The sequence below is a fragment of the Protomyctophum parallelum genome, assembly GCF_964188405.1.
Source record: "Protomyctophum parallelum genome assembly, chromosome: 16".
NCBI classification, from domain to species: Eukaryota; Metazoa; Chordata; class Actinopteri; order Myctophiformes; family Myctophidae; genus Protomyctophum; species Protomyctophum parallelum.
In genome coordinates this window covers 21,720,689-21,778,489 of record NC_139711.1, presented here as the reverse complement: position 1 = coordinate 21,778,489, position 57,801 = coordinate 21,720,689, and the positions used below count along the sequence as shown (strand labels likewise).

The window sequence follows — 57,801 nt, the reverse complement described above, 5'->3', positions numbered from 1 at the left end:
GAAATATCATTACACCAAAGTAGTTTGAATATTAGGCTTGATTTAATGTCTACCAGGTACTATGGAGACGTACCAAGACCATATTTTAGATTCTGCCTCTAAGGACAGTTTCATTGAGAGTTATTATGACCAACAAAGGCCCAGTCTGCGGCTGTCCCGAGCTTCGTCTGATCTTGACAGCAAAGCCGTCATTGAGGCAGTGATTAAACTTCAGGAGAAGATTACGCGGAAGGAAGCTCCCGCTTCCGAGACGGACAACTCTAACATGAAAGCGCTGGGCTCTCGGCTGAGAACTGCGTTGGAGTGCTGTCAGGTCCTTGAGAAGAAACTGTACCACATGGAGAAGACTGAGAAAGACAAGAAGACGAACATTGCCACTCTGGAGAAGAAACTCGTGGCGTCAGAGCATGAGCGTAAGCTCCTACAGGGGAGCGTAGATGAGCTCCAGAAGGGGTTGAACCTGATACTTAACCCGCGACTGTGTGCACCGGCCGCTGAGGAGATCATACCCAAGAAGAAGAAACCGACAACCTCCAGGATATCCAGTACGGCTAAACGTAAAGTACCACAAAACAGAACGTTGGGTCCGATCCATTCGGCCTGTGCTAACGTGCAGAGTGACCGACATCTGACGAGGCAACAACACCAGCCCTGTGGGGCGGAGAAAAGCCTGCTCAGGACCCTGCGTGCACCCACTGCCACAGCTCACAAACCTGCCCCTGAGACTGAACAAGTGGGTAAGTCCCGGAGCTTTCTGTCCGACCTGCTCTTGTTGATCGTCTCTCGAGACACAACTGGTCTCTAAAAAAAAAAACTAAACTTTGTTTCCCTAAAAAATATCAATATTCTATCCTAAAAAATAAAATGGAGAACACACAGAGATGTGTTTTTCATCCATCATCCATTTAAGTAGGTCGGTCCTCCAATAGTTTCCAGCATGCTGTCCATGTTGGAGACAACAGCTGGATACTGGACACGGACTGGGTTACTGTCCACAATGTCCATAGTGGATAAACCAGGGACAGGTAAATGTCTCTCTAGAGCCACCGAGTGGCGCGATACGAGCTTGTAGGTCTGCTATTTTTGAAAAATCGAAGAACGACTGACATTTTTTAGAATCTGATCTCAGGTCAGAATGGGTTCATCAGACCAGTGTGTGTCCAGTGGAAAACCTCGTATGAATCTGATCTCAGGTCAGAATGGGTTAATGTGGAACGTCCTTGTGACCGGTGCCCGTTTGTTTCTTCCAATAGCATACATTTGCTGGCTGGCAGCTCTTGATGTGTCTTTGGCAGTGTCCTTCCTGCTAAGTCTCATTCTCCTGGCTGCTATTCTCTCGCTCACCCTTGGTATTCCATCATACAGATTTGTGTGTATACTCATGCTGATGTAACACAACGTTCTGGTATAGCACCATCTAGGGATTTATGCAGGGTTGGGTTCAGGTCCAGCATTCCCTGCCATAGTAATAGGAAAACAGACTACCGTTGCATAATGGTAAATGGTGCATTCATATAGAGCCTTTATCCAAGGCGCTTTACATAGATTGTGCATGCATCAATTCACCCATTCACACACACATTCATACACCGATGGCAGCGGAGACCATGCAAGGCACCAACCAGCACATCAGGAGGGGTTCAGTGTCGTGCTCAAGGACACTTCGGCACCAACTCTGGGGGAGCCGTTAACGATGCCGTTAGCATGCCGTTAACGACAAAGAGAACATCCAACAGGGTACTAATAAATCCAATTATTAATTTATTATTGATTATTAAATCCAAAAGTGAGTTTTCACACGTAGTTTTGACATGACTCATCGAATAGTCCCGTTTGTGCACGTACTGTATGTCCCCATCTCCATATTTGGGCAAGAGTGATGCCATATTGATGATGCCCTGAAGTCATAATAACCTTCACATTGCCATAGATTGCACAGGGAAGACACCCCATTATTCACCACCGCTCATCTTCACGAGGAGGATAAATCATGTTGTTGCCCCCTGTGTGTGACTTAAGTATATAGAGAGAAATGACATACCCATAAATCTACAAATCTCTTAAATAGTTTGAATATTAGCTTTGGTTTAACGGGTGTATGGTCCCACCAGATACTATGGAGACCTACCAAGACCATATTTTAGATTCTGCTTCTAAGGACAGTTTCATTGGGAGTTACTATGAACTGCCCGACAGGATAACATTGAACCAACAAAGGCCCAGTCTGAGGCTGTCCCGAGCTTTGTCTGATCTTGACAGCAAAGCCGTCATTGAGGCAGTGATTAAACTTCAGGAGAAGATTACGCGGAGGGAATCTCCCGCTTCCGAGACGGACAACTCTAACATGAAAGCGCTGGGCTCTCAGCTGCAAACTGCGTTGGAGCGCTGTCAGGTCCTTGAGAAGAAACTGTACCACATGGAGAAGACTGAGAAAGACAAGAAGACGAACATTGCCACTCTGGAGAAGAAACTCGTGGCGTCAGAGCATGAGCGTAAGCTCCTACAGGGGAGCGTAGATGAGCTCCAGAAGGAGTTGAACCTGATACTTAACCTGAGACTGTGTCCGCCGGCCGCTGAGATCATACCCAAGAAGAAGAAACCGACAACCTCCAGGATATCCAGCGCTGCTAAACGCAAAGAACCACAATCGTCACAAACTTATGCCAAGGAGAACCAAATTCCCTTTATTATCGGAGCGTCAACAGGTCAGAGCCATTCGGTCTACGCCAATGTGCAGAGCATTCGCCATCTGATGAAGCAACACCAGCCCTGCGGGGCCAAGAAAAGCCTGCACAGGACCCCGTGTGCGTCCACTGTCACAGCTCACAAATCTACCCCCGAGACCGAACGAACGGGTCGGTCCCTGGTGCTTCTGTCCGACGTGCTCTCGTCCCTGCAAGACGAACTACAGCAGATGCACTTCAAGTACCAGGAGTTGTTGACTCGGATAGACATGACCCAGGAATGCAAGCACAGAGAGGACCTGAAGAGAGATCTGGATGCTTTGGTCATGAAGATGGAGGTGAAGTCAGGTCAGATCGATAACCTCCGCAAACACCAGGAGGCAGCGCAAAACCTGACACAGAAGACCCAAAGCGCCCACATCGGTAACCTCTGCAAACACCAGGGGACAGTACAGAAACGGACACAGAGGACCCAAAATGCAGAAGTATGCTGCGACTGCAGAATGTGGGGCACCCCTCCTCAGGGCGCCAAGAAGAGGAGTGCCAGTAGAGCACCTCTCAACACACAGCTTCTCAGACACGCTCAAAAGGAGGTCAGGCTGAAAAAAGACGACCTTTCCTGCGCGTGTTAAGCGCTTTTGAAGGACCCCGATTATTTGCAGGCCTTTATCCCAACGCTAGTTGAAGCTACGGATGTCTACCTATGTTCCATCACATCTTGTATTCCTTTCCTCTCTCTCACCGAACGACAAAGGGTTTCTTGGAACAGGCAACTCTGTGGTTTATGAATAAGGACAGGGTTTTGGGGATTAAACCGTGGGTCAAATATGCATATAATTAGAACGGGGGATGAGGGGTTATTGGAAAGCCTGCATCTGCACACATTGGCATCCTTGTACTTCACATGCCGTTAGGATGGTGCTTTGGCTAAACAAGGATGTTTTGAAATCTAAAATTGTTTCATATCTCATCTCGCTCATAATAATTAAATACCCAAATGCATGTAGCCTACAGTATTATTATATATATTTTAGAATACAATATTTATATTTTAAAAAATTAACGCTTTTTTTGTTTAGTTTTTTTTAGAGGCCAGGTGTGTGTCTCGGGAGGCTATATATACCTGCAGATTGTGCATGATAGCTAAAGCAATTTAGGTTGTAGGCATTAGGTAAGGGTTGCATAAAGTTTTTCTAGACACGCCCCCTTGACTCCATTCCAAATGTAAATCCCATAGCCGTTTTGCTTGTATTATGAACTATTTTTTATATACAATATATCCTATAATAGATGTGGCTCTTGCAGCCTTCACATATAATATGTTAAAGGGTGCAAATTGCCATGTGGGCCTATGAACTTCAAGTTTTCTAATAATTAATTCGATTTTAAGTCGTTTCTTCATGATGTCAGCGCAGCTATGAGCTTGTAGAGCTGTTATTTTAGAAAAACCGTTTCACAGCAAATGTTTTTAACTCATCTTTGCTTCTGGGGGGGTGACTAGGAACTAGGATATTGCTGAAAATAGCCGATCGAGCTTGCCGGCCTGCTATCTTCTGGGAAAGCTTAAGAGGTTAAGGCTCCTGTTCATGGAGTCTGTATTCTTTAGCTGACATAAATACATCAATAATAAGGAATCGTGTTCATACATGCCTTGTGAGACCACTTTGGTCCGTCATTGAAGATTTTGAATTAGGTTATTTTTTCAAATTAGTGAATTTATTTTAATTTTAATATCAATTGAAATTTAGAACATTTTCCCAAAATGTTAAATTATGCCTCGTGCACTTATATAGTAGCTATACATATATTCGGAGTGCTCTTACCTCCTAGAAATGTAGTGGTCAAAAATACAATATTTCTAATTAAAAGAGCGAAAGTCATGAGCTTGCAATAAAAATGTGAAGTGAGGGGAGCTCTTATCATACATCACATTCCATGCTCATACAGAGACATACGCACAAAGCTGTGCATAGGAGGGTCTAGGGCCCCTCAATAATAATAACTAGAAAAGTCGCTTACATAGGCCCCTCCCACTAATATTGTCAGCCAATTACAATGTCACGTTACCCCTTGTGATCTTGACTCTCTTGAAAAGTAATTTGAAAATGTCTATAACGCTTAAATAGTTTGGTCTTCTGCCCCTGCAAGGGAATGCATGTCTTTATAAACGATTGTAAAACATAGATTGGTTACGTAACCAACAACAGTCAATTAGCTACTACAAACGTTATGCAAAGCTCGGCCAATCACAGCGGAAATTGGGTAGGTTACTCCAGAAGAATAATAAAGTGTGACAATAGTCTGGCTTTGCTTACCTTTCAGTCACAGAATATTCATCTTCACTACGATCGCACCCCTGACTGTTTGCTGTGCGTTTCACAAAAACTGTGGAAAATCAAGAAAACTAAAATCACACCTGTGTGAAGTGAGGGGCGCTCTTATCATCGTACATCATCATACATCATCTCATTCCAGCCAATCACAATTTGCGTCCTCACTTTTGTCTACAATGTTTGTGTTTACACAAACACTCAAAACTGGCCATTCATTGTCAATGGCATTCAATGTTTGCGTTTGCACAAACCCTCAAAAAAATAAATGTTTATATCTTTTCAATAGTTAGTCAATTGAATATTGAATGGTGGTAGAGGCAAAATTGGAACGATACAGGAAGAGAGATGCGAGCGTTCTATAAAATTTGAACTAATAGGGAATTGGATGGCGGAGATTTTTGCCACCAGGTGGTTTCCCTTCACTGCAGGGCTTGAACGGTGGATCATAGGTTAGCCAAGAGCGCCATCTAGTGGAAAAAAAAAAAAAAAAAAGTCGTAATAGTCGTCCTTGGCAGTCAATGAGTTCACATACAAAGCTTGGATAAAATTACATTTTATTGATTAAAATCACACATGTGAAGTGAGGGACGCTCTTATAGTCATACATCATGTTCCGTGCTCATCCAATCAAATCATCTCAAATTTGGTACAGACAGATGCACAAATAAGCTGAGCATAGGAGGGGCTAAAATAAAAGTTACATAGTGTCACTTTAAATGTCAGTCATCATAGTAATCCGTCTCCAAAAATGGCATGCTTGAATACTTATTCATGGCTTTGAATTGGTCTATTACCTTCTTCCTCAGTGACTTTTGCTGTTCGCGCTCCAGCGACGCAGCAGACCTGACCTCTGGCACGCTGGGAGTGACCTCCTCCACTCTGTAATATCTGGCCAGTCTGATAGACAACACGATGCTGGGGATGAAGAAGATCAGACACATGCCCAGGCTAAACCAGAATGTGTTCAGAGACGTCAGCATGTCTTCACAGATCAAGCTCCTTGCGTCGTCGAGCTCCTTGGCCACAGTCGCACATTTCACTCGTTTTATCTGTCTGGTAAACCGAGCAGTGAAGGTGCCAAAATAATCCTCGACAATACTTTTCATCGTGTCGGTGGCGTTGAAGCCTTGCGCAATATCCACGTTCCTCAACAAATCTGTGACGGTGCCATTGAATGCCAACACTTGGGATCGAAGTTGGTTGGCAGTCTCGTTGAGCTTGGCGGTCTCGTTGAGCAGCGAGGCATTATTGAGCGTTGAGGCAAAGCTTGTGAACAGATTCATCACGTTGTCAACGAGGTCTGTGAGGTTCTTGATCTTTTCTTTGTCGACCTTGAGAGTGACGCTCATATTGCCAAAGGCGCCCGTGAACTTGGACACGTTGAGCTCCTCGAGCATGCTGGACATATTCTCCAGGTCCACGAGCTTCTGCAGGTGCAGCGCGTCCCACAGAGACTTTTCGTTGGTGCAGTTATCGTACACGCCGGCGAGGCTGAGGCTGTTGTTGCTGCTGTTCAGTACCAGCACGCCCAAGTCCACCTGGGTGTCGATGAACCTGAACAGCTGCCCGTTCTTCCAGGGCTTACAAACCAGCGTGTAGCCGTGTCCTCCCAGCAGGAACAGCGGCATCACCACCAGCATGAGCAGCGAACACAGCAGGAAGCTGAAGACCGGGCCCACTCCCACGGAGCCCACGAGCAGACCCAAGAGGTTACGCACCAGCACCAGCACCAGCACGCAGCACAGGGCCATGCCCACCGCCCATATGATGTGCCCGACCATCTTGACCGTCGGAATGAAGATGGCGGTCTTGCCCTTCAGCTCGTCGAAGGTTTGGTCGACCATGACCGAGACCTTGCCCAAGGACTCGTTGGCCATGTTGGAAATCTGGGTTGCGATGTTCGTCATGTTCCCGGCTTTGGTGACATTGTTGATCTTTTCTGGAATTTCATCCAATTTGTTATCAAATGAATTGAGTTCACCTTGCAGAGTAGGCCCAATGTCTGCTTCAGTCACTGCATTCTGGAATTGAACAAGGCCTGTGTGTAGTTCACTTGCAAGAGATGAATTGAAAATATTCAGTTTTGGAGTCATGTTGAAATTGCTCATATTTTGAGCATGTATGCCTATTTCAATCAAACGCAGTTCGGCTGTCAAGTTATTCTTGATCTGTCCACCGAGCTCCTGGCCGGTAGCTTTCAGCAGGTCAACGCCACCGTACAACCCTTGTTCAATATTGCGCAGCAGTACACCAGTGTAGTTGTGAAGGTTGTTTAAAGTGTAACTGATTGCTGTGGCGCTGTTGTCTACGTGCATTTTGATGGCCACGTTGCTTATAAAGAGGTAGATGTTCCCCACCAGTATTACCGCCATGACTACAAGGTACACAACCCAGTAGAGAGGTGCCCAGCCACCGGGCCGGGAGGTCTTCTGTTGTGCCAGGCATATGCCAATCAATGGCATTAGGACAATGTACAAGAGCCCTATGGCCAAACACACCAAGAAGCCCAGCTCATACTTTAGGGTCGCTACGATGTTGTCTACATTTACCAGCCCATGTTGAGCATCACTCAATAAGTTCCCGATCAGATCTGACGGAAGATGGTTTGGCTGGACAACGTCGAGGAAGAACTGCACCAAGGGATCTGCACTGGGGACCATCTCTGCTGTTGTACGTGTGGGGAAAATGGGCTCCCGGGAAGTAGGGGTGTAGAACGGACGGGGCCGAGTAGAAAATAACTTCCGTGGTACTCAAGTAACTGTTGGGTGGAAAAGTTATTTGAGACAGGATGTTTTGCTAAAATATGTTTTTGTACATTTGGCAGTTCACTTTAAAGGACAATGACATGGTTGTGATGACGCCATTGATGACGTAAGGCAAGGATACTCCGATAGATTAACCTGATGGAGAATGTAAAATAACATGCAAAGTAATTATCATGAATCATACATGGCTAAGAACTAACCCTAACCCTATGTCTACGTAAACTGCCATCTAAGTCTATATAAAATGCTGTCCAAGTTACATAAGTTGAGCCTTTAGGAGGAGGAGGTAGGAGGTTCGAGGCTAGGAGGTAGGAGGTCGAGGCTAGGAGGTAGGAGGTCGAGGCTAGGAGGTAGGAGGTCGAGGCTAGGAGGTCGAGGCTAGGGCAAGTACTACGGAAAGTGCTATAGGTTAAGATGGAGTCTGAAGAGGTGCGTTTTCAGACAGCGGTGGAAGACTGGGAGTGAATCTGTAGTTCTGATTGCAATGGAAAGTGCATTCCATAGTTTTGGAGCCAGAGGGGAGAAAAGTTTGGGACGTGTGGAGCGTTGTCCCATACTCTTTTACAACTAAAAGGTACAGTACTTAGTTACTTTGCATCAGTGGATCCCCAAATATTTTAGCCCGAGACCCGAAATAGAACTTTGATGTCTAGACTAGTGAAAATAGATCTACAAGCTCATGCTGTACCCTGTAAAAGACCCAGACTAGTGAAAATAGTAGATCTGACTAGCCATGGTCTAGCACCGTTTCCATTTAGCTGTGCAATGGTTGTGTATTATTGGCTGCATAGCATACGTGCAGTAACTGCAGTTGCTCTTTAGTCTCAACCATAGACTGTCAGACAACTGGTCTCAACTCAATCAAGGTGTCAGACAGCTGGTCTCAACTCAATCAAGGTGTCAGACAACTGGTCTCAACTCAATCAAGGTGTCAGACAACTGGTCTCAACTCAATCAAGGTGTCAGACAGCTGGTCTCAACTCAATCAAGGTGTCAGACAACTGGTCTCAACTCAATCAAGGTGTCAGACAGCTGGTCTCAACTCAATCAAGGTGTCAGACAACTGGTCTCAACTCAATCAAGGTGTCAGACAACTGGTCTCAACTCAATCAAGGTGTCAGACAACTGGTCTCAACTCAATCAAGGTGTCAGACAACTGGTCTCAACTCAATCAAGGTGTCAGACAACTGGTCTCAACTCAATCAAGGTGTCAGACAACTGGTCTCAACCCAATCATAGTGGATTCACACTATGGTCCCGGGTGCGCACTCGGGACCACTTGGCAGATGTTGTGGTAGTGTGAATGATGCGTACCGTTCCCGGGAGCGGATCGCCCAACCGTCCCCGGGACCGCATGGGGGGGGGGGTCTCTGGACCGTTGAAGTGTATTCAGATACGGATCGTTCCAATGTGAATGCATGCAGTCGACGAGCCAAGCGTCAACAAAAAAAAACACAGCCTCTGCACGATGCGTAACACCAGCGCATTTCTCAACGCCGCCCTTCTCCTGTTGAATCTGCTTATACGCGCAGCACCGCGCTGATCTTATTCTGCGGACTACACGTGGCTCTTGGGCTTTGCTTGGCACAGTTTCCAAAGTAAAACTAAATAATAATAATGCTAAAGTAGAATCCATAGCAAACTAATACACTGGAGCACAGAACTGACTGACACAGTGAATAGCAGGCAGGCTGACAGTGAAGTAGTATAACGGCAAAAAGCCAAAGAGGCAATGCAATTCAGTGTGTCTGGATTTATTTGAGACAATGTCGCACAGTTGATGGTCAGTGTCCGTGCGCGCCAGCCATCAAGCACACCGTCATCAGGAGGATTAAAGTGTGTTATGCAAGTGTACCCGGGTGCGCTGTTGAATCTCGGGCAATGTGAATCATGGCCATCGGGGACCAGGCAACCGTATTCGGAAACGGACTGAAACGGATTCAGTCCGTCTCAGTGTGAATCCCCTATCAAGGTGTCAGACAACTGGTTTCAACTCAATCAAGGTGTCAGACAACTGGTCTCAACTCAATCAAGGTGTCAGACAACTGGTCTCAACTCAATCAAGGTGTCAGACAACTGGTCTCAACTCAATCAAGGTGTCAGACAACTGGTCTCAACCCAATCAAGGTGTCAGACAACTGGTCTCAACTCAATCAAGGTGTCATACAACTGGTCTCAACCCAATCAAGGTGTCAGACAGCTGGTCTCAACTCAATCAAGGTGTCAGGCAACTGGTCTCAACCCAATCAAGGTGTCAGACAACTGGTCTCAACCCAATCAAGGTGTCAGACAACTGGTCTCAACTCAATCAAGGTGTCAGACAACTGGTCTCAACTCAATCAAGGTGCTTGTAGGTCTGCTATTTTTGAAAATCGTGAAAATGTGCCTCAAATCTTTTGAGCACCACTGATTTTTTTTTAATTTCGATGTCAGGCCTAAATGGGTTGAATGACAGATCAAGGATTTACAGTATATACGTAGTATCAAGGAAATAAATGCGTTAAGACTACTCCTGGGTTCTACCACGTTCAGTTGTGTAGCCTCATTTTATTAAAAAAAACAAACAAAAAAAACAAAACAAACAAAAGAAGTTGCTTGATCTCACAAGTCATTTCATACATACCGTATTATACATACAGGGTGCAGTTTCATGGCATGGTAGGATTACAAGGCCGCTCACACCAAAACGCACTCGCCTCGGGTCAAATCCTGGGAACGGGTCGCCACCAGCTATTCCTAAAAGTAACCTATGCCTGAAGAACCTAACCTTATTAATAATCGCTGGGGCGAGTGGTCCACAATAAAAGGAAAAAAAAGGGGTCGAGTGTGTTTTGGGGCGTTCTGATTACCCATTATAGCCATTTCTACAAATCAGGTGTGCACCATTTATAAAATTCATGTTAACCGATTTGAACCCGGCGTGCCTATTTTGGGCATATTATGGCATATTAAGGTTTTCATATCTATTAAAAAATTGATAGCCCCCCCCCCCCCCCCCCCCACACTACATTTTGTATAAAATTGACAGCAACTGTCATCAGTGTATGACGGATTCATGTTAAGGTGTATTTTCAGACATTTAACCACTTAAACCGTCAATTCTTCGTAAACTTGACCTTTCACTCTGTAGTCTGTTCTCCCCCCCCCCCCCCCCACTCTTTGCCGAAAATAGCCAATCTACAAGTGGTTCATTTAAAAAAAGAATGACACAAGTATAATTAACTGCCAGGTGCAAGCGCTGTCTCCGTTGTGCATCTGCCCCCATTTTGTATTATTATTCTTTCCTTTTTTTTTGCATTCGTTTCCGACGTTCTTTCGTTGGCTCAATCACTGTGTTTTTGTTATGGCTTTCCTGTAGCTAAAGTTAGCTAATAACATTAGCTGTTGTCACTCACGCCTCGCCGCCATCTGCAGCGTTTCTGAATCATGACTAGGTCGCTAGTACCGAGGCAGCCAATCAGGACTAGTAGCCTGGGGTTGTTGCTTGCTCTCCCATTGGCTAGAGGTAGCCTGAGACCAGGCAGCCAATCAGAACTAGTAGCCTCGGGTTGTTGCTTGCTCTCCCATTGGCTAGAGGTAGCCTGAGACCAGGCAGCCAGGACTAGGTCGTCAATAAATCCTGTCCTGTTGTAAGCCAGGTTTACAGTTGGCAAAAGTGGTCCTATCACACAGAGATGTTTTCTCTTTGCCTATATAGCATCTAAACCATGAGAGATAAAAAAAGGCTTTTTAACCTGACCTAACTGAACGGAGTGTCTTTATAAGTTCACCGACTGACTTTCTCACTCTGATGATACACAAAAATAAGGAACTTAAAAATAAACTTGGGGCGTCGTCCACACCATTCTCAAGCCAGCACTTTTCCCGGTTCTGCAGATGATACAGTCATCGTCATTTTGTAAAAGAAAAAGAAGAAAAGAAGGCTTGGCTGTCCGTATGAAGGCATGGCTGGATGGATGTATAGATGAAGGATAGTGAGGAGTGAGAGAGAGAGAGAGAAAGAGGAGTCCACTCAGTCCAGTCCATTGGGATGTCAGATCTCCACATCACTCTCCTTGTCATTGTCGTGGTCGCCGTCATAGAACTCATTGGACGCCTCCGGCCTGGGGAAGTGACATCACCAAACAATCAGTCACACACACACACGGAGTAAAGCTAAATAAAATCTCGACTGACAACTCGATCTTCTTGCTGTTCTAAGCTCACCACAAGTTACAATAAATGGACATATTGAACCAAAATAAACAAAACTATTTAGTATTATACCAAACAACATATTTTAGACTAAGGGAATCATACTGGTGCACGGCGCCAGATGTACGGGGGGGGGGTCGTTCTGGTTACGTTATTTCCGCTCCAGACCAGATCAGAAACCCAAAAATGGCATTGATCACAGGCTACTGCTGTACATACAGCCAGCAGAAGAAGAAATCACAGATTGAGGCTTTTAACCTTTGCTTTTATGTCGTATCCGAGACCAGTAACCCTAGAACACTAAACATCCGTTTTGTCACACCATGACATAATAAAAACGGGTATATTTCACCCAATGTAAAGTATTTCATAAAGAAAATACTTCTCATCAAAATATATTGAAGTACAGCAACACATGTCAGCATGACTTTTTACACACAAAATAACATGGTGTGGCAAAATCTGTGATATCTGTAATATTAAAAAAAATACCCTCCCCAAAAAATAAAATAAAATAAGGGGCTTGGGAACCAAATGTCTGAAATATTCATTTGTTTAGCGACAGGGCTGAGAAATTCAATGTTTTCTAGGACCCCCCAAAGTAGTGAAAATAGGCGATATACAAGCTCTCACAATGCGTTGCTTCGTGACACGTTGCGAGCTTGTAGATCGCCTAGTTTCACTACTTCTTAAAGTTTTCTAATTTATGGAATTTCTCCGATTTGTCTTTGATTTCTCCATGAAATTACTGGGGGGAAAAAATAAGCTTTTTAGAAATGCCATTAAATGGGGGTTTCTAGACAGATATGCATGTCAAACTGGGGAGCCCTTGAAATTAAACAGGTTGAGAACCACTGCTAGAGCCGTAAACATCTTCTCTTATGGGGTCCCTGGCATATCTTTTCAAGTGCGGGGGTCCGCGTGCTAATTAGTGTCAATGTGGGGGTCCTTTTGGGACCCATGCGTGCGTCCAGGGCTCGACAGTGCGACTAGGTACTCGCATTTGCGACAAAAAATATCACCGTGCGAGTTGTAAAATTAGATTTGTCGTACAGGTGCGACTACAGGATTTGACCATTCAATCGTGATAAAGAGAAGTCTCTGTCTACAGCAAGTGCACATTCTATAGTCGCGGTTCTATACCTAAATCTATATTTCTGAACGGCGGTGTCGTTCGCCAAAAAGAGCAGAGCTACAAGCTAACAACGTGTCGAGGCTCAATGCGGCGTTCATTTGGAGATCTGTCCCCTTTGCTCCCACCGCCCCGCCCCTGCTCAGTTATCTTCCCCGTCAGCACTGAGCAGCGGAGCGAACGCAGCAGGGTAGCACAGAAGACAGAAGGAGTTGCTAGGACCCCGACACGTTGAATACTAAAGTTATTTAGAAAGTTTGTAATGTTAAAACATCACTTGATATAACTTTTAACCAAACGTGGGTGAAACAGCGTGCAGCCGCGCACGTAAAGAGTGCACGTGCACACGCACATGGAGTAGACTGATTGATTGGTATACCAAAACAACCCTTGCTTAGCACCTCGCTAAAAGCGTGTGCGCAGCGCAATACGAATGACCGACCTGGCTGGATATATTATTAGTCAGTGGCTAGCTCAGGTCCATAACTCTAAATGCAACGCATTAGACTAGAGCTATGGACCAGAGCTAGTCAGTGGCCTCACTGGCCTGCATAACGAGCAACGTAAAAAAGGCAAAGATCCCCCCCACCACCTCCTTCCACCACGCCGAGGTGTAGCCTATATGTCCGATGTTCTGTCTGAACTGAAGCAGTCAGAGCCAAGGAGAATGTTACAATAATAATTCACCATTGAGTAGCCTCTGCACTGTCTAAATGTCACACTCACATGATGGAACAGCAAGATAAAAACGGATAGTCTGTCTGTCCATCCATTCATAAAATGAATTGACTATCTATCTATCTATCTGCAATTCTGCATACCAAACTAATAGTCTATCAGTATAAAACCAAATTGATTATATAGATTATATAAAAAAATATGATATCCAGATGAATATCAATATTGTGATCATTTCTGAAAATATATTGTGATATAATATTTTGTCATATTGCCTGCCCCTACCTCATATCACTTTATTAAAGAAACATCACACCTGTGTGAAGTGAGGGACACTCTTATCATCATACATCATGGTTTAATTTACGTAATAATTATTGGAATTTTGACCTAATTTCTCCGTTCATTGTCAATGGAAAATATTGAGACGTGTGGGGACTAAAGCTGTATATAGGAGGGGCTGGCGCCCCTCAAAAACACATTATTTGATAACTTTTCATCGTGCTCCTAAAATAATTTGTGTGCTACTAGATTTTTCAACTTAGGCGCACACGTGCTACTTGGAAAAATGCTAAGCGTCGAGCCCTGCGTGCGTCACCTGCTGTAGCCGTCCTCCGCGCCCCTCTCGTCCGGGTCGGGCTCGTCGGTGCGCTCGTAGCTCAGCATGTCGGAGGGCACGTCGTGGATCTGGACGCTGGGGGCGTGGTTCAGCATCTTCAGGTTCTCAAACACCGTCTGACGGATCTGCTCCAGGTACTGAGGGAGGGAGGACACGCGCGCGCACACACACACACACACACACACACACACACACACACACAGCTGCTCAGGACTCAACGCACACAGACACCAGATAGAGCTTTAACCCGTTATGACCAGAGACCGGATTCTATAAATGTCTTAAAAATCCTGACGGTTGTCTGAAAAACCTGTTTCTGTATCAGCAGTGCTCAAACTATATTCATGTCAAGGGGTTAACAGAAGACCTGTTGGCTTCTATGGAATCATGCATATACAGTTGTGGCGACTCTATGACGTTAATTCATGTTATGACGTTACCTGTCTTGAGTTCTGGTTCTCTATCCTGGTGCTGACGTCGGGGTGTAACGTGAAGTCTGGAGCAAAATACTCAAAATACTCTGAACCGAGGGAGTAAGAGCAGGGGAGCAAGAAGAAACAGAGGAGGGGGGGGAGAGAAGGAGAGGAAAAGAAAACGGAAGAGGGGGAAAGAGAGACAGAGAGACATGAACCAAAGAACGGAGGGAGAAGAGAGCACAGAATAGCAGAGGGGAAAAGAAAAAACAAATCAATCAGCGCCTGTGTCGTTGGACTTACAGTATTTATTTAGCATGGCCTGCGTTAAGTATGAATTCATATTACATTCTAAATCCATGCCTGTGCCGAACGTTACTTTTACGGTGGCAAATGTGTTGGACTGTTGTACAGCGCCACCCCCAAAGCAGGAGAAGATGCAGAGTTCACACTGGCAGCGACACAGCTACAGGCTACAACGTACATTTCTCAGTGCACGCCAGGCAGCGACACCAAGGTACAACGTGACATGACACAGGCCACAGCACATGTCGCTACAAAGCACACGTTTTTGATTCATCCCCTTCCCTCTCCCAAAAATTCCTGCACCAAACTAATGATTACCGTTAGCTGGTTCCCTGTGCTTTATATCCCCCCTATTCCCTATCATACACAGTGTGGCTTGAACTTTCAACGGGCGACTTGGCAAGCAACGTAGCTGGGCCGCGCTTTGGGTCCGCTTTGAAGCTTTTTGTCGCTGCGAGTGTGAACGCAGCATAACCGTGTGTTTAATTAAAAGCTAATGGAAAGGTCCCGGTGGCTGAGTCCTGTGGTTAAATACTCTATAAACACACACAGGGGTCTTCAACAGGGGGGGGTCCTCGGATTTACCAAATCTTCCTGTGATAGGCAAGTAAGTATTTTACATGAACCACTTGAACCCTAGCATCCCCATTCTAAGGAGAACTTTATATCAGCCAAATGATAGCTGATCTACAAGCTCACAACGGCTCGCGATGCAAGGAACTTGTGAGCTTGTAGACTTGTAAACTAAAAACCCCTGCTTCATCTCTTTCTCTCTCAGCTAAGGAGTCCGTGGCCTGACAAACGTTGAAGACCCCTGCTCTTTAAACATACACACACACCTGTGACCACATGCACCAACACCAACATGGTGTGTTTACAGTATTCATTCACCGTACCGTTCCATGGATGCATGAACGTTCGATGCATTGCTCCACGCTCACTGTACCACGCAGAATCAAAGGCTGTATAATGGGAAAGGACTCGTTTTTTTAGCTCGGCAGCAGTCATCATGTGGAACGGGGTACCCGTACCCGAGCCATACCCACTTAACGGTAGAACTTCTTTACTTAAAGGTTTTATGACATTCATTTTAATTTATTTTTATTTTTTCTTTTAGGTTTTATGACCTCAATTACACCCAAAAAAACCTGAACTTTGAACATTCAGTGGATTTTCTGTGGTCTGAAGTTTTCTTTGGGGTTTGGAAGCCTTTTGAGCTACAATGAAAACAGGCAAAACAGTGAAAACAGTGACATCTGCTGGCAAATCCCATTGACATATATGGGATTTGCAGGATCTTACATCACAAACAGCAGGAAAATCAGAGCACCTGTTTGAGCCAGAAAACCCCAGATCACAGAAAATCTACTGAATGTTAAAAGTTCATGTTTTTTGGGTGCAATTGAGATTAGAAAACCTAAAAAAAATAAGAACAATTCCAAAACCTTTTTTTTAATGTCACAATCCCTTTAATAGTAGAACTGGCGTTAGTTGCACCCCCGGAAATAGCCGATCTACAAGCTCACAACGATCTTCTAATTATTTTCTGAATAGAGGGTATGCGCATGCATAAAGCTTTTGCCGAATAGAGGGTATGGTATGAGGATGCATAAAGTGAATGGCAAATCGAGCGGCAAAGTGCGTTTAACGTTGTTTTACGTCGTTTAATGCAATCAGATTAAATTCAATCAGACTTTCTCTGTTTGGATGTAAGAGCTGTCAAGGGCGGAATGTCGTTTTTTTTCAACGTATGCATGACTTCCGGGTATGATGATGATGTCACGCATACCCTCCATTGTCCCCAACGGAATAGAGATGCTGGGGGTTACAGTGGTTACAGGTTGGGCACCAGATGAGAGACAACTTCTGATATTTGCCTACTAGTACATTATATCTAGACAATAACAGTTTATTGTTGTTGTTGTTTTTTTGAGTGGTGCAAACACTCCAAGGAACAGCAATGTCCGTGTTAACCTATGTGGCTATGTGACTATGAGTACAAGTAGGGGCAAAAGTGGCACTGTTGTGCTAATTACAGAGAGAGAGAGAGAGAGAGAGAGAGAGAGAGAGAGAGAGAGAGAGAGAGAGAGATAGAGGCAGGGGGAGAGGAGAGTTGCACCACTCAGTTCAAACAGGTTTGATTTTATATGATTATATGGAAATGGTTTTGTGGATTCACATTCAGCTAGTGGAGGAAATGGCTAGTTGTGCATACTCGTATTCTCATAGGAATGCACAAATACGTTAATATGTTCAACCCATTAACATCTGAGACAGATTCTACAAATGTCTTCTAAACCAGTAGTTCCTCCAAGAGTATTTTTTTTTAAATGTTCAAAAGTAGCACATGTTCCCATAGACGACATGCTGACTTCCAGCATCCAAAGGACTGAAAACTTTGAACCCATGGGTTCTGAATGGTTTAGCAACTCACCGCTGTACGGCAGCTCATCACTGATAGATTCATCTACCAGAAGAGACGTCTCATAGGTCCTGGGATGGAGCGGAACAAGACCAGACATGAAAGGAAATTAGTTTAGGTCGAATGTTCACGCAAAAACAGTAACACACAGCTATTCTCAAACACTCTTTTGAGTATCAAAGACACCCCCCTCAGTTTGATATGCATTAGGCCGTCTTTTCAGGCCAAGGACCGCTTATAGCGGAGCGAGAGATGAAACAGGGTATACTATATAGAGCATGGGTCCCCAAAGTGGGGTCCCGGGACCCCCAGGGGTACCTGAGGGAGTTTCCAGGGGGTACCTAGCTCAATGGATTGGGAACCAAATTGACACTTATGGGTCTGTAACTCAGAGTGTACAAATGAAACCAAATGGACCCGTTATCTCAGAGTTAAATTAACAGTGTTTTGAGAATATCAATTGGGGTATCAGAGATAGAAATGCCATTAAACCGGGGGTCCGTAGCCTAATGCGTGTGGAACTGGGGGTCATTGAAATTAATATGTTTCGGAATCACTGCTAGAGCTGTAAAAATCCTCCCTTATGGGGGTAACAGGCATATGTTTTCAAATGGGGGGGATCCGTGGCCTAATACTGTGGCGCTCTGAGCCTTTAACACTCTCCTACGTCACGTGCCCGTGCGCTACGAGAATTAATGAATGGAACGGGAGCGCGCTTGAGGAAGTTGGCTGTCGACACTGACAGCTGTCAACTCGGCCGCCCGCTGATCGTGTCCGTGTGTAGCCTACCTCTGGCTTGTGAGAGACAAACAGTGTGTAGTTTGTAGCCCGCTGTGAGACTAGTCAACACCACACCATCCAAGAAGTGAGTGTTAGTAATTTCCCAGACGGAGCGTGGCTGCTCGTCCGACGCCCGGTTCTCGCTGGCGTCGCTGACAACACTGTGTGGATCATGCCGGATCGTATGATGAGGAAACGCTAACCGTCATCAACTGTCAGTAAGGGACTTAATACACAGCGCTCTGACCATGACTGTCTGACGTTCGGACTGACTTGTTCTTCTATTTGTTTGGGGGAACATTCATGAAACTGTCGGATACTGGTGCTGCGTGTCTGAACATTATTTGCGTGTCATATTGGTTCACACGTGAGTGACGTGGGAACTGAACATTGTCTTCAAGAAAACATTTGAACATTTATTATTTGATTTGGGGTTTGGGTTCACTGTTGAATATACAATACACTGCTCACTTTACACTAGAAGGTCTGAGAGGTCATTTTGACCGTTTTTTTTATATTTTGAAGTTGATTATCTTTGCCCATGAAGCTTTCAGAATTTTCCCCTTCCATGAGCATCATCATCCATCACCATTCTATCATCTCAGAAAATCTTGACATCTGAAAGAAATTCTAAATGTGAAAATAAAAAGGTACTTCAGACCTTCTATGAAGTCCTCTGTGTGTGCGTGTTTCCTTTATGATTCTGTATGGTATTATTGTGTGTCTACTGTTTGTTCCAGGGGTTGATATATTTATTTATCTATCCCTTGTACGGTGGTTGGGGCTGTTATTATTTTACCTCCGAGTCTTTTGTCAGACTGGGTCTCTGACTGGCACGCGAGCCGGCAACAATACATGTTGATTTGGGGGTCCTTGACATGTAAAAGTTGGGGAACCACTGCTATAGAGCAAACTGAGATGAGACTTACCAGCAGCGAGCCACGTTCCTCACTGTGTAGCCTCCTCCACCCAGCACCAACAGAGGAATCTTAAAGCTCTTCACAAACTCCACACACTCACTGTAGGACGCACACACACACACACACACACACACACACAGACACAGACACACACACACACAGTTGGTCAATTAACCGAAAAATATATGGAACCCAATTTATCGAGCAATCTTCGTTCCTACTCTCACCTATGGTCATGAAGTGTGGGTCATGACCGAAAGAATAAGGTCGCGAATATAAGCGGCCAAAATGAGTTTTATGCTGGCATCTCCCTTAGAGATAGGGTGAGAAGTTCAGTCACACGAGAGAGACTCAGAGTAGAACCGCTGCTCCTTCGCCTGGAAAGGAGCCAGCTGAGGTGGTTCGGGCATCTGGTTAGGATGCCTCTCGGGCGTCTCCCTATAGGGAGGTCCTCGACACACGTCCCACTGGGAGGAGACCCCGAGGCAGACCAAGGCGCAGATGGAGGAAACACATCGACTCACTGGCCTTGGAACGTCTCGGAATCCCCCAGGAGGAAGTCACTAATGTTGCTCTGGAGAGGGAGCGGCCGCTCTACCCCTGAGCCACTGCCCCCCCCCCCCGCCTTAGCGCTATGAGCTTGTAGATCTGCTATTTTTCAATAGCTAAAGCACAACATAGTGCTAACACCAAAATGGGTTCCCGTTCAGAATGGGTTAAAATAAATTGATGGCCAACATTGAAGACACAAGACGCAAATTGTGATTGGCCAGAATGAGATGACGTGTGACGACGTGTGACAATAAGAGCGGCCCTCACTTCACACAGGTGTGATTTTGATTTTGATACATTATATTATACAGTAGCATATATAAACCAGGGTAAACGTGAAGAGAACAAGTCGTACCCGTGTCCTCGTATGCTGAGGTTGAAGCAGCCCAGTCTGTCACAGCCGAGGGAATCCGCTCCACACTGGAGACGGGTTGACACAAAACACAATAGTTGTAGTACATGTATTGTGTGTTTCCGATACACCGCTATACAAAGACGCCGATAACAATACTGCCTAAAATGTGCTGGCATCAGTATTGGTGAGTGAGCCAGTCTGTGCCAACCAGATTCCGCGTCATTTATCACATGATGTCATTTACAGTAATCAATTATTTTCTATTTAGAATGCTTCACTTGATATTGCACCATGTTTCATTATATTTTTTATATTATATTTACATTTGTATTTATTCCTAGATCAGTGGTTCTAAAACCTTTTTTATTTATTTCAAGGACCCCACATGAGAGAGTACTTATTGAGTGTTAAGCGTGAACAAATGGAACCAAATGGACCCTACAGGTCCATTTGGTTCCATTTGTACACTCTCAGAGTTACAGACTTGTTACTGGTCCATTTGGAACCCAGATGGTCCCTGGACACCACTTCAGCGTTATTCATAGTCTGGATTTTCTGTGGCGAGGTGACCACCGAACTACAACATGGCGTCATGAGGCGCGGTGAAGAGCAAACCACCGCCCCAGCCCTTCTCTCTGTTTTTACTCACCACCGCTCAACGTTTATTTCAGCTCCGAGGGTCACCTCGCCACCGAAAATCCAGACTATGAATGAGCTTTTAGACTACAACTCGAAATGATTATGGAGATTGTGGAGATTTTGTCCCATTGCTTCAGGTTCATGGCTTCTGCTTGAGAGAAACCAGATGCAGGAGGAGGGAGCTGGTGAACTCAATGCTGCCGTCAGGTTAGTAATGACCCCGGCCAGGGATCGAACCCCCAACCTCCCAGTTTCAGGGCGGACACTCTAACCACAAGGTTATTTATTATACATTGTATTGTATAGTATTATTCCTTTGTGTATAATAGATTCACCTGTAGAACGATGCAGGTTGGCTGGTAGAAATCTACCACCTGTTTAATGACTGGCTGGAACAACTGTCTGTAACCTAGAAACACAAACACACACACACACACACGTTAGTCAAGTGAGTACGTGTGTATGTACACATTAACAAATCCCTTTACATTAAGAATGCTTCACTCCAGAAATGCAGAGGTAAGCCAATGACATTCTGAGTCTGACACAATTTCATAATAATGTGAAGAAAAAAAAACATTAGGCTACTTTACACAACACTGATGCCAGTAATGTCAAACAAGTCTATCGTCTATGAAAAGGTTTAACACAATACAATATATATAGTGTGTGTGTGGGGGGGGGGGGGGTCTAGAACAACAAAGAGGACTCACTTTGGTCATCGATGCCGTCTCTGAGTGGAACGTTGAGGCAGTAGTACCGACCGCTCTCTGCACCCACCTCATACATGTCACCTACAGGACGGACACACACACACACACACACACACACACACACACACACACACACACACACACACACACACACACACACACACACACACACACACACACACACACACACACACACACACACACACACACACACACACACACACACACACACACACACACACACACACACACACACACGTTGATGATGTCAACATTTTATGGGTGGCACTTTTGCAAATGCCATGTAAAAAAACATTACAGTTGTATTTTCAATGTTTACCTGTGCCTGGGAAGAAGTAGTTTCCATATTTGTGGAAGGACACGGTCATGACGCGGTCAGTGAGGTAAAAAGCTTCCTGTACGCCGTCCCCATGGTGAATGTCTATGTCGATGTACAGCACCCTAGGGTGGTATCTGGAGAACAATCAGTGATGTAAACAGGTTTTCAATGTAATGAGTCCCGGGATGCAGGGATGGTCATTTAGATGAGTCCCAGGGACATTTGATGAGTCCCACTTCAACGACGTTAGGAGTCATATTTTGCCATTTTGGTTATATTCATGTAGAAAACAGAATAAGTGATTAAGGCTAATAACTAAGGCTAAGGCAAAACAAACTAGACTAAAAAAACAGTACAGTAGTACAGTAGTGCATCCCGTGGATGCAGAGGTCGTTGTTTTATTGCGTCCCTTAACTATAAACTGCATTTTGGGATGCAAAATGCACCCTATTTTAATCTCTGAACAATACAAACTGTGTCACCATTATGACTTTCTGTATTACTTCATTGTCATGCAAATAATAGTTTGATAAATTCATGATACAATTCACTGAAGTGCACAGTGAAGTAGAATCATCAGGATTGCACAAAATGTATGGTCTAGTCCATTGTGATCCAAAAAACCCATTTAGGCCTGACGTCGACATTTTTTAAATGTCTTCAGAATGGATTTTCTGAAAAGGGATGAAAACTCTCCTGTGGCTAGACACTTTAACGAGGTGGGACATAAAGTGTGCTCTCTTAGGTTCCAGGGTATAGAGGTCAGCCCTTAAAAAGAGGAGGGGGCCGTGGTACATACACACACCCGAAAGGGCTCAATGAGGAGTTACTACTAGGATGTTTTTATAATACCTTTTCTAATTATCTTTCATAGAATGGTGTAATCCGAGTCTTTCTTTATAGAGGGGTCTTAGATAGAGACCTGCACGGGTCAGATTTGCGGTTTATAGACAGTGTTTCCGATATGGATCCTAGATTAGAGTTGAAGAAGGCCACTCGGCCGAAACATCCATTGGTCTGTTGCCTGGGGGGGAAATCGAAATAAACAAGAATCCTAAAGGATATAACGTGAGTGCTGGTATTTATTCCTACAGTGTATATCTTCCAGAACCGTGCACCCGTTACACCATTACATGGAATTATTCAACTGAGTGCTTGCTCTCGCTTTCTTCTTCAAATTTTCTGAAAAGCCTCATGTTTCTGTATCAGTGGTGCTAAATATTTCATGTCAAGGACCCCAAAAATGAATGAATGAATGTAATTGGCCACCGACCCCCCATCTGAAAATATGTTGTTCCAGGAGGAACCTCTCAGAAGCAAAGATTTGCGTTATAAATGTTCGCTCTGAGAGAAAATATATTCAAAGATTTGAGCCACATTTTCAAGATTTTTCAAAAACAGCAGAACCTCTGCGTACAAGCTCTAGCGAAGTGCCGCGATATGAGCTTGTAGATCTGCTTTTTTCCAATAGCTAAAGTATAACATAATGCTTGAAACACAAACAATTGCTGCAAATTATGTTGTGTGCGTAGCGCTCTTACTTGAGTAGCTCCAGTATGCTGATTACAATGTCGTTTACGTAGCAGAACCCGGATGCCTGGAACACAGGGGGAACAAGTCAGCCATTATATCATTAAATATAGCAGAACCTGGATGCCTAGCCCATTCTGACCTGAGATCAGATTCATACAAGGTTTCCACCGGACAAACACTGGTCTGATTAACCCATTCTGACCTGAGATCAGATTCTAAAAATGTCAGTCGTTCTTCGATTAAAAAAAATAGCAGACCTACAAGCTCGTATCGCGCCACTCGGTGGCGCGATATGAGCTTGTAGATCTGCTATTTTTCAATAGCTAAAGCATAACATGATGCTAACACCAAAATGGGTGCCCGTTCAGAATGGGCTAGGCTGGAACACAGGGGGAACAAGTCAGCCATTAATATCTCAACAGTCAACTCTTTGGTCTAGAGTCCGACAGACCACAACCATGTACTTTATGTGTTTTATTTAGCGCTGCAGCAGGCTGACAAACAACAAAGCTCCGGTCCGAAACACGTCCGTTATTAAAAAACATAACAAATAAATAAAACAATGCGCAACATTCTATTGTAAAATACTACCATTCTTTTTTTTTTTTACCTCAAATTTCTTGGCGTGATGGAGACCCCCAGCCCAGTTGATGGCGATGTCACAGATCTGGAACAAAATGCCGAATTAGTCAAATTACTACCATAGATTAGACACCAATGGTAAGAACAGCTTAGTCAAATGAAATTAAAATGCTTATCAATGTATTGCTAAATTTTGTATAATAAATACATGTTCTGTATGAGATGCATTTATTTTGGACTAAATCTTATGTAGTCACAGAAACTTGGGACGGTCTGACTGGAACTACAGGACACATTGACTGTAGTCCACTGTTGTCCAGGAAGAACTGACATGACATTTAGGTCTGAAACGTAAGACTGTGAAAGAATATGGACGAAGGAAGCCCGACAGCACCAATTGGTTTGTGCAGAGCAGTTTGAAAGCCTCTAGTTCAGAGAACGATGGCTGCGAATGGAAGCGGTGTGCTATCAGTTTGAAGGAGAGCGAGGGGTAGGTCTTCACTCACCAGAACCCAATCACAAGCCCCGAATGCATACCCTGCTTAATCACCAATTTTACAATGAATGGAACATCATTTACAAAATCATATTTTTTGTAAAAGTATTTATGAAAAGGTTTACTAACGACGTGTAGTTCTCTTCAACGGAATGACATGTATTTAACAGCTGCCTGGAGTAGGGGAATCGGTTAATTGTTTTCATTACTTCATTCATTGGTTTCATTTCTGATACCGAATGCTTGCCGCCTGGTCTGTAATGTCAGACATTTGTAATTCACTCATGCATGCGTGTGTGTTACCTTATCAGGTTATGTGCCATAAGACAGAATTATGTTATGATAAAATAAGTGATCGCAGAGCCAAACTGATCTCAGGTCAGTAGTATGATATGGCCGACTTCCACTACCGGTTCAAAGTTTGAACCGGTAGTGAAAGTCGGCCATACTATTGAAATTCAAACCAGCCAAAACATCTGGGGGGGTTAAGGGGACTTTTTAAAGAACGTCTGGCACGGGCAACGACCCCATCTTGAGGATTCCCGGTGCTATAGCACTTAACCTTATGCATGCGTGCATGTGTGTTTATGCGTGTGTGTTACCTTATGGTTGAGCTGCGTCGCTCCTTGTAACGACGCTCCTGTGTACCTAGAACAGAATTCAAACAGACCTGGAAACACAGGACTACACACACACACACACACACACACACACACACACACACACACGTTAGAGCCTTTTAATTAAAAGAGGGTGGGACAGAAATAATTTAAACACGCAAAACTCCACACAGAAGTAGATCCAGTCCACCTCCAGGGGGATTCAAACCCAGGACCTTCTTGTGGTCAAGCAATAACAGTGTGTGTATACACACACACACAGCAACCCAATGCGTAACACAGTACACACACACACACACACACACACACACACACACACACACACTTAACATCTTTATTTGCATTCACATTTTACAAGACATTTCTTGAACACAAACAATAGTGGATGCGCAAACTTGAGAAAACTCTACAACAAGTGCTTCAGGATACAGATCACGGGTACAGAAAGCATCGCCTTCTCCATATATGGCGACTGCCAATTATTGCAGACAATGAACAGAATTTTGCCGATGCATTAGCTCTCGGCTTGGGCATGCCTGCAACCTGCAGGCCCCTCACGACTGATTTATGGACATTACCGAGGCTTCCAAATATGACACCCTCGGGTGAATATGAACACAAGTAGTTTACATTTGTAGCCAAGCTGTATAATAGCATCCTTAAGACGCTGGCACTTAAGAACCTTGGTAAGGAATGCCTCTTCCAGACTGTGGTCAAATGTACATGCCACTTCCAAAATGGTCACTTCTCTACTGTCCTCATCAACAACAACATCTGGTGTATTAGCTGTGACACACACACACACACACACACACACTGACCAGTCGTCCCCGACGTTGAAGGTGTTGAGGCTCTTGGTGAAGCCCTGCATGTTGTTGGGGCTGACCTTCTGCAGGAAGTCTATGTAGTCCTCTGAATGGAACCGGCACATGTCGTGCTGCGATGCCTTGTATGGCTTAAACACCTGTAGGCAATGGAAAAATAAATCAATCGATCGATCACTGTTAATTTTGTCGACTGAAACTGAGACGAGTGAGTAGACTGACTGAAGAAATTGTGCCATTCTCGTGATGTTGGTTGAAAATTGCTCATGTTCTCACTTTAACCCATTTAGATCTGAGGACGATTCTACAAATGCCTTCTAAATCCTGACAGTTTTCTGAAAAACCTCATGTTTCTATATCAGTGGTGCTCAAGCATTTTCATGTCAAGTACCCTCAAAAATATATGTAATTGGCCGCGGACCCCCCATATGAAAATATGTTGTTTCAGTGACCCCCCAGAATCAAAGATTTGAGTTCAAAACGTTCGCTCTGAACGAATATACCGTATATTCAAAAGGTTTGCACCACATTTATGTGATTTTTCTAAAATAGCAGACCTACAAGCTTGTAGCGCGGCACTGAGTGCAGCGCTATGAGCTTGTAGATCTGCAATTTTTCAATAGCTAAAGTATAACATAATGCTATAAACACCAAAAGGCGTTCCCACCCAGAATGGGTTAAAACCAGGAAAGCATCTGTTCTGTGTCATTTTAGATTTGAGGCAAGAAGCATTATTTATACTTGGGCTATTCAAAAACAGCAGAGCTGCAAGCTCATAGCGCATCACTTTGTGCCGCACTACAAGCTTGTAGATATGCCATTTTTGAAAGATCATGAAAAAACCTTTGGAATATATTCTTTTAAAGTAGACCTGGGCATTACGTGGCCCGGGGGCCAAATACGGCTCTTTGGCTGACTGACCGGCCAGTGAAAGGTTACTTGGAAATCTTTGTAGAAGATAATTCTAATTTTTACCTTATCTAAAACGGCATTGCTTTTATTTTAAGGCCTGTTTTTCACGTATGCGCAATCTGTTTCCTGCTGTGAATTGTGTGTGACACTGATTGACAATCTGTTACCTTCCTTGTCACCCCTCAAAGATGTCCGCTCATGCCAAAATAAGAAAGGTGGATGTGAAATGCAGAGGTTTCAACAAAATATGGACTAGTATTTATTTATTTACTGAAGTCAGAGGTAATAATAATAAAATATACTCTTACCAGCTTGTCAAAACAATGCCTATTTACTGCTTTTATATATAAATAACATTTATATTATGCAGAATTTAGTTCAGCCTTTTGCTCACCATCATCTTCTTGTAGAGTCCATAGTGTAAAACCAGACTGTGAGTCAGAGACAGTCGATGAGGCTTCATAGGATGACCAGTACCTGGAAGAGAGGAAGCATTCATAAAGTGAAAATTAGCCAGACAGGAGACATATCATTCTAAAAACCCATGTTTCTGCTGTTCTTACAGCCAACCAGTAGAAGAAATCACTGATTGAAGCTTTAAACTTTGATTTTATGACATTTCCCATAACATAGATGATAGCTCTGTTTAACACAATGCTGAGCTCCCTCCAACCAAACATGCTTTCCCCATGTTTTTTGACACTTGCTTTGGCAATATAATATCTCATACCAAAAAAGCAGAATTGAATTGCGGCGGTCAGTGTGGTGGTACACAGCAACCTTTGCAAGCCCATGAGAACTTGTTTTTATTCCAAGACGAGATCTACCGCTGCAATAATTATGTTCAACACCACACTAATTATACTAACATTTACAACATATCCATGGATCATTGCTGACACACAAAGGCATTTTTTCCCTATTACTACTGGAATATACGAGGAGAGGAGAAAAACTGAATGTATTTATTTATTTTTATCCGAAGTGAATTAAGAGCACAGGCAGACTCTTCACTAGAGCATGTCTGAAAGTAAATGTCGGAGGAGCTGAAATCGATATGTAAATGTAGCTAGGTGTAATGTTAGAGTCCACAGAAGTGAACCTTTCGAGCCTGTTTTGTGTTTTCACAACTCGCTGTTTTCTGCAAGACCTTATTACTCTAGTCACATCTCCAAAACCGGTGGGTCAAACTAAACCACCAATATGTCAATTTGAAGCTATGATTCCCTGCTTTCATATGACATTAAAACGAAAATGGAGAAAACAAATCCAATGGCAGCCCCTCAGTCCAATCTGGATCATTCTGATGTATTGCAGGGTTAAGAGTGTCTCTGTATGAATTGAATACACAGGACAGGACCTCAATGAAAATAAACCCTGGGCATCCTCTGTGGTATAATTATCCTTTTAGCATCATATTCTCATCTTATGTGCACTGTAGCTCTGGTCCATTAGCATTGACCAGAGCTATGTGCACTGTACCTTTTTTTTTTATCGATCAAAAGAAAAAATGGTGTAAAACGTCGAGGCCTAGCTATCTATAGCTGCTAGCTGAAAAGAAAACACAACACTGATTCCATTCACTCACCATAGTGGAAATTGCCCACGTCCGGGTCGTAGAAATACGCGGTTCTGTTGCTGTTGGACATGCTGTCGTTACAGTAAAGCGGATTTATGGACAGTATTAATATTCTGTAAACTAAAAGAAACTACCGCATTGGGTTGCTTTAGCATTTAGCCGCCATTGTAAACACACACACAGAGAGAGGCGGCGGTGGTTGGTTGGTGGACTGAGAAGAGAGAGAGTGGGCGGAGAGTGTGGTGGTGGAGCGAGACCAGTGTTGCCAGATACCGAGAGAAAAAAGCAACTAGGTCAAAGAAACCAAGTTCCCCCACCCCCAAAACACAAATCTTCGGTGGTGCAACCACTTCATTAAGGAGCTTTGTGTGTCTCTCTGGCTGCCTGTCTGCCTGGCTGTGTCCGAGCACGGAAATAGCATTTGTTTGGTACAGTAGAGGGACCCCCTGGGGACCCCGGGGGGTCCCACATGGTAACTGTCATTTCTCGACCGCTTCGGACGCGGGGCGGCTCGCCGGAACCGGGCCAGCACCCTGGGCTCGTTCCTGTGGGTCTGGAAGTTCCATGGACCCCCTGGGTACCCCCACACGGAGTTCCACCACTCACTTCACACAGGTGTGATTTTTTATTATTATGTTTTTGCCATGGACACAATCTTAATGAGTAGAAACACATAGAGAGCAAGCCCTAAATGAATGTACAGGTCCATTTGGTTCCATTTGTACACTCTCAGTTGATTACTTACATGAAGACAATGATTTATTGATTACACATATTCTGAAATTGTACATTTAAATATGCAAATTAGGTAGGCTATTATGAAGGAAAATTGAAAATGTAAAATAGCTACTACTGTGGAAGGGTTATCATATATTAATTTACTTATACTGATCACACACACAGACACACACACGCACACGCACACACACACACACACACACACACACACACACACACACACACACACATCCCTGCCTGTACACTCCAAGAGGTATAAGACACTTGTGGGATTCATATATCATATGCCACATCAAGGTTTTTATTGGGTATAGGCCCTAAAACTATGACAAGGGACATTATTTTAAACAGGAAATCATGTATAAAGGAGGTAAAAAGGGAAAAGAAACATATGGGGGAAAGGGGGTTAGGGTGATTCAGATCTTTACGGGGGCCAGTTTCAAATTGCAGCCGTCCATTCCAGCCTGTCAAAGTGGGCAGGGGTGAGGTGGGTTCGGGGGAGTGAGGCCAAGTAGTAGCCTGACCAGTTTGTTTTGGGAAGTCTGGAGAGTTGTTTTAAGAGCCTTTGTGGTGCTGTGCTGTGGTAGGCTACCAGCTATAGGTGCATGCATAGTGGAAGAAACATTGTACGAGGGCTCCTGTTAGGGTCTTCAAGGTGTTTTTGTTGAACAGTGAGGAGATCCTGTAAAGGAATTTTGTTCTCAAAGTTTTGTGATTACGTTGGTGGCCATTTTATCACCGGAAAGATTTACCTCCAGGATGGAACCTATAGGTAAAAGTACTCATTATGCAGAATGTCCCATTTCAACTTTTCAAATGTATTAATTAAACTCTTTTCAAAATAGCAGATCTACAAGCTCAAGTGTATATTTGTACGTCTCTAAATGCTATGATGAATTGAACAAGGTGGACCCTCTTGTAAACAAGTGCAGTGCTTTATTGGGTCGTCCACTCACTGTTAGTGTTTTTAATATTGAGTTGTGCTTGAAATGTACTGTAATTCTGCAAACTGTTACATAATTCAATCAATCAATCAACCAATCACAATGCTTCTATCAGTGAGCGCAATATCATCCTGGACTGTGGAGGGCAGTAATATGTCACGGCGTCAACACTCACTTGCCGGAAACCCCATTATTACAAGAAGAATAAAACGAACTAAACGATTGGCAGAAGCCATGTGTCCCGCCCACTTTACTTTGTGATTTGCCAAGACTGGCAACGCCTAGTGGATCTGTGTGTCGATTGGATAAGATTCTTGTCACTACACGGAGCTAAAACTTGACCCGTCCGCGTCGCTCGTTTTGTTGTTGTTGGTTGCCATAGGTTCAGGTTGCTGCTCAGCTTACTTTGTTTTGTTGTCATCCGTTCAGTTCACATTACGTTGATCACTCCGTCCTCCTCAAGTCATCAGGAAATGGTATGCTTGCTTTTCTCTAATAAATAGATCAGTACAACTGTTACGTTACATATGTTCCGTTTTTAGTGCAGTGAGTTAGTTTCAGTGAGAAATAACTTTGAAAACAACGTCGCCTGCTAAATGACATGGACACCGAAGCTAACACGCGTCTCTGTCTGTCTGTTTGGGAAGCTAACGTGTCCAATCGTAAACCTGTTTCTATAATAACAACAGGATGGGTGAGCAGTGGGCAGTCTGGACACCAAGGAAGTGTGGGCACCTTTTCCATTTGGAAAAAAAAATACATGATTAGAATATGCTAGCCATGGTTCACATGACGCTCTCATGACAGTCATGTTTCAGGGCTAAGAATACGCTTAAACATTCGACAGTTGACGTCTTATATTTCTACAATTGCGACAAACCCTGTATATCCATGAATCATTGTGTGGCAAACAAGTTGTCAAAGGATAACAAAGTGTCATTCAATCATGTATACTTAATGTTTTATGGTCAATGATAGTCTTGGGTTTCTTTCATGTGTTTTATTATTAGTGCTCTCTTGAACAGGGTTCCTTCATTCAACACGGCATCTGTTTATTGTTGACAACTGACACTCTTTTTTTGATGAGCCTGGGATTCCTAACTCAACCTCACAGAAACTATGCCTAAACCTAACCCTATTACCTCACAAAAACCTATGCCTGAACCTAATCTTAACCTAACCTGTAAAACAAGCGCCCCACCAGCGATCATCGACTGCCAGGCTCAGCCAATTTTACATTGAGATCGCCCAGATCCTCCCTATAAGACGTATAAGTGCCAAACTATCCTGTATCCGTTTATGATACATAATACTTATAACTTATTCATAGCAGCCTCTAAACCAGGGTTGGGTGCCATGGCATATTTGAAATTTGGATGCTACAATTCATGGGTGCCGTGGATGGAAAAAACGGCACCCCTATTTATAGGGGTGCCCACTGCCCTGAGCCAAACATGTGTGAGAACCACTGCTCTAAAACCCACCGCGTATTGCTATGATTTCGCAGGCGACAGGCTATCGAAAACCCACTCCCACTGCCAGCCAGAGGAAGAAGCCTGCCGGGCCCAAACCGGAGTTAACGGAGGAACAAAAGCAGGAGATCCGAGAAGCCTTCGATCTGTTCGACGCTGAGGGAACAGGCACCATAGACGTGAAGGAACTCAAGGTTGGTTCTTAGCCTCTTCTGATCTGAGCAGGTTCTCAACCTTTTCAGGCTGTGTCCCCGCCCCCCACACACACACAATTGCTTTATTGGCATGAGAAAACATACGTTTACATTGCCAAAGCACAATACAACAATACTGTATCAAAACAAAGATTATGTACATTTGAAAGTCAGAATCCTCAAATAGATCAATTTCTATGTACCAAGATCACTGGATGCAGGTATAGTGCAGGAACATACACATTGATTAGTCACACTCTCCCCCCACCCCCAAATAATCATATTTGATTTTGAACAGGGGACCCACCAAACTGACAAGCAATTTGGAATTGTAGGAGTTGAAGCATTACGTTTTGTTTCACATTCTCACAATGCCTTGTATAAACAGGCAAAATAGTTTTTATATTGGGATAGCTGTTTATTTTGCTTCTTTGTTTGCATTAATGTGTTAAATATGTGTTAAAATGTGATTTTGACCTGTATTGTCATTCAATAAGTGTGTATGGACTGGAGTCAGTGGACCTCTCGCTCTTCAATATACACACACACTCTCTACGTATATACATACTGTACTGTACTGTATGTGCATGTGTATTGTGTACATGTCTAATTCTATACAAAACTGCAGATGTAACTCTCACAGGGTCAAATAGTGTGCTCAAACTCCTCAAAGTGTTTCGTGGTCTGTTCCTTCAGGTCGCCATGAGAGCCCTCGGCTTTGAACCAAAGAAAGAAGAAATCAAGAAGATGATTTCAGACATAGATAAGGAGGGCTCTGGAACAATTGACTTCAGTGACTTTCTTGGCATGATGACGCAGAAAATGGTGAGTGTAAATAGTTTCTTTTTTTGGGAGAGAAATATAGCATAATCACCTGACACATTTCATCCTGGATAATGTTTTTGTGCGTGTACAAATGGAATCAAGTGTCCATTTGTACACTGTTCGTAGTGTACGAACGAAGTGATATTTCTTTGGTCAAAACAAAAATGTTCTTGTTAAAAGTAAAAGCTCTATATTCTGATAGTAATCATTGCAGTGTTTGTTCCGCAACAGTGGTCTTCCCAGCTCTTTACTAAAAAGAAACAAACATTTTAAGGTGGGTTGCCAATTTCAGCCAATCAGGAAGGAGCACCCATGTATCAGCTTACATTTTACAGTGTTCCAGTTCCAATTATGTCTGCTCATTTCTTTGTTGTATTGTCCTGTATGAGCTTTCTCTCCTGATTGGATAAAACTGGTATTCGGACCATGAAAATCATTTCAGGTTATTAGCGAGTAGCGACAGGGATATCACTGTTTTTTTACAACATAACGCTTACTGGGCCTTTAGATTGAGACTGTATATGATCACCACATGTCATTTTTGGATTAATTGTTTATCAGAGTGAAAAGGACTCAAAGGAGGAAATAATGAAGGCTTTCCGGTTGTTCGACGATGACGGAACGGGGAAGATCTCCTTCAGAAATCTCAAGAGAGTTGCTAAGGAGCTGGGTGAAAACCTGACAGACGAGGAGTTACAGGTGTGTGTGTGTGTGTGTGTGTTTGCTGGAGTGGCTCGTTTTGAACAAAATGCCTCAAATCATGAGCGCAGTGTCCGATTGCTGTAAAAGGCAGAAAAAGAAATGTCACCCTTTTTACATTGGCCTATTTTAGCGCTGCCAGGTTGCTGATTTTTGCTCGGGATTAATCGGTCATCGCATCGACGGTATCAGACGATATTGGCCTTAAAAATGCAATATCTGTATCGAATTGATATCAAAATAGAAAATAACATATCGGTTTAAGTTTTAGCAGATATTTTATAATAATTATGTTGAGAAAAAGGAAAAAGAAGCCTTTTGTGATGATGAAGCCTGCGGATTCTATCAGTGTTTTCTGGGGAAGCTTTCAAGACAAAAATAAATTCAAGCTCTTTATGTTGGGATATCGGCTAACATTTCAATAATGGTGTATTCCTAGTTTTGAAATAAAGAAAGAAGCATTGCTTTTTTCAAATTCAGTTTTTATAAGCATTTCTTTCAGAACAGACAATTATTATAACTTTTTATCGACATCGGTTATATCGGTTATTTGCCATAACAGCAATTACGGTAATTATATTGAATATTGATATCGTCCCTAATTTTTGCACATTACTAGAGCGTTGCCCGTTGGGCACTGGCCTACTTGGAACAAGTTGGAAATCCATGCCTCACCCAGAATCTATGCAGAGACTATTCAACTGAACTCACTGCATTTACATTTAACTGTGTACCGGTACATACATTATATATTTTAAATCACTTCCATCTGTGATTCGTTAGGAAATGATTGACGAGGCAGATCGCGACGGAGACGGAGAGGTCAACGAGGAGGAGTTTCTGAGGATAATGAAGAAAACCAATTTGTACTGAATGTTTTTCTTTTTTACCGGTAATGCATTACTGATTTTTGTAAAAGAAAATCCACCTTTGGTTATTTCAAGGACAATTTATACAGGAGCATTAGCTTTTTATATTGTGAGATTTCATCTCGTTTGTAAATAAATTAAAAAAAAACCTGTGGTTTCCTCAACTCTTTTTGTACAACGCAAATACATATATTCCGCTTCATTTTGTATTTGTCAGTGGTATGATTGGTATCCATCAAAGTGTATTAGTGTGTAGTGGCGATTTTGACAACAAAAGGCCACTGAAACACCAGGTATAGAGCGTCGCAGTCCCTCCCCCTTTCAGAACGACGAGTGGCCCAGGAAATGAAATGCAATGCATTCTGACCATAGTATTTATTTAAAGACGGTTACGCCGCGGACAAAGCCAACTCGGATCGTGACAAATCATGACAATGAACATAATGTTTTGGGCCGATCAAATAATTTATAAGACGGAAAACAAAACTTTTATAACAAAACTTTTATAATACCCCTTAGCAGGTCTAGGGGTATTAATAAGAGGATGCAACACGGCTGGCATGAGAATTTGTGATTTATTCAACGTGATTGTGAAAAAGGTATAATATATACAACTAGAAAAAGTGCCCTTCCGGGCACAGGTCTCCACCAGGTTATCCACAGATCCGTGCAGTTAGAGGTAAAAACACTTTTCGGCCAGTTATAGCGCCACCTTGAGGCTGAGTTGAAATTGTTCATGTGGCATTTCGTCCTCGGCCTAGTGGGAATGTGGGTGCACAATTTCACGGAAATCACGCGATGTGTTCATGATTTGCAGCATTTTGTTTGAAACTGAGCACTCCTGTGAACTTTGGAAGCCAATCTTAACCAATCAGGATGGAGTCTGATAAATCTGAAAGACCCGTTTCGTTGAATGGCTCTAGAGAGACTGTGTACCAATTTGCGTGATGTTTGGACAAAATCTGTAGGTGTACTGTGCAAAAACGTGTTTTGCACAAAGCGGCCTCCTGGTGGCGCTATAACAGGCCGTTCTGGAAAGTTTGGGGCAGAGGTTCATCGTTGGCATCCAGGGAGTGTGTGTGCAAAATTTGGCATCGACCGGGTTGTTTTGCACAAAGCGGCCTCCTGGTGGCGCTATAACAGGCCGTTCTGGAAAGTTTGGGGCAGAGGTTCATCGTTGGCATCCAGGGAGTGTGTGTGCAAAATATGGCATCGACCGGGTTAACGGTGGCCGAGATTAGCTGTTCACGGACACACGGACGGACACACAAACGGACGGACGGAGTGCAAAACATACTCTCCCCACATGCCTTCGGCCTGGTGGAGACAATAAACAAAGAATACAACTGGAATGCAAAACAAAAGACAGGCTATATGGGGCAACTTAAATAAACCATCAGAACTATCTAGCCCTATTCTAAAGGATCACAACACTGACCTAACTAACCAATAAATGAAATGAAAAGTTACACAAATTCTATCTACTGTCTACACTAACTACTGCCCTAACAAAGATTTACAAAAAGTACGCACCCATACGCCGTATTTATGTATATTATATACTATATATATATATATATATATAATATCAGTTGTATCTTTAGCTCAGGAATACGGATCACTATATATATTATATATAATATATATAATATAATATATTATATTATATACTATATATATCTCTATATATATATAATTATAATATCAGTTACAGTATGGGTGACTGAGAGACAATGCCAACGATCAAGCGGCACAGCTGCTGCTAAGTAGTGTTCCCAGGCTGGTCCTCTGAGAGCGGATTGGTTCCTGGTGACGAGGGGGTGGGCAGACAGAAGGGAGGTTGATGGTTCTTCTCCGCCTCCACGCCCCACAGCAGACCTGTGACTGAAAGGACTGATCAGCACTCTATTCATAATGTAACCTATTCTTAATCGTTGTATCCTATATAATATATATATACACATAACCACGTTATCATATACTATATATATATATATATAAACATAATAATATACATACACATATATATATATATACATAACCACGTTATCATATACTATATATATAAACATAATCCCCGATTATGTAACACCCCCACCCCCAATCTGACCCTATCTCTACCAGACTCTAGACAGGGCATCTGCCATTACATTATCTGACCCCTTTTTGTGTCGAATCTCCAAATTATAGTCCTGAATGAGAATTGCCCATCTCATGAGACGCTGGTTGTGGTTGTGCATGCGCTGCAGGAATACCAAGGGGTTGTGGTCAGTGTAACAGACCACCGGTAACGGACTCGACCCCACGTATACTTCAAAGAACTGACTTTCTTTTCTTCTAATGATTTGATCGGCCCAAAACATTGTGTTCATTGTCATGATTTGTCACGATCCGAGTTGGCTTTGTCCGCGGCGTAACCGTCTTTAAATAAATTAAATAAGAAGTGCCGATGGGAGAATGCATCCATTTCCTGGGCCACTCGTTTTTCTGAAAGGGGGAGCTGCGGCTCTCTATAGAGGGTATGCACGTGACATCACCAAGTTCTCCTACTCCTCCTGAGTGGCAAAAAAAAATACTTTCTGGCCTTGACAGCCCATACATCCAGACAAAAGTCCTATTTGATTGCATTAAATGACTTTAAACCACATTAAATTCACTTTGCCATTGACTTTATGCATGCGCATACCCTTTATAGTGAATCTTAGTCAGGGTTTGAAAAGAGTCCAGGCAGAATTAACAGGTTTGCTGTGTTTTATTCCATTTCAGCTTTTTCAGGTAAATCTGAATATTGTTACGTTCTGCTTATGATCTGAGATGAGATATACTTTAATTCCCGACGGGAAATTGAAGCGTTTACAACAGCATAATAAATAAAGCTAAAACTACTGGACAAACAGAACAAGACACAAGTGGACACACCCACACAAGACCAGGACCACCAAAGGACCATAAATTATTATGCAATTTGGGGGAGGCTGTAGAGACGATTTCCTATATTGGCCAATCTACATGCAAGCTCACAATGTGTATTTTTGTTTATGAATACAGTAGTAAAGAAAAGTAGTTTAGGGATAAGTGGTGGCACTGGTGGTCTTGGTGGCAGAGGCTTTGTTATCTGAACACAGTCGATCACACACATTAATGTTGAACAGACAGCCTGAGTTGAGAATAACATGCATTCAAAAGTACAATTATTGTTGTGAGCCAATAGCTTCGATAACTATAATAATGCAGTTAAGTATTGCCCCGATCTAACCACTGTGTCTTATACTCAAGCCAGGATTGTTTGTTTGGTATCATTGGGTGGCATTATCCTCCAACCCTGCATGTTATCTCTTAACGCAAGGTAATGCTGCTATATTTGCCAGATTTCGTACACATTTTATGAATTGGTGAATAACTAACAAATGGAAATTTAGACATTTAGCAGACGTAATTTAGAACGACAGTAAGCAAGGAAAACACGAATCAGCTAACAACTTATTTCTTCCTAAGTGCCCAACAAAAAAGGGCAGACAGAGGCAATCCCCCACCCACACAATCTGCTCACTTTAACGGTAATATCATATCATAACACACCACCTTCCGCTTACCTTTTTTCTTGACTTGTGCAAACCATTATATCCTAGTAGGCCTATGCTGGCCTGCTGGGTGCAGATTCAGATTCAATACGTAGAAACGATTATTCTTTTTTATCTCATTTTCAAATGACTAGATCGGTGATAGGCAATGTACCTGATCTGGAGAAACCGATCTTTTATGCCATTTAAGTGGTATAAAAGTCCATCAGATCTTTGCAGTGATTTTGGTATTTTTTCCAGTTGTTCATTAGACCCCTTGGTGAGGTTGTTATGTACAATGATGTCCTTTTGTATTTAGGGTTTCTTCCAGGAGGTTGAAACCTTGACAATCAAACGTGCCAATGAAAAACCTGATATATTTACATCATAATATCATCCCCTCCCCTAACCAGAGATGGCGACTCGAGTTAAAGGACCACTTCACCACTTTTCAACCTATCTTCATACTCACTATAATGATCATGATAAAATAGCACTATATTTTTTCTACTCGGTCTGTGTCTCATAGGAGGGCTGTGGGCAGTTCAGAAACACCAGTGACATCATTGATGGGAAACTGCAGGCTTTCTATTCCTGAAAAGTGAAAATGGAAGCCATCATTCTCACAATAATAGTTTTGCCTGGCTTCCATAGTAAGCTGCTCATTGCATTCGCAATGAACTGGTAGGCGTGTCAACATACAAACTACATTTTAACAAATTACACATTTTTGAACAAATTCTTCCTCATATAATAATACCTGATGATCATGTTTTAGGGTGGAAAGAAATCACGGCACTAATAATGGTTCGTCCACAAAGTAACTGTTTTTCTATTGACTTGTATTGCTTTCGTTTGAAATGTACCCATTCTGCATACTGTGAAATTAAAATTCAGTCAGGAACCGTTTTGACGTGGCTTTTGACATATAATAGTTTTGGAAATATTGTCCTTACGCAAAAAAAATTGTATCGGTCGATCGTGAGTTAAAATAATCGGTGATCGGGATCAGTCAAAAAACCTGACCGGAGCAACCAATTATTTTCCGTCTTTTCACATTTTTGACTATTTGTTACCCCCCTCCAACAATGGGACGTCATACAGTATCTCTTCAATCTTTGAATAGGCAAACATTTATAACTGAAATGTTTGTTTCTGTGAGGTTTCTAGAACAACATATTCTGAGATCAGGGGTCCTCGGCCAAATACATATAATTTTGGGGTTCCTTGACATGAAAAAGTTTGAGTACCAGTACCACTGACATTAGAAACGTTTAGCATTTAGTAGGCATTTGTAGAATCGGCCACATGGTCTTAATGGATTAAGACAAGACCATATACATGTTTCTTTACACTGTGTGTCTTCATTTCTCAACAAGACCCTTGAAACTAGTCGGCAGGAAAATCTTGTGAATTTGAAATCTACTCAAGCTCACACTAGATAGTGGACAACTGAAGGGACTACGCAACCAGCACAGGGACTGCTGACATGACGGGGATGATGCGCATCTTGCTACGTCACGGATGTATACTGAGCAAGGGGGGCCAGGGAGGGCCTTCCCCTATATCATAACATGACTCCATGGAGTGACCTCCATCCGGGGGGGGGACCCTTCTTTCTCAGTAGAGAGAAGCCATTTCTCTAGCGCCTGCCCTGCCCCCACACACCGTTTCCCATGCGCTGAACTAGAGAGATTAAAGGCGACAAGGGGTTTCCTCTCGCAGTCGTCACACACGCTCACTTCCTACAGTCTGGTTGCAGTAGACTTGCCACCGAAACCAAAGGTATATACTAGTCCTGACAGTGCAGGAATCCTAGTGTGAATCACTGTCCTTATGGCTGCTAGCCTGCTACATTTAACCAGCTCAGTGTCCGCCCTGAGACTGGGAGGTTGGGGTTCGATCCCTGGCCGGGTCATACCAAAGACTCTAAAAATGGGACCCAGTGCCTCCCTCATCATCGGGGGTTGGATTGGGGGTAAGTCCCTGTGACATACTAGCGTCATGTCCAGGGGGTGTACTTGTACATCAAGCTGCCTCACGCTACAGAAACAGGAGATAGGCTCCTGCCCTATGGGCCTCATGGCTCGGCAAGGCTACTTACTTACCTGCTACATTTCCACCAACCTGGAGCGATGATGCAGTCTGCACTAGACTAGACAAACAATGCTTTTAAATGAAATATGAATAGATATATATTGTGCATCACTTGCATTAAGTGTGATCATGCATGTGCAAAGGAATTAATTAATTGTCATGAATTGCTGTATGAATACTAGTGCATTTATTCCTGGGTGGTGCCACAGTATGTTCCTATATCAGTGGTTCTCAAACTCTTTCATGTCAAGGACCCCCAAGATGAGGTGTATTTGGCCATGGGTGCCCATCTCAAAATATGTTGTCCCAGGGACCCCCAGAAGCCAGAAGCCAAAGGTTTGAGTTAAAATGTTTGCTTCATTTATTTATTTTCAGCAGATCTACAAGATCATAGTGTGGATGATAGGGTAATGAATTAATTTAGGCCAACTATCCCAATGGCGCCAAAGAAAACAGAATTACCATTGTTGGATACATGGAATTTAAATAAATGTATTTAAAGTCGATATTGTTGGAGCTCTTAAAAAAAACATATTATGAGGGTCTGTATTCATGTTAAATACCTACAGTAGTTTGAAGCCGCCAAAAGACATCTAAACTAAAAATGTCAACGTTGGGTACATATTTGTGTGTGATTTGCAGTACATATGTACCACATGCACAATGTTTGTTAATGATCCGCTTGACCGAGCCAATTTGTAATCTGTAGCTCACCCAGCACAGTGGTAGTGATTCCTACATCTTTTATATTTCTTATTAGTATTCCCGAGATTTATTATGTCTTTGTGACCAATACCAAGACATCTTTCATTCATTCACTGCAAAAGTGTGCTCCGAGTCCATAGTGAAACCTTGCAGGATAAAAACAAGCTGAAAGTGTGTAAGTTTTCACAATCTAATACAATCACAATACTGTAATACTGTCTTCAACAACAAACAACACTTCTGAAGATTCGAAATGTAGCACTTCCATGGTGAATGTTTAGGTTCAGATGGGTTTAACCAGCAGAATAATTACAATGTGTTTCAATTACATAATGCCTCAGGTACTGTAAACGTATAGCCTATGCATTGACCCGAGCAAAACGATTATCCATGGTGGATAATAAAGGTCATCTAATCTAATAGCCCTGGGGTGCCACCCACTTTATTCCAGCACCTATCCAAATTTAAAAACAAAAAAAGCTCAAAGCAATTAACAAACACTAATTAAGTAACAAAGAAAAAGTCTGAAGTAGCCTACACAAGGGTCGTGCACTGGTCTTGACAAACACGTTTAGACTTCCTCAACTCTTCCTAATTGCAGGGGTTGCCTGTAGAAATACAGCAGGGTTCCCTCGGTTTTCCTGTGGCTTGTCAGTAATACTTCAAATGGTTTCCTGTTGTTGCAACAGGGTTCTGTGATGGAGTGAATGTGCTCAAGGTTTATCAGTTAAAACACCTACAGTATGACGCTTAACACGACACGGCTATACGGTGCTGCTGATTCAGATTGAAAATGGGAAGTGCCGTCTTGCTGTGATAACAGTGAGCAGTGTGCATTCACTTCGCATAGGCCCCCCCCCCACACTATGTATGTGGTGCCTGACTCGATACTCGGCTCACGTAGTGGCGACTGCCAGTGGAAAATAATTGGTCATTACTCACTCAATAGTTTCTGCCGTTTTCCAACAGTCTCTTTGAGTGTTTTTTTTCTGTGTCCTGAGGAATAGGTATAAAACAGGTAAGCGAGGCACCTGACTGCATATCATCCAGAAAACATCTTATAGAAAAAAAGCAACCTTTGACTATATCTGGCACCCTTCATCCACACTGACAAAATGAAGCTACTTGTTGTATGCCTTCTTGCAGTCACCTTCTGTGCCTTGTTGGCCAAGGGTTCAAATGATGTGGATCGGATACTGAAAGAAACCCGGGAGGATTTAATGCTGCTGAAGAAACATGTGCATGTAAGTCAGTTGTGTGGTTTTTACATGCACTCTTGCTTGTATACGAATGCACCAGGTGCATTGCACCTGCTGCTACGACTAAATACATGTTTCTGTCTTTCAGCATACTGACGTGACGCTAAACACGCCACAGAATACTGTAAGTAATACTATACAAATAAACTAAATAAAAACTCAGCTATGATGACTGAAACTAAGACTAAATATATTGACAATTTCTTCAACAAATAGAAACTAGACTAACATTTTAGGAAAGGGCTAGTGGACAAGAGATCCAGTATAAGTCATTTTACACTTGGTTGCATGCTGAAAATAGCAGATCTACAAGCTCTTGTGAGCTTGTAGATCGGCTATTTTCAGCAAATGTAAAAACAGCCATTACTACGGCATCAAGGCCCGCCAAAATACATTTTAGTCGACTAAATCAACTGTAGATTTAGTCGACTAAAATCTTATGATATTTAGTCGGCTAAAACTATAGACTAATAGTCCATTCCCGGGGACTAAAATGTCACTAAAACTAAATGAAAACTATTCAAGAGACTATGACTAAAACTAAAATCAAAATGTGCTGCCAAAATCAACACTGGAGTGTGCTAGTGGTAGACAAATGTAGGAATGGATCAAATGTGATATGTAATCAGGAAATTCTACATATATCCAAATATTGTATGTTATAATTTAGTTTCTAATTGATCCCACTTAGGCAAGATACAGTTTTAACTTTTAATATAAATGTTGCTGTCTGTGTATACACTACATCTAGACATTATGCACATTAGACTATAGCCTACTTTCGATATAAAACATAATACAAATATTGGTTGTTTGTCTAGACTCTAGATGCTAGAATAACGTGCGATGCTATTTGGGAAGTGAATCAGTAAGGAATACAATAGCAGCATTGGCACCAGAGCCACCTGTAATGTAATTTGTTTTGTGAAGCATATTAAAACCTTCTCATAACATGTGTAAATAAAATAGTTAAGAACAACCTAGTATATCTACAGCAAGATTGCATGGTGCAAAAGAGGAAAACATTGAGATTTGGTCTGGTATTGCAGATTTGGTTAAGGGCATGGTTTAATCATTATTATTATTATTATCATCATTATTTATTTATTTTTTGTTTCCATTGCACAGTAGTAGGAGTAATGACATTTTGTGGCATCTTTGGTCTCGGGGGGAGGGATGGGTGGGATTGTTTGTTTTTTGTGTTCCTTGCTTTTGCTGTTATGTGTTGTTTTATATGTGTTTTGTTTTCTTTAAGTCATTCATGATGTTAACGTGTCTTATTGTGATTTTTGTCTTAAAATAAAAAACATTTGATAACAATATCAATAAATGGCATCAAATGGTGGCAGTAATTGTATTAGTTTACTTTGCGGGTTCCCTGCACACTTTTGATCTAAGACTGAGTCAACCCGAGATCCAGATCATTTGTTGTTTTCAGAGGTGTTAGCCAGTGCATGCTGAAGAGAAAAGTGATGAGTAATCACACGTGCACGCACGCACGCACGCACAAAACTGTGAGACTTCCTCACATCGCTTTAGAAACCTTCCTGTGTTTTTAATATTTTAACTTAAGCTGTATGAAATACTTGCCATTAATATAGTTGTTGCAACTGTATTCATTAATTGCCTGAGTTGCCAGAGCACGTAGCTCTGGTTTTGGTGAAATAATTAGTTCCGGTTACTTTAGATATATAAAACATAATAAAAATATTGGTCGTTTGTCTAGACTTAGTCTAGCCCATTCTGAACGATAACCCCTTTTGGTGTTTTAAGCATTATGTTATACTTTAGCTATTGAAAAATAGCAGATCTACAAGCTCATAGCGCGGCACCGAGTGCCGTGCTACGAGCTTGTAGATCAGCTATTTTTGATAAATCATGAAAAGAATGTCACCCAAATCTTTGAATATATATTCTTTCTGAGCGAACGTTTTTAACTCAAATCTTTGCCTCTGGGGGGTGGGTCGCTGGAACAACATATTTTCAGATGGGGGTGGGTGGCCAATTATATATATAATTTTGGGGGTGTTTGAGCACCACTGAAATAGAAACATAAACGTATCCACCAGCGGGCCAGTTGTCTCAGCGCCGTTACATTATTTAACGTCCTGGCGTGATTTCTGCCATTCTAGGCACACAGACTGTTCCTCTTCTAACCATGTACCTGCTTTTATCATTGAACAGGCCTGCTGCAGTGAAGAAGCTTTGGATTGTTTCCAGTCGAACCTGGCCAGCCTCAGTGTGACAAAGAAAACCACACAGAGAAAACTTTTGAAAAGTCTCCGCAGTCCACTGACCGTAAGTGACAGGGAAATCAGACCTTTCTAAGGCTATTTATTGAAAAATCTATTTAAAAGGAATATTTCACTTTCACAGTGCACAGTTTTTAAGTTGCTTGATTCAGTATTTAGATGTAATTTACTGTAGATGTAACGTGTAACGGTGTAACTTGTCTTTTGGGTTTCTTGACAAACACCCGTCCTTGGTTTTGGTGACTATGATATTGTTCCCAATTAGAGGAACAATATCAAGGAGGGGTGTTTTCGATTAATCTAAAATGGTTAAAATGGAGTTTGAAGTGGCAATGGGTTTGTATAGGAAGGGCAGCTAATAATGAATATAAAACAAATAAATACTGAATCAAGCACCTTAAAAACTGTCCGGGGTATTCACATAAGCCTGAGTAGACGATATAATGACCTTTTTTGTGAAAGTGAAATATCCCATTTACATCATTAGACTACACATTCTAACACAATTATGCTCTCGTCTTATTGTAGAAGACCGCCATGAAGGCATTGGATGCAGAATGCACCCCTGTAAGTGTTAAAAGTTAGTACACATGACGCATGTCTGTAATTGAATGTGACATCCTAGGTGTCACATTCAAAAGTTATTATATTAGTATTGTGTGGATTGTGAAGGATTGATTTCCCAACGTGTTTTTTTCTGACCATCCTTCTAGAGAGAATGTGAAACCTGCGACTCCCATCCAAAGAGGGATGCCACCGAATTTATTCATCAGCTGGAGTCTCTCATTCAAAAGGTACTGGGGATTGTTTTCATCGATATAAACAAAAGATAATCTCTGGTTTGATTATGACGACATAAAATGAATCAGAAATGTATTAAGTAGTGAAACCGCAACGCAACGCGAAGTTTGCATGTTGTGAGCTTGTAGATCTGCCATTTCCATTAGTTTGGGTCCCGGACTCCTGGGCAAATATTTATTTTGGGTCTCGAGCTAAAATGTTTGTGAACCACTGGTTTACAGAGAATACACACTACACTGCTGTGATTTTTCTATTTGTCCCAGTTTTTCTTGTGTTTATGAGGTGACTTCATTAGACCCCTTGGTGTGGTTATGTGCAATGAATTCCCTTTGTATTTAGGGTTTCTAGTTCAGACTAGTCATTGGTCCGACAAACAATCATTAGTACTACAAGTTACAACCTATCTCAAACCCTCACTCTAACCCTAACCTCCCATGGGGCAGCACACCTAAACCTAACCTTAACCCTCTCCCAACCCTTAACGCACCCCTCACCAACCTTAATTAACGCACCCCTCACCAAGCTTAATCTGGTCGTGTTAACGCACCCCTCAGCATGTCTTTATTGTGCATATATTCACATATATTCACCCATTCACACACACATTCATATACCGATGGTGGCGGAAACCATGCAAGGCACCAACCTGCACATCAGGGGTTCAGTGTCTTGCTCAAGGACACTTTGACACTAACTCTGGGTTCGAACTGTCAACCTTGCGGTTACCATCCGGCCACTCTACCCCTGAGCCACCGCCGCCCCGGTGCAATACAAACTCTATACATAGGCCTAATATGAATTGCACTTATTTATATAGAACACAGAATGTGTGTTGTTCTGCAGTACTAAAACCAGTGGTTACCAAACGTTTTAGCCCATGACCCAAAACATTAATTAGATATTCTCCTGGGACGCAAACTAGTGAAAATAGCAGATCTACAAGCTCACAACGGAAAGTGACGTTGTGAGCTTGTAGACCTTCTATTGTCATTAGTTCTTAAATATTAGTTCTAATTCATCGAAGTCGTTTTTAATTCATGAAAAGTTTCACTTTTTTGGAAATGTTTTATAAATACAAATAATTAAAAACCAAACATAGGAAACAAGAAGTAAGGTGACTCATATAACAATAGCGACCCCCAATTGGGTCCCGATTCAGAGTTTTGGAACCAAGTGTACTAAACAATGTCCAATCAAATGTCCTCCTCCCACAGGCCCTGAGCAGCAGGATGGGATCTTGAGAAAAGGACCTCTAGCGACTGACTGAGGGCTGAATGTGCACACTACACTATTGTCTGAAAGGCCACTTTGGCCATTTAATTTATTAATATTTAATTTATTTAATACTTATTTAAATAAGAGGCATTTTAGCCCCTCTCAGGCTCATAAGAATGTTTTTGTGGGGGGAAACAATGCTGCTTTGGCTCCACCTAGTGGACGATAGTTTTTGGTTATAACAAAAACTTTTTTGTTAAAAGGTTAAATCACTATATTCTGATAGTTATCATTGCTATAGACTAGAGCAGTGTTTCCCAAACCTTTTCATGTCAAGGACCCTCAAATTGACACTAATTATCCCGCGGACCCCCATTTGAAAAAGATATGCCAGGGACCCCCATAAGAGAAGATTTTTACAGCTCTAGCAGTGATTCTCAGCCCGTTTAATTTCAAGGACCCCCAGTTTGACATGCATTAGGCTACAGACCCCCATTTAATGGTATTTCTATCTCTGGGACCCCCACTTTATATTGTAAAATCAATGTTAATTTAACTCTGAGAGTGTACAAATGGAATCAAATGGACCTGTTAGGGTCCATTTGTACACTCTGAGTTACAGACCCATAAAGGTCAATTTTTTCCTAATTATAATTTAGCTGGGGACCCCCTGGAACTCCCTCAAGGACCCCTGGGGGTCCCCGGACCACTGGACTAAAGTGTTTGTTCAGTAACAGGGGTCTCCCTGTCTCTCCAGCTCTTTAATAAACAGAAAATACACGTTCAGGTAGGTGACAAAATGTCAGCCAATCAGGAGAGAGTAGCCATTCATTCATCAGCTTATTTTTTTATAGTGTTCCAGTACCAATGTTGTCTGCTCATTGCTTTGTGTCATCACTTACAATTCCACTTGTTTAATCTGTACCCTGACTCCCGATCTCTATCCTCATTGGATGAAATCGGTATCCCGACCTGAGAATGCATTTTCTGTGATAAGTTGGGAGAGATATGGAGACTCACTCTCACTGTAACAGTTTAAAAAGCAGGTGGCTTATTGCACACATCCAGTTCCTCGCTGGTGCTTGGTTAAAAGGTAGATGCATACAGAGAAGGAGAAGTCTGCACACATGTAGTCTTTGCTCCAACAGTGTTCATTATTCCCGGCCGAAACGTCATGTCCTGAATAATGTCGATGTTTTAACAAAATGAAACACTGTTGAAGCAAAGACTGCGCGGACTGCAGACTTCTCCTTCTCTGTGCGTCACTCAATGAAACACTGTATTTATTTGTAACACTTATTTTAACCAAAGAAAATCACGTACCCTACCTACCTGTTATTGAATGTAAGTTGTAATTTATTCAAATATACCTGTGCACTCCTAGTTCTCACATCGTCTAATAAGTACATGCAATGCATATTAATGGTATACTCTATACTTGTGTTCACATTGAATACTTTACTGGAAATACAATATTTGTGGGAAAATATTAAATAACTGAAAAAGGCATGGATTCTTTGACTCTTGGCTTTTGTGTGGAATGTATTCGTTTTCATTTGACTAACTTAGGCAGGGAATTATATATATATATATATATATATATATATATATATATTTGTTTTTTTACCAGTTGTCAATTCATTCCATATACTGTCTATTGGTTCATATTTTGTGCAGTGTTAATTTTGACAGCAAATGTTGATTTAGTTTGGTCATAGTTTTCACTTTAGTCATCTGAAAAGTTTTAGTTGAAAAAACAACAACCTATTTTAGTCGATAAATATGTACAGTTGATATTGTGGTCTAAACAACATTTTGGCAGGCCTTGATGGCGTCAAAATGGCTTATTTTGCACTTATGGTTGCATACTGACAAAAAAGTACATCGCATGGATGCACCTGGGACGTATCCTCAGTGATGTTTCCTGAGGTCAACAGGGTTTCGGGACCCAGCCGGGGTTGATCAAATCCCGATTTACATCCCAGTAGCTAGTTACCCTCGATCAGTCCATCAGGGTATGAGCAAGGCCACACAATCCGTTGCTCCGGAACTACTCTGCCGGGACTGGGAGAACCAAATTCTGGCGCATGGAAGGACTAGGCTCTGTGGGTTGACTCCTGTTCGGGCCCCTCCTACGTCTCACCAGGTCCACTCCTGCTCTCATAAGCCCAGGACCTGTGCGTTGCACCAGACTCCCAGCAACAGGCACTCCATTCAGGAGTGGTGGATTATAATGGCCCTCCTAAAGGCCTCACCAAGGTTTGTTGGGCTTCCTCCTCACGGAGGACACAGGCTGGGGCGCTAATCCATACTGCTCACATTCCGGCTGGCACCCGTCTCTCCGGTGGTCACCAGACTATACCTGGTTGTCACATAGTCTATTCCTATGAGTCACTATAAATAGAATAACCATAACAAAAAAATACATTGCATGGATGCACCTGAAAATATGTAAAGAAGGAATGCACATCCCAGTTTCAGAATACGGTGCTGGACCCAAAAAATTACTGAATGAAGAAAAAAGTGGAACGTCCACACATGATATAGTTCTGCTCCCCGTCATTTTTTTTATTTCAACCTAAATACAACAACGTTTCGCCCCTCTGGGCTTTCTCAAGTTCTTGACTCACAAGTTAACAGTTTTTGTATTGAGTTGTGCTTGAAATGTACTGTAATTCTGCAAACTGTTAATAATCACTTCAATCAATCAATCAATCAATCAATACCCGGTTCCCGCACTACATCAGGAGGTTGTTTTGTGTTTCCTTTGTCAGATGTGTGGTGGGCCTCATAGTATAAGCCCTTGAGGCTGTACGTGATTAACTGTGATTAAACAGAGAGATACCGTAAAACAGCACTTGTCCAAACAAAACATGTTATGTTGTTTTGTGCTTCCTCAAAGTCATCTGGGTAAAAGGCTATAAACCACACGCCAACAACAGCAACGTCTCCGTATGACAGGTGTCTTGTGTTTTAAATTCTCCGTATGACAGGTGTCTTGTGTTTTAAATTCTCCGTATGACAGGTGTCTTGTGTTTTCAGCAGGTGTCACCCTGGTGGAGTTCCCCCAGAGACGTGCTGGGGATTTCGGGTGCATGCTTTTGGTTAGACATACGTACCATTGGTCCGATATCTCAAACCCTCACCTTAACCCTAACCTCCCACGGGCAGCACACCTAAACCTAACCCTCTCCCAACCCTTAACGCAGCCCTCACCAATCATTAACCAACTACTACTCCCCATTGTAGATTACGCCGACATAGTCTATCAGAACACCACAGAAACCATTCTCAAACCTCTAAATGTATTAAATAACTCACTATGCCGATTCGTACTAAGGTGCCTATACCAAACACACCACTGTTCCTTATACAGTTCACTTGACTGGCTGCAGCCTAAGGCAAGAAGACAACTTCACTGGTACCAATTCATCTTTAAATGTGTGCACTTCAACTGCCCTCCATACCTGAAACAGTCACTGGTACTATATACATCCCCATACCCACTTAGAAATACTCAACATCCCTACTTTGCTATTCCCAGAAGAATATTCTCTGAATCCGGACGCAGGTCATTCCATTACAAAGCTCCATTTGACTGGAACAACCTTCCTCTTTCTCTCAGATCTGTGACTCTTCTGGCCGCTTCAGGACTTCCCTGTATTCAGTTTCACACCTCAAAACAACCTGTTCAACCTGGGGCCCGTTCCACGAAACTTGGATTAGAGATTAAGCCGGGCTTTAACACATATCCTGGCTTAATATATCCTGGATCAGTGATTAACCGGTTTCATGAAAGCTGGTTGATCTTGCCAGATTAACTTAACCAGTTAACCTGGGGCCCGTTCCACGAAACTTGGATTAGAGATTAAGCCGGGCTTTAACACATATCCTGGCTTAATATATCCTGGATCAGTGATTAACCGGTTTCATGAAAGCTGGTTGATCTTTGCCAGATTAATTTAACCAGTTAACCTGGATATGTTGAGGCTTGATTTGGTTTCATGAAAGTGATACTACATTAGTTACCATGGAAACGGATGCTTTGGATTTAGCATGCTCCGGACCAGGCTAACAGCCAGGTTTAACCTAATCCTGATGTCTTTACTGTTCATTAAGCAGTCAAACTGATCACAAACCAATGATGTTTTCCAGATTTATTCAATTATTATGGGTTTATGTTGCCTTATTTGTATCTGTCTGCATTAAAGGACTAATTTAAGCACTATATAAAATCAAATAACCTAAATATATAGGCTGCACAACATCATGACAGCTTGTGAGCTTGTAGATCAGCTGCTTTTGGTGAATGTTCCCCATGAATAGGTTTGCTGTCGTGCAAGTGCACGGTTAAGAAGAATTATTATATTATATTATTATTTTATTTTTTTGTAAAAGTGCTCTAACCACTAAATATTACCATTACTCATTGTTTTACAACATATTACCATTGTAACGTTTCACCCACTACTAGTCCTACATACTTACACCTAGAAACCCCATTCAAACCTATTTAGGTTCATCCTACGGTGGACATGTGTGCCTGAAAAGGAATCTTTGAAATGTTTCATAGTTTTAGAAATATAGTGACATTTATAGGCAGATAGTGGCACTTCAAAAAATCACTTTCACCTAGAAACTCCATTCACACTTTGTAAAATTCAGCTTACTGTGGAGACACATGCTGGAACTTTTTACTTTGAAATGTTTTGTAGTTTCTGAGTTATTTAACTTAAACGCCCAATGCATTCTCAATGGCAATAGCACAAACTTTGGCATGCTACATGAACCCATGACCCTCACCAGTCTGGCCCCTGTCAACCCCCTTCCCCAAAGGTAGCTCCCTCAGAGGAGGGAGTTATGGCCAAATATCACAATGCGACAATATCATTATGCTTACATTATTAAGAATTCTGTTTTAAGTTACCGGTAATAGTAGTGGTAAAATGTAAACTATATTTTTGGGGTAGTTAATCATTCAGTCTATCCACTATTGAGAGTATGTTCTCTCTTTAATTACAGCAGCAGTATTTATTTTAGAAGCTTAAGTCCTTGTATCAGTAAGTCTTGAAAAGATTAGTAAAGATAATGAGATATACAGAAGGGGGCTGTAATGCAACTATTAAGGATGCAAACTGCCTTAATACCCCATGAAGAAGAAGGATCAGTAAATCTGTGATCCACATAATGGGTCTAGAGACAAAAAGCCAGACTGTCTATTAAGCCAGGCTTGCTGATTCCGGCTCGCCAAATCCGCCAATTCTGAGCCTCGCTTGGCTTTAGTGGAACGGAATAAACCAGGCTGTAAAGATCAGGATTTAAAAAGCCTGGCTTTGGCCTAAATCCTGGATTAGTTAATCCAATTTTTGTGAAACAGGCCCCTGCTCATGCTACGAACACTGCCCGTACTGCTGTTTACTTCTGACTCCTGTTTCAAGTCACTGTACTGTACTCTCAATATGAGTGACTGACTGTGGCAAACGATACAGAGAAACCTCCCTGACAATAACGCCGGGGCAGTTTGTTTGTTTTTTACGCTTATATGAAACGATTTCAAGATGACCCCATGTTATTCTCCATAGAGAAATTACTTCCATGAACCAGGGGAATCGAGGGGACGAGCGAGTGACGGTCAGGACTTCGGCGCTCTATATTCAAATATTTGAATATGAATATTCTTTTCAAGCGTTAACACAAGTCTTTTCTTCTTGAGGTCCTTGGAACTAAATATTTTTGAGATGGTGGTCCGCGGCCAAATATATATTTGGGGGTCCTTGACATGAAAAAGTTTGAGAACCACTGATTTACAGTAGCAACATACTGTACGTTTTTTCAGTTTTTTTGCCTTCCCAAAACTTTTAGGATTTGGAAGGCATTTTGTAGAATCGGGTCCTCAGTTATGCAACCCCAAGGCTATCTAAGTACTGGAAGTATGACAACATGTGCCCTGCCTGGTCAAACACAGTACTTTAAAAAAGCATTTCCAGGTTATAGAAAGTTATCTGCCAATGGGATGTGGCGTGAACAAGGTACAGTATGTCTTCATTTAGACATGGAAACAATGGGGATGCCCCGCAAGATATTCCCACATTCCCCCCACCCACTTTTATTCAGTCATTTTAGTGCTCATCTGAGTGTACAAAATTCTGCCCTGAGGAAACGAGAGTATTGTGCCCTTGAAACCAAGGTGTGGTGAAGACCAGTGGCATAAAATACTGTAAGTACATTTACTCAAGTTAGTACACTCTTGGAAAATCTTACTTTACTAGAGTATTTCCAATTTTCAGTACTTTTACTTCTACTCCACCGCATCTCCGTGGCAAATATTATACTTTTTACTCCACTACAATTATTTGAAAACTTGACTTTGTGTATTTTAATTATTATTACACAACATACATTAACCACAGCCGTATATACATTTCGGCCATTTGAAAATAGCCGGTCTACAATTCAAGCTCTGCTATAAAAAAGAAAAAATAATAATAAATGTAGTTTTTTCCACTACTGGTGAAGACCAGCACTGAAGCACACAAAGAAGGTGTTATGATGCTCAGTACAACATGTGGTGAGGTGTGGGTTTTCTCAAGTGATGCAGTTCTATTCAGGGGGAATCCCCCTTTATCTGTAGGCGTGAGGAGCGGAGATGCCCTTCCTTTCAGTTATCTGAGGAAATACATTTCCTCCCTAGTGCTCCACTAGCAATATGCAGCAGTGGTGGAAAAAGAACTCTAGTGTTTTACTCAAGTAAAAGTACCAATACTGCAATAGAGGGTATGCACATGCTTAGGCCTCACTCACACCTTCGCCAGAAAGTAGTTTTTTTTACCACTCTAGGCATTCCTGCATAACTTCCGGGTTTGATGATGATGCAACGCGCATACCCTCTATTTAGAAGTACTTCGTTACAAGTAAAAGTACGGAATTGAAAATGTACTCAAGTAAAAGTAAAAAAGTATCAGCATCAAAATGTACTTAAAGTACTAAAAGTAAAAGTACTCATATTGCAGAATGTCCCATTTCATCATCGGCATCGATGTCTTGTGCCTGGAAGTTAGGTCTTGTGCCTGGGAGTTAGGTATTGTGCCTGGGAGTTAGGTCTTGTGCCTGGGAGTTAGGTCTTGTGCCTGGGAGTTAGGTCTTGTGCCTGGGAGTTAGGTCTTGTGCCTGGGAGTTAGGTCTTGTGCCTGGGAGTTAGGTCTTGACACAGCTTCTGCTGTGGCTGCGAAGACCAGCAAGTGTGAGGCAGGCTCGGCCGCAGATGACACACGTTGGGCCGGTCCCACACGTGTGTCTAACAGTAGAATATCTGTACATTGACACTAAGTATACACTATAGAATGCCATGTCTACATAATATCTATAGTGTCTAAATTATATTTTAGCCGGGCTAAGGTGGAGTCTGAAGAGGTGGGTTTTCAGACTGCGGCAGAAGATTAGGAGTGAGTCTGCGGTTCTAATTGTAAATGGGGATTTCATTCCATAGGTTGGGAGCCAGAAGGTCTGGTACGTGTGGAGTGTTAGTGAAGGTTCTACCAGCTTCCCTGAGTTAGCTGATCTAACTCGAGCGGTGACCGAGCGGTGAACGTTACCTGCAGAATAGGGATGCTGGGGTTCAAGTGGTTAAATGTATAAAAGTTGTTTTCAAAGTTTTCCACATGACTTAATGTTGCATGTTTACATATACCATAATTCTAAAAATGTGTCATTCAGGGCAGGGGTAACATAAAGTTACAATACCAACTTTGATGAGGCTGTATTGCTTTGCTTTTTAAAAATATAAGGTTTTCTAAATTTCCTGAAAAATTTATATTTTTAATTTCCTGAAAAATGAACATTTTGGACAGCAGAGATTCGAGAAATACTGCTCCAGACTGTACGACCGGAAGCAGTTGAAAATTGTGGGAGGCAACAGTCTGGCTGGTGGGACACCACATGTACCTACTGTAGTATGTGTACTTAATAAAGTGCTACCCCGTCCAATTCATCTCAAGGTTAGACAAGATGTCTGTTTAGTCTGGCCACCCTTCTGGACGGGAACCGCTCTTGGGGTTCTGTACAGTATGTACCGGTACAGTATTCAAAAATGTAATTTTTGCTATATAAATATTTTAAGTTTTTCATAAAACTTAGGTCAGGATTTAGAAGCATTTTTAGAATCAGCCTCATATCAGTCCAAAATGGGAAAGCATCTGTGCCATTTTAGACTTTAGCTACATTATATTATAGCACTAATAATATATTAACTTTATACTTAAAATGGAACAGTAGAAATAGTTGATCTGCAAGCTCAAATGTAAAAAGTTTCACAACTTTTGAGCTTGTAGATCTGCCATATCCACCATTTTTGAAAATATTAGAAAAATATTAAACTTTTTCAACAGATGATTATGATGTTTATTGCAAACAATAAGTGTGATTATATCAAATAAATGCGATAAGGCGATGATGATAATTGGGATATTGGCCTACTGCAGGACTAGGCTACAGCGCTCTGTAGAGAAGGCGTTCACATCTCCCAGTGTTTAAACTTGTATATAAAGAGTATACAAATGCTGGAAAGATCAAGAAGTGTTTCCTGACATATTCTCCGTTCGGAAAATAAATCAACAGCACATTGCATAAACATTGGAATATTAATAGTCTCTTGACTCACACAGTTCGGCCCTAAACAGTCTGTGCAAACGGAAGCGAATTCGTCGATGATGGACTAGTTGTCTGGCTTGAGAGACTAGCAGTAACTCTGACAACACAACACTACCAATGACCACTGCCGGGGGTCACCGCCATGCTGGCTTGTGGACGTTTTTGTCAAATTTTTCAATTCAAATTCAAATTTTTGCCACGGATGTACGAAATGAGCGGTCAATAATATGACCAGAAACACTTAAAGATATAGCCCTGAATGACCACAACAGGTCTGTAACTAGTCTCTGAGTGTACAAATGGAACCAAATCGACACATATTTTGGCGCTGCACTGCGGCGACATGGGCATAAGGGCTAAGCTTGTATGCGGGCCCTTTGTCTAAGACAAATTTCTTCCTCGGGAGACAAATAATAAAGAACCTTGATAGAGTTCCATTTGTAGTGTACACACTCTCAGAGTCATGTTGATCCTTGCAAATAAAACGTTTGAGGACCACTAGTAGGGCCTACTAGTGCAGTGGTTCCCAAACTTTTTCATGCCAAGGACCCCTAAGTTGACACTAATTATCCCGCAGACCCCCATTTGAAGAGATATGCCAGGGACCCCCATAAGAGAAGATTTTTACGGCTCTAGCAGAGATTCTCAACCCGTTTAATTTCAAGGACCCCCAGATTTACATCCATTAGGCTACGGACCCCATTTAATGACATTTCTATCTCTGGGATCAATGTTAATTTAACTCCGAGTGTACAAATGGAACCAAATGGACAGGTTCATTTTGGTCCACCCCTGTGGGTCCCTGGACCCCACTTTGAGAACCACTGAACTAGTGGACTCCTAAAGTGCCAGTGTCGTACTAAAGACGTGTCCCTCCCTCCCTCACTTTAGTTTTAGTCAGTCTTTTGACCAAAAATTAAGTTGTAGTCACATTTTGCCATCTGAAATGTTTTAGTTTTAGTCGACTAAATATCATAATATTTTAGTCGATTAAATATACAGTTGATTTAGTCGACTTTAAAATGTATTTTGGCAGGCTGTGATGGCGTCGTAATGCCTGATTTTACATTTGGTTGCATGCTGAAAATAGCCGATCTACAAACTCACAACGAGCTTGTACACCTGCGCGCAACATAACATATGACTGGTCTTACTTCTACTGGACATCTTCTCCACTATAGTCCCTCTCTAACATTTTAGTCTAGTTTTAATTTGTTTACGAAATTGTCAATGTATTTAGTCTTACGGTAGTTTTTAGTAGCACGTGTGCGAGCGATGTGCTACCAACCAGTGTTGATTTCGTCGACTAAAACTAAGACGAAAAATGTCCGTCGACTACCTTTTTGCACAGATGAAAACTAAATGGAAACTAAATGAAAACTCAGCTATGATGACTAAAACTAGGACTAAAGTAAATATAGACAATTTCGTAAAATAAAAACTAGACTAAAATGTTAGGAAGGGACTAGTGGACAAGAGATCCAGTATAAGTCATTTTACACTTGGTTGCATGCTGAAAATAGCAGATCTACAAGCTCACAATGCGTCACAGCGCGACGCGTTGTGACCTTGTAGATCGCTATTTTCAGTAAATGTAAAAACAGCCAATACGATGGCATCAAGGCCCTCCAAAATACATTGCAATCGACTAAATCAACTGTAGATTTAGTCGACTAAAATCTTATGACATTTAAAGTTGACTAAAACTAGAGTACCAAGACATTCCAGGTGACTAAAACTAAATGAAAACTATTCAAGAGACTATGACTGAAACAAAAATCAAAATGTGCTGCCAAAAACAACACTGCTACCAACCACAAAAGCTGGTTAAGTCTTTACCAGCTGGTCCAGCTACAGTATAACAGCTATAACAGGCCAGCTGGCAGTCGTTAGCAGCTGCTAATGACTTTATACCAGCTGGTAGAGCAGCTGGAGTTTCCACCATAACTGTTTGGGGAATTTAAGCTATTGACACACTGGTCTCGACTTTAACATCAAATGGAGATTTTCTTTTTTTAAGTTCACTGATGCCACCAGTTCCTGAGATTGGTCACATACCAGAGTGGTTCTCAACCTGTGGGTTGGGGACCCCCATGGTCCCCACATCATTTGGGGGGAGGGTCCCTAGATCAGATTCATGCATGGGCAAATGCGTCGCACTGTGTGACGCGTTTTGAGCTTGTAGATCTGCTATTTTGCTATGACCTGTATATGCAATGCGGTCCTCTGGTGTGAGTGTGAAACTATCGTGGCCCTCTCCATCTTCAAAGTTGCCCACCCCTGCCCTAGATGACCAACTTTTACACATTAAACCATTCTGGGCGGGAACCCCATTTAGTGTTTAATGCATTCTGTTAAACTTTAGCTATTGAAAAATCGTGAAAAATATTGTGACGCAAATCTGGGATATATATTCTTTCAAAGTGAGCGCTTTTAACTCAAATGTTTGCTTCTGGGGGACCCCTGGAATAAGACATTTTGAAATGGGAGTCGGAGGCCAAATACATATAGGCTAAATCTAGGGATCCTTGAGAACCACTGACATAGACACATAGGTTTTTCAGAAAACTGTCATGATTTAGAAGACATTTTGTAGAATCAAGTTCAGGTCTAAATGGGCTAGATGACCGACTTTTACACATTAAGTGCCAGGTATTAAGTAATTATTTACTCACTTTACTGCCACACATCTTTCAAGATCCACCGAAAAACTAATGTCCCGTTGGAAAGATGAGTCTCTCTTCTTTCCACCAAAAACAATAGGGGTGTAACGATACATTTGAACAGCGATACGATATATCACGATACATGGTTGACGATACGACACATGGACGATATTGGTTCATTATGGCGATACGATACGATTCAATGATTTAAAATAGATACAGTAACTATTTAAAGTACATTGACATTATTTTAAATGAAGTAATTAAAACCCTTTAAAAATGTCTTCAAAAAATTGCTTAATACCACGCACAAAAATGTAGTATTGATACAATCGATTATTGCATAGAAAAACGATTCGATACCGATTATTTCCATTGCAAAACAATACGATACATAGTCAATGTTGCCGTTTTCATTTCGATATACTTAGATTCTTGAAATGAAAATCGATTTTTCGATTACTATAT

At 42.2% G+C, this 57,801-nt stretch overlaps 4 protein-coding genes across 4 annotated transcripts; 2 read left to right on the top strand and 2 right to left on the bottom strand.

Moving 5' to 3' along the window:
- Positions 1-5,736: 5,736 nt before the first annotated feature.
- LOC310873680 (prominin-1-A-like) lies at positions 5,737-7,677 on the bottom strand (the record flags this gene model as incomplete). Its single annotated transcript, XM_083786229.1, has 1 exon — positions 5,737-7,677. The coding sequence occupies one exon, from the start codon at positions 7,675-7,677 to the stop codon at positions 5,737-5,739; it is 1,941 nt and encodes a 646-aa protein (XP_083642355.1).
- A 2,617-nt stretch (positions 7,678-10,294) lies between these two features.
- On the bottom strand, positions 10,295-28,560 carry hdac3 (histone deacetylase 3). The gene is made up of 15 exons (XM_083785375.1): positions 28,401-28,560; positions 27,207-27,289; positions 25,898-26,040; positions 25,059-25,140; positions 23,989-24,045; positions 23,387-23,442; positions 21,846-21,979; positions 21,506-21,586; positions 21,128-21,201; positions 20,154-20,218; positions 19,256-19,345; positions 17,559-17,617; positions 14,846-14,925; positions 14,385-14,542; positions 10,295-11,885 (listed from the first exon to the last, which is right to left on the bottom strand). The coding sequence occupies exons 1-15, from the start codon at positions 28,459-28,461 to the stop codon at positions 11,816-11,818; spliced, it is 1,293 nt and encodes a 430-aa protein (XP_083641501.1). The 5' UTR covers positions 28,462-28,560; the 3' UTR covers positions 10,295-11,815.
- A 1,862-nt stretch (positions 28,561-30,422) lies between these two features.
- cetn4 (centrin 4) lies at positions 30,423-34,282 on the top strand. Its single transcript, XM_083785535.1, has 5 exons — positions 30,423-30,549; positions 31,581-31,739; positions 32,436-32,564; positions 33,126-33,263; positions 34,047-34,282. Exons 1-5 carry the CDS (start codon positions 30,547-30,549, stop codon positions 34,134-34,136), a joined length of 519 nt encoding a protein of 172 aa, XP_083641661.1. The 5' UTR covers positions 30,423-30,546; the 3' UTR covers positions 34,137-34,282.
- A 7,395-nt stretch (positions 34,283-41,677) lies between these two features.
- il21 (interleukin 21) lies at positions 41,678-46,110 on the top strand. The gene is made up of 6 exons (XM_083786473.1): positions 41,678-41,738; positions 41,842-41,877; positions 43,938-44,051; positions 44,534-44,572; positions 44,719-44,799; positions 46,021-46,110. Exons 1-6 carry the CDS (start codon positions 41,715-41,717, stop codon positions 46,045-46,047), a joined length of 321 nt encoding a protein of 106 aa, XP_083642599.1. The 5' UTR covers positions 41,678-41,714; the 3' UTR covers positions 46,048-46,110.
- Positions 46,111-57,801: the final 11,691 nt, after the last annotated feature.

Excerpts from the sequence above, each read along its gene's own strand:
- hdac3 (XM_083785375.1), bottom strand. The coding sequence starts at position 28,461 with ATGTCCAACAGCAACAGAACCGCGTATTTCTACGACCCGGACGTGGGC. Across the intron at positions 21,587-21,845 it reads CTACTTCTTCCCAGGCACAG|GTGACATGTATGAGGTGGGT; the intron begins GTAAACATTGAA and ends TCCGTCCTGTAG. Across the intron at positions 20,219-21,127 it reads CAACCTGCATCGTTCTACAG|TGTGGAGCGGATTCCCTCGG; the intron begins GTGAATCTATTA and ends ACCCGTCTCCAG.
- cetn4 (XM_083785535.1), top strand. Across the intron at positions 31,740-32,435 it reads TAGACGTGAAGGAACTCAAG|GTCGCCATGAGAGCCCTCGG; the intron begins GTTGGTTCTTAG and ends CTGTTCCTTCAG. Across the intron at positions 33,264-34,046 it reads TGACAGACGAGGAGTTACAG|GAAATGATTGACGAGGCAGA; the intron begins GTGTGTGTGTGT and ends GTGATTCGTTAG.
- il21 (XM_083786473.1), top strand. The coding sequence starts at position 41,715 with ATGCTGCTGAAGAAACATGTGCAT. Across the intron at positions 41,878-43,937 it reads TAAACACGCCACAGAATACT|GCCTGCTGCAGTGAAGAAGC; the intron begins GTAAGTAATACT and ends ATCATTGAACAG. Across the intron at positions 44,573-44,718 it reads TGGATGCAGAATGCACCCCT|AGAGAATGTGAAACCTGCGA; the intron begins GTAAGTGTTAAA and ends CCATCCTTCTAG.